The 72,089-nt window shown below is 42.7% G+C and overlaps 1 protein-coding gene and 1 long non-coding RNA gene across 3 annotated transcripts; both read left to right on the forward strand.

Moving 5' to 3' along the window:
• Positions 1-1,794: 1,794 nt before the first annotated feature.
• LOC142495420 (uncharacterized) lies at positions 1,795-23,562 on the forward strand. 2 transcript variants are annotated; one of them, XM_075600908.1, is made up of 9 exons: positions 1,795-1,916; positions 3,442-3,530; positions 3,701-3,766; positions 6,437-6,484; positions 7,358-7,399; positions 7,659-7,724; positions 8,691-8,738; positions 12,494-12,526; positions 22,292-23,562. In XM_075600908.1, exons 1-9 carry the CDS (start codon positions 1,868-1,870, stop codon positions 23,480-23,482), a joined length of 1,632 nt encoding a protein of 543 aa, XP_075457023.1. In that variant the 5' UTR covers positions 1,795-1,867; the 3' UTR covers positions 23,483-23,562. The 2 variants fall into 2 exon arrangements, with proteins under 2 accessions (XP_075457023.1, XP_075457024.1); XM_075600909.1 differs by lacking the exon at positions 12,494-12,526.
• A 7-nt stretch (positions 23,563-23,569) lies between these two features.
• LOC142495421 (uncharacterized) lies at positions 23,570-26,880 on the forward strand. The gene is made up of 2 exons (XR_012801733.1): positions 23,570-23,987; positions 26,694-26,880. It is a non-coding gene; the product is annotated as an uncharacterized LOC142495421 (long non-coding RNA).
• Positions 26,881-72,089: the final 45,209 nt, after the last annotated feature.

The raw sequence follows: 72,089 nt of genomic DNA on the forward strand, positions 1-72,089 counted from the left end.
GGTATTGCCAACCAACACCGGGTAATAATCTAGATTTCCCCACATGTTCCTATCTGCGACTGGGGGGGGGGGGAGAGTGTGTTACATTTATTTTGTACTGTTGTTTTTTGAAGCACATGATGTGTGAACATATAGCAAGATTATGAGAAATATCACAATAATTCATTTATTTCGTTCCATGGATAATGATACATATACCCAGAGGATATGGCCTTATCTTTTCCACGTTCTATAAAAATGTTTGATTATGTGTATATATATATATATATATATATATATATATATATATATATATATATATATATATTTTCTTCAATGTTGTGCTATGACTCTAGAAAGCTAGTGTATTTGCAGTCTCACTATATTATACAGACTGTTATCTATAGACTAATAGTTGGTATATGGTTCATCCTTTATATAGGTATAAGATAAAAGACAAAATATAATATATCATTGTCCAGGACTAGAAGTGATTTATGTAGTCATACTGTAAACATTTGGTTTCCTATTTTATCATCTACTTGGTTCTTGTCCTTATCAGATTTCTTGTTTCAATTACAGATTTATGTTTTCATATTCCATTAGCAGGTTTTCTCTGGTTTTTAATCTTGTTTTAATATTTAGGTATTCTCCTTTAAATGCCTTCATGAAATGTTTTCCTTTTAATATGTGATACTCATGTTGTATACTCCTCCATCCAGAGGGAGCATCTGTGAGTACCAGATGGAGTGTCCACCGTTGACTCAATTTCTGTCTCGATGGTGACACTGTGACACGTGCGATTCATCACTTCTGGTTGTTTGGGGAAAACTTTATAAAAAAGGGAGTAACACTTTTTGACAAAGCGCTGATAGCGCGAAACGCATCAGAGTGGTTATCCTGCTATCCTCCATGTTGTCACTTACTTAATAAATACATTTTTAATTCAATCTTTTTGCTTAGCTCCAGTTTTTCTAAGCTGTGCTCCACTTTTTGCTCCATCTTTTTGGAATCTTCTTGTTTACTGGTTGCCTGGAGGCACGCACCAAAGGACCGACTTAACACCTTAATCGTGAGTTATTTCCCTCGTTCTTCATGGTTTAGGGATGGAGATGATTTAGTTTTGCTCTGGCTGATATGCCTGATATACAGTGTATCAGGGGAGAACAAGCTGTAACTGTCCTACAAGACAGTAGTTAGCTCCAATACCCTCTCCTTCAGGTTCATATACAAAACCCCCATATTGAGCGTATAACTATACTCACAGGTGTAATTTAATAGTTCTGGCCCCTCTATACTTGAAATCAACATCTATTTGACATACAGTATTAATATGCAACTGGATTCATGACTGACGCACTGATATTGGGACATTGTTCTCTTTTCTCTTTCTATTAAGTGGCATTGCCACATCTCTCTTTCTACTGCTTATACTGTACCATTCTCTGTTTAAAACTTAGCATTGTGCTGGTTTTCCCCATTGCTTTGCTTTCCCCATTGCATATAGTGTATGTATGAAGCAAGTAGTTCATCTATTGTATTTCATATAATCTGTACTAATCTTCCATATGAACTTTAAGATAATTTTTGATTTGTTCTACCTTAGGGAAACTAAAACATCAAGGCGGCAGCCATTTGTGTTCATCCATATAACATACCATGACAAATAGGGATCAAGATTATCATTTAAAAATAATCCTTTATCTAATATTTCAAAGTTAATTTCATGTTATGCTTCAGCTGATGATGCAGGCGTAAACAGTAATCCATGATCTCATTGAGCTCAATTTGTATAAATTGAGAGCTGCTTTAACGTTCCTACAGTATGCAAACGGTTTGCTTGAATTAGGTGTTCAGATTGAAGACTCAATACTGAAGTGCTGCAACAATGAAGATAACTGTTTCATTTTTGCTGGTAGCCGTCAGCTGCTGCTTCTGTAAGTTACATTTATATAATAATATAATGCCCCTTTATAAAGCATTAGTAAGACCACACCTTGAATATGGAGTACAATTTTGGTCCCCACTCTCTAGAAAAGATATTATGAAACTAGAGAGAGTGCAGAGAAGAGCCACCAAATTAATAAAGGGGATGGACAATCTCACTTATTAGGAGAGGCTAGCTAAACTAGATGTATTTACATTAGAAAAGAGACGTCTAAGAGGGGATATGATTACTATATACAAATATATTCAGGGACAATACAAGGAGCTTTCAAAATAACTATTCATCCCACGGGCAGTACAAAGGACTCGGGGTCATCCCTTAAGGTTGGAGGAAAGGAGATTTCACCAGCAACAGCGAAAACGGTTCTTTACAGTAAGGGCAGTTAAAATGTGGAATTCATTAACCATGGAGACTGTTATGGCAGATAAAATAGATTTGTTCAGAAAAAGGTTGGACATCTTTTCAGAAAGGAAAGTTATACAGGGATATACCAAATAAATACATGGGAAGGATGTTGATCCAGGGATTAATCTGATTGCCAATCCTTGGAGTCAGGAAGGAATTTCTTTTTCCCCTTATGAGATATCATTGAATGATATGTCACTGGGGTTTTTGTTTGCCTTCCTCTGGATCAATATGCTGTACACTGGCGGCACACTTTATTAGAGTGCGGCCAGTTCCGCAAGCCGGGAGATTTCCCGGCTTGCTAGTGGCATCCCCTCGGCGTGCCGCGCGTCACCGATGCGCGGTCACGCGTCATTGGGTGCCTGCGCCCCCTGCACGCGCGTCCAGGGCTCCCCGAGGGAGCCCTGGTGTCCCGCGATGTGGGGGATGGCGGCAGGGGGTTCCGGGGGACCCGGCGGACCCAGAGAGGAGAGGGGGAAGCCCCGATCGGCGGGCCTCTCCTCCGAGGCTTCGGCGCGCGCCCGGGACATCCCGGCGCGCGCCAGGTTACTGTCGCGGCCGAGACCGGGCAAATGCTCGAATAAACTCGGCCGCGACAGTAAGTACGGATATACTGTAGGATAACGTATCTGTCGTCTAAATTTAGCATAGGTTGAATTTGATGGACACATGTCTTTTTACAACCTCATCTACTATGTAACTGTGTACTATGATGTAACTATGTATAAATAAATAATGATATGTGCATTTAATATAATCCCTAACATACCAAGATTATATATTTATATGTATAATCTTGGTATGTTAGGGATTATATTAAATGCACATATCATTATTTATTTATTTTGACCTTTCGTAGATCGGTTGTCTCGTACATTTTGTTAAAAAAAATAAGCACATCTAATGTATAGTAATGGTCTAAGAAATCCAGTTTCTCTCCAACCCAACCGTCCTTTTTAATTGGTAAAATATAATCAAATTCTCTGAGACATATTTGGGATTTTTTTCAAGTGAGCCATAGTGGACCTAAAATACTGAGTAATACAATTTAAAATGTTCAAATTACCACTTTTGTTTTGTGACAGCTGTTTTATATATTAATCTTCTAGCTCCAGCCATATCTAATTGCATTAGGAGATGTGAAAAAAACTGTCAACCGCTTCCCACTATTGATCTTTCTTGTCTACAGATAGCACTGGTAAGTACTAGTTATCAAATTGATATAAGTGATTTGTATGGCAATTTAGCAAAATACTGTAATATCAAGGTAAACAACATAAGATGTTGATCCCTGGAATAAGACTGTTCTGGAGCTAATGAAACATGCAGGTTTACAGTATACTGAGAACCCTTTAACTTTTTTTGTAGACTAGAAATTTGCCAGCAACTGTTAGTCTCCTGGCAGATGTCCTGTGTGCATATGAGAGATGCAAGGTATGTACTGTAGAATAATTCTTATTCTCTATATTTCATTTTCCATTTTCTATCATTCATTTCATTAAGCTCAATCTGAGAGAACCCCTATAGCCCCACCCTCTCCCAACACTGCCCACAATTTTCAATTTGTCCCAGTTTCTGAAGAGGAGATTACACAAACACTCCTCAAATTAAAACTAAGCAGCCAATGTGGACCCGACCTACTGCTATCAAAGTTCCTATGACCCAGTGTCCCAGCCATTGTCATACTGTTCGCTTCCCTAATCAACTCTATTTTGTCTGCAGGCCATATTCATAAAACCTGGAAAACTGCCAGATTTGTCCCAATCTTCAGAAGTGGGGACAAAAACACTGTTTCAAATAACTACAGGCCAATCTCTCTTGCCCCAATACTATCCAAAGTCATAGAAAAATGTGCTCACTCCCAATTAAGCGATTACTATACCAAGACAAATTTCCCTAGCCAATTCCAATCTGGTTTTTGCCCCAAACACTCTATGTTAACTACCCTACTAAAAGTTTACAATGAGATCCAGTGTGGAATGATACTGGGACAACTTACTGGTGCAATATTCCTTGATTTTGCAAAGGCTTCTGATACTGTTGTCATGTTATCTTGTAAAACCAGCTCCAGTGCTCTGAAATAGAGGAACATGCTTTAAACTGGTGTCACTCCTACCTTTCAGGTAGATCCGAACATGTTTCTATCTCAAGCTCTAACTCCAACCCCTTGGATATCACCTGCAGTGTCCCCAAAAAAACTCTGTTTTGGGGGTCTAACTCTTTTTAGTATTAATCAATTACCTGGGGAACTTCAATGCACATGTATTGTATGTGGATGACACAATCTTATATGCACACAGCCCTAGCTTCTCTGACCTTGAACACTTACTTCAATCTGATTTTGTGAGACTTGAAAACTGAATTTTCCCAAACAAACTGTTTAAACACTAGCAGGAATGTAACAATGGTATTTTGGACCAAAGCTATATTTCTAAAGCTACCAATGACGGAGTTTCAGATCAGAACCAACTCTAATACCATCCTAGCCCATCACTAGTTTTAAATATCTGGGCATATCGTTTGACTCCCATTTAACATTTGGGTTTTCACATTGTAACCCTGACATTCAAAACCTATGCCAAACTGAGTGTGCTTTAAACTGTAGGAACAAATCATCCCTAAGACAGCTGGTCAGAAGTGCATTGCACAGCAGATGCCAATGCCAATTATAGACAATGGGGACATAGTATATGGCACAGATCCCCAAATTCACCTTAGCAAACTAGACACCCTCTACAACTCAATATACCACTTTTTCCTCCAATGTAACAACAACACACACCACTGGGAAATGCTCAAGGAACTAGACTGGCCATCACTTGAGTCTAGGTGCAAAGTTCATCTTTCCTGTCTTGCCTTCAAATACTTTCTGGACAAGCTTCCTGCCAATGTGAACAAGCTCCTCAATCCTACCACATGCAGCACTTATCACCTGAGATCTGACTCCAAAAGACTGTTCATGGTCCCAAGGATCAACAATGTATTTGGCCGCTCCTCCTTCTCTTATCGTGCACCCCACAACTGAAACAATCTACCCGAGACTCTCAAAGCTGCCTCCAGTCGTAGGTCTTTCAGAACTAAAGCTGTCTCACATTTTAATCTGGTCTGTAACTGTTACATACACCTACTGTATAACATATATTATCATTAATTGTTCATGCAATGTCTTATATATATATATATATATATATATATGTCTATATATATATTTATGTCTATATATATGTCTATATATATATGTCTATATATATATAATCCACAAGAGGCCAGTCAGCACACTGTAATGAAGCAAAAAAGCAGATGCTAGTCCCATAGAGAAACACACAGCCACAGCATACGAACCAATCCAAGGACCAGTAAAGAGACAGCAAACTGCACGGGGTTAATCCAAAAAAACTGTATTCAAAACATAGACACACGTAAGCCAACGTTTCGGTCCCACATTGAGACCTTCCTGATGAAGTCGCCGCAGTGTGACGAAACGCGTAGAGCTGTGACGTCACCACGTTTGTGTTGGTGTATTTGGAGTCCCTGGCTTCCCTGCGCTCCAGCTGGTGGTAATTTCAAGTGTTAGCAATCATTGTATGAGGGAGCAAAGTACGTGCAGGCATTGGATGCCTTTATATCTTGCTGCCAATTCATGGTGAACCTGGGCTGTTTACTTCCACTCTGCAAACCTGGGACTCACCCTACCACCGCAGATGACCACAATAGAGATTTCTCTCCCACGAATGGTTCTGTTTGAAATCCTGTAAGTGCACATTCTTATGGGTTGCTGATTTTTTAAATAAATGTACCTTATTTTTTACTCAGTTACGTGCTATGGAGCTTGCGCTTTTGTTTGTTTTTTGTTCATATATATATATAAAAACAATGTACATCATAACACTTTGCCCAGGACTTAATTGAAAACGAGAGGTAAATCTCAATGTATTACTTCCTGGTAAACATTTTATAAATAAATAAAAATAAACATTGCTAACCTACTTTAGTTACACATCTTGCAAAGGGAAAAAATAACTTCCGTTTGACCATGTGCTTACACCTCTGTAAGACTTATTTGGAATATTGTTAATTGTACTATTTATTTATTTGTTTATTTAGGATATGGAAAACAAAAATGAACTCCGCAAAGCAATTCAAAGACTTGTGGTAAGTGTTTCAGTTTAGCATTTGTAGTTTACTTATAGGAATCATGCAATCAGCATTAAAATATGACATTTTATTTTATAACTATTTGCATACCTAAATGAGGTATTACAGTGTTCTGAACAATTGCCCAGGGAATGGATATAATTGAAATAATATTTGGTGAAATATGATAGACCATTATAAATAAACGAGAATACTTTGTTGATCCTGAATCATTCATATTGGAAGTTGAGTGAATCTACCCATGTTATTTATCCTAACTCTTGAAATATCCGTCCACAAATATAGTAAGTGGTTTTAAGCCTTATTGAACCTTAGTGTTCATTCTATTTTTATAACCATAAGATGCAATAAGGAATGTCACTGTTTAGTAAATCTAGACCTGAGTCAACAGAAATATAGAATACAACAGGATGGCATTAGTAAAACTAAGTTGTTTTGCAATTTGCTGTGAAAAATATTTTGTGTGATGTCCCCTATTACATATGCCCACCTTTTACTAACTTACTGTACTAGTTCAATGTATTTAATTAAAGCTGAACTCTTTATCAGCACTCAGCAGTGGTGTTGCAGCAAATATTGAATAGGGGCATATGAGTGTGAGGCAATGAAGCCTAACATATTTGGAGAGGCCTCCCACATATTATTGTATATGCATACTGTATGTATATTATTGGTACGCAGCAGCAATTACATTTAAATGGCATACAGTATACTGTACTACAGTATGTAGTATGGGTCAGTCTGTTATGAAACTAGGATTATGAATTAGCAGTAGTGAGAAATCCTTTCCACAAATATTTTATATATTTTTTTGTTTTAATTTTATTGAAGTAAAACATGTTTAACTATTTTGTTAATATTCTTTTTCAGAATGTTACCGGCTGTACTCTTATGGGAAGAGATACACCTATAGTAAGTTATTTTTGGTTAAAATAATAAAGTCTGTGTCATATACAGTACTAGTTCTTTTTATTTTAGGGTGTCCTGTGTGTACATTTTATTAATTCTCTCATTACCATTGATATCAATAGTAAATATTGTATGATATCATATAGTACTACCAAATATGACAAGGTTAATACTTTAATAAAAGCCAAGGTACATCCAATGACATAAAATTACATTTCAGAATCATTGCCTTCTGGGCTATTTACTTTGCTATTTTTTTTAGGAATATCTACTTATGGACGTGGATGGTGCCCTCCAAAACCTATTAAGAACAGTGCTTGACTTGCTGGTAAAGACTTTATATTTCTCTTTTAAAGACATACTGTACAGTGTTATTCCTGTAACATGGATAGGAGAAAAGCAAAAACTGTAGTAATCATGTTTACTACATGAATCATGTTTTCACTTCAAACGTGCAGAAATTTATACACAAGCACAAGTACACAAAGTACAGTACAGAGGTACTTATAAAAGTCTCAATAAAAATTATCACAAGTCTTGAATTGTGACTTGTCAAAGTCTCCCAGCTACAATACTGGAGTTAAAAGGGTTGCAAAATATTGCATATTAATCAAAGAAAAAAAAATATTGAAAGAAATGTTTTTTCTTTGGATCTGGTGCAATTGTATTGCCCCAATTTTGTAGCTGGAAGACTTTACAACATAAACCGATTTGTTTTTGGAAATATCTCATCTGGGGTAAAACAGTGCACCAGCTGTACAAATGTACCAGACATTATTGCACCCATTAAAGCATTGTGATATGTTAATGCTACTACTATAGTATATTTATCGCAAGAAAAACTGCAGCTGCATTGAAAACAATGGGAAGTGTGCATTATCTCTTTAACGCATGCAATATTTTCTCTGTTATTTAGTGTGTTGACTTTTCTAGCAGGGATACATCTATATATAAAAAAAGTCCTATTAATTTACATTTTTTTTTTATATACAGTATACACAGTACCTACAGTATTGTGCAGACTTTATGCTGCAGAATGCACCACTTTTGCCTGCATACAAATGTTCCTTTATGTGCAATCTCGTGTATTTTGAACTGCATTGATCATCTTCAAAATCTAGTGACTCTAGTTTTCCAGAACCTATGTTTGGGAACCTTAGTTTTAGTGCTTTATAAAGGCAAGTTTAAGGAATAGGTTTAAATAGTGTTACAAACAGATGTGAAACTTGTTGTTGGATACCTGTTTAATGGGTATACTGTATGTGCTCTACTGTATCTATTTTTTATTTTTTAGAAAGATCTCAATCTAGATGCCGTGACTATACCTGTGTGCGGATTATTGGTAAGATAATTTACGTTCTAGATTTGTCTCTTTTGAACCTGTTTCAATGTTTGTTGCTAACGTCTTTTATTTGCATTTTTGATATCTGGGGGGGAAAATGACAACATCTTTTATTGCACCATTCAGGCATACTGTATGTTTACAATTTTGTCAAAATTACACAATTATCCGTACTTTAGTGAAATTTTAATATACAAATGCGCATAAACGTTTACATAGCTACAGACCATATTGGGTCTTGTTTACATTAAGGAACAAACTATCTTTTTCACCTCACTAGTTTGGGCAGATAACTAATATGTGTCACCTTTTTCTTTGTTTGGAATAAGATATTGGTATAGCTGCATACCATTACCTTTTTGCTAAAGGCATCTGTCATTTTACTGTATATTATGTTATATTGTCGTCAGAGCTGGGACTATTAGAGGGTAAAATGTCACCAAAATAATGCAGACCAAAAAATTATTTCAATGATAAAGAATAACATTGATTTGCTGGAGAGGACAAGATGGCCGCCCTCAAATCTATCTTTAAAATAAGGGTAAAAAGACAAAAGAAACAGCGCAAAAAACCTCATAGTGTAGTATATAAAATTATATTGTGGTAAAACAGGTGAGTATTGCACGTACATCAATTTAATAGTTACTAGCAGTACATGTTTTGGACATGTTACCAGTCAGCAACAGATGGTGGGTAAGGATCACTGGATAAGTCCCCTTCTCCTCTCACGTCTCGCTTGTGATGTCACTCAGGACGCCGTAATGCAGGGCAGCAGCCCTTCAGCATGGATATAGCAGCCCGATTGGAGTACAGCTGTCTCCCGACGTGTTAGCTGTGGTGGTTTGCGGTGGAAGCAGGCTCTCAGTCCCTGGCTTCAAGCGTGTGTCTGCATGTCACACGTGCAATACTAACCTGTTTTACCACAATATAATTTTATATACTACACTATGAGGTTTTTTGCGCTGTTTCTTTTGTCTTTGTATCTTTAGCCTTGGTCTTGGAGTCATTCCACGAATATAGCAGCATATCCTCACCATTAAAGTAACAGGTTTATATTATATTATATTAATATCACTGTATTATCACATTATAACACTGAATCACGATTATTAGAGCGCAGTTCACCCTTTGTTTCTATCAAATAAGGGTAAAACAAGAAAAAAAGATGCCACACTAAAAAATCTAGTTGCACTAGTGAGGCCTGCATATAAAGAGTCTCAAAATTATGTGCAGATGTACAGTAACAACCCGTAGCCATCGATCTGATGCAAAAAGAAAAAGATAGTAAGTGTGATGTAAAATTATAATTTACAATTTTGTTCATATACTGTAGTGGGATTCTTAATGAAGGAAACCCACTGACCCAAAATGCTGTGCATTTATGACATACTGTATTATTATATAACTATACTTACTAAAGTACACAAATGTTTCTACGTGAGCAAAATCCCTAGGTACTGAGTAAATTTATACTTTGTTAAAGATGCAGTTAGAGCAATATCCTACATGTGTTTTTTTTAATAAACCAGTTATGTATATGAGAAAATATGTGTAGCATTTAAAAAAATAAACCATTTGAAAGACATTTTTAACAATAATAATAATTTGTTCTTGTATAGCACTGCTAATTTTACGTAGCATTTTACAGAGACATTTTGCAGACGAAGTCCCTGCCCCGTAGTGCTTACAATCTTTGTTTTGTGATGCCAAGGCAAAGGGAGATAAAGTGACTTGCCCAAGGTCACATGGAGCCGACACCGGGAATTGAACTAGGTTCCCATGCTTCAGTGCCAGTGTCTTTACTTATTAAATGTAACAAGCATTTTGTTCCTATAGCAACCATATACAATGTCACATCCCCTTCCCCTTCTGCAACAGCATCACCTTTTTTGAGCCCTGTCCTTGCAGTGAACCAATTGAATCTAGTTCCTGCCAGAGCAGCAGAAGATTACCCAAATGCATTTACTGCTGCGACACACTTTATTCGAGCAAATACCCAGTTTGTACCTGGCAGATACCTGGAATGCGGCGCTCCTCACCTCTGACAAGCCCCGTTGCGTTTGCCTTCCCAGCCATGGTTCATGCCTGGCTGACGGGCGGCTGATCTGTTAAATGATAATGATTAGGATTTAATAGGCTGCAATGCTTCGCGTGTCTACCAGATGGCATAAATTCATGAATTGTAATGCAGTATATATATATATACTGTGCAGTATTGCAGCCAGCGGGAATAAAATGCTTCAATCCCTGCCTGGAAAATAACGCAATGCACTCGGGCAGAAAACAGTCACAAACCTCATACACCCGAGTATACCCGAATTCGTGGGACTAGCCGAGCTCGAATAAAGTGTGTCGCCAGTGTAGTGAACCCCCAGTTGAATTTCAGAGATCGATTACAGAACGGATCGATCAGCATCTTAGCTAATCACTTGTCAGTTTGTAGATTGTATTGATGCACATATTGAAAGAAAAAAAGCATTGCATGAACTGCAGCTTTAACTCTGTATTTGATATTGAGAACTAATGTATGCAAACTAGCTGCTCTTAAGTGTTCTGCAATGCAGTTACCCATTCATAAAGAGATTTCAATTTTGAATTGACAAGAACAGGCATATAAATAAATGAAAAACTAGAATTCATAAATAGATTCAGACATCCAACAGGAATACATGTATTTTAAAATAGGATTTAAAAAATTATACTTCAGTTACAGTACACTAAATGTTATGAAAATGTTACAACATAAATAAAATACAAATAAAAGAATGTACAGTACAGTAATAGCTGGCTTGCTTGGGGACAAGGCCATAACACCTACTGTACCAAAGCTATGTTTGAGTCCTGAAATCTCTTTGTTAGAAGACACCATACAACTTGCAATATTCCTGAAGGAAAACGTCTACAGTATGCGTCTTATGGCATAGCCAGTATCAACACAGTTGTTACCCACAATTATATCTGTTCATAATAGGTTGTATTGGTATTAAATTCATTACATGGTTAACTAATGTTGCTATACAACAAGTGGATTGATTAATTAAGATATTTACTTTACTTAAAAATACAAATGTCTTGTTTTCTGCTAGTGTAATAATTGAGTAATGTAATAATTTATTTCACAACACAACTCAGATCAGAAAATCAGAGTTTCCTTTAGCCTTAAAGCTGAAGTTCAGTCAATATCCTGCATATGTGTTTTTTTTAATAAATCAGTTCTGTAGTAAGAAAAAATACTTTTAGCATTTTCTGTTTTTAAAACAACAACTTTGAAAGACCAATTTTCTTGTATTCTATTTTAACAACCATTTGCTAAGGCACTGCCCCTTCATGTCCTGTCACAAGCCCTGGCACACCCCTTTGTCAGCCCTGCCCTCCCTCTAGCACATGTCAGTGCAGGAATGCTCATGAATATTCATGAGCTTCCACTGAGAGAAAGAAGCAGAAGAAAAACAGATCCCTTCACTAATGATGTCACCAAATTTCGCCGATCAATACATGGAGAACGAATTGACCTGCAGCTATACAGTTCTTTAGGTAATTAGAGATTGCACACATGAAACTATTTAAGTAAAAAAAAAAAAAAAAAAAAAAAAAAAACTGAACTGCAGCTTTAAATGGCAGTATTGTAGAAGTATATCACAATATATCTCAACATACAGAATCACCAAAGGCAACAAAAATATTTCTCTGGGATTTTATTGTTCTGATTTCCAGAAGTCTGCATTTTAATCCCTCTGTTTTATCTTTCTTTTTAGAAACCACTTCTGTTAAAAGTATCTGCAATACTGGTAAACCCCCCCCCCCCCCCCCACACACACACCTCTCCTCTCTCTCTCCCTCCTTTCTCTCACTGACTCACTTACTGCCTCTCTCCCTCATTCCCTCCCCGTCTCGATCACACACACACTGACTAACTTTCCCACATTTCTCTCTCTCACTCACACATTTCTCTCTCTCTTACATTTCTCTCTCTCACTCACACATTTCTCTCTTCCTCTCTCTCTTCCTCTCTCTCTTCCCCTCTCTCTTCCCCTCTCTCTTCCTTTCTCTCTTCCCCTCTCTCTTCCCCTCTCTCTTCCCCTCTCTCTTCCTTCCCCTCTCTTCCTTCCCCTCTCTTCCCCTCTCTCTTCCTTCCCCTCTCTTCCCCTCTCTCTTCCTTCCCCTCTCTCTTCCTTCCCCTCGCTCTTCCTTCCAATCTCTCTTCCTTCCAATCTCTCTTCCTTCCCCTCTCTCTTCCCCTCTCTCTTCCCCTCTCTCTTCCCCTCTCTCTTCCCCTCTCTCTTCCCCTATCTCTTCCCCTATCTCTTCCCCTATCTCTTCCTCCCTCTCTTCCTCTCTCTCTTCTCTCTCTCTCTTCTCTCTCTCCTCTCTCTCTCCTCTCTCTCTCCTCTCTCTCTCCTCTCTCTCCTCTCTCTCCTCTCTCTCTCCTCTCTCTCCTCTCTCTCCTCTCTCTCTCCTCTCTCTCTCCTCTCTCTCCTCTCTCTCTCTCCTCTCTCTCTCCTCTCTCTCTCCTCTCTCTCCTCTCTCTCTCTCCTCTCTCTCTCCTCTCTCTCTCTCCTCTCTCTCTCCTCTCTCTCCTCTCTCTCCTCTCTCTCCTCTCTCTCCCCGGCACACACACAATTGCACTACACCCACAATTTCACCCCCTACACCGCAATACAAGTCTCTTGGGATATTTATAATTATTAAAGATATCTTGCCTTTATAAAGTAAGTGCTGCATCAATTGTCATTATATATATACAGACTACTTCAAGTTAACCACCTACTGTAATCCTGTCAATTAAAGAATAATTGGATACTCTAATCAGTTAAAATACAGTAGTACTATTTGGAATAAAAAATAAACACAAATTAATTTTGAAATACACTCCCCAATCTTAAATGGTATCCACTTCTATCTCAAAGTTGACAGACAAAAATTATATATTCTGTACTACCAGCTGTGTAATTCTAACAGGTATCATTTTTTGATCAAATGTAACACAAAGAGTCTATGTATCAAAGTCTCACAGATGTAAATATGGGGAAAAAATGCAGCAGCAAAATAAAAAAACACTCCATATCTATCAAGCAAAAAAAAAAGAAACACATTAGGGCATATTCTAGTAGCTTTGATAACCAACTTATCGAGGCTTTTGAGCTGTTCTAACAAGGTAGCTATTCAAAAAGCCTTGATAAGTTGGTTAACACTTCCGCTGCCCACCTGGTATGTATAAACACCCACCGTGGGCCAAACACCACCTTCACCCATCCCTGCAACCCACAATAAACATAAATCACAATAAAAACACAATCCTAACCAATACACCCATTTTGCCAGTGTGGTTACCTATGCCCTCAATGGGAGCAAAGATAACCCAATGGCAAGGAATGGGAAGCCCCTATATCCCTAACTACCATTGCAGTACAGTAATGGGCAAAATTACTATTATCCAGATCTGGATAATAGTGCATTTGCCCATTCAAAATAAAACAAAATACAGCAGCATAAAGTAAATAAAACTTCTACTTACCCCTGCTAGGATGACAGGACTCCTCCTCACCATTCTCCATGTCCATGTTTATGTCTTCCGTTGGCAGTAACACAACAAGAAAAAATATAATCTAATGGCGCCTAACCCCTTTATCACCTTACCGATTAGTAACCTCTATAGTAATTAAGGGGTTAACCCCCTCCCCCGCTACCTACCTGGGAGGCCAAACCACTCACCCGGGGCCACTATTCACAGCCACTTCCCATTTATTGGAACAGTGGTACATATAATATGGGCATGATAAGCCACTATTACAGTCAATGGGAAACATAAAAAACAAATCAATAGGCTCCAAAATATACAACAATAAAAGAAATGTAACCCCTAACAAACAGAACAAGTAAATTAAATGCCTAACCTAGCTGAAAATTTTATTTATAAAAAGCCCTACAGATACATAACAATTAAATCAAAACAATAAACAGAAATAGAAGACCTAACAATTAATTCAAAACAAGCATTTGAAAAAAAATGCATTGCCTTTCACTGTATTTATCTATACTCTAAAGGGACACATATTCATACATTAGCAGTCAATGCGCAATCAAAAACATAAAAATAAAAACTACAACAAAAAAAACCTGAAAAATTAAAATGACATTTATTCAATATTTGTCTTACCATTAGAAGTTTTTACCCTCTGAATCCAGGCATATCAGGAAGCTCTCATCCAAAGATGCCATCCTTCAACATCCTCAACGATCAGGTAAAAAAATCTTCTTTCTTCCATCTTCAATCTTCTTTCTTTGTAATCCAATGTAACCCCATGCTAAATCCAAAATTGATGTTGACTCGGAAGCTTCTTAAAATAAAATGAGACGGAACAGGCCTTATATAAGGCCTGTGATATCACATTTTAGGGTTAGATGGTACAGGTCCATTCTGAATGGATGCTGTACCGCTGTACCATGTGACAGACTTTAATTTTTTTTTAAGGATATGACATCATCTCCAAGGGAGGTACGTCTCATCCTTAAAACCAAATGGCTGCCATCACATGGTACAGGAACCAATGGAATTGAAGACAATCCCATTGATTCCTGTACCATGTGACGTTCCATTTTTTACAAAGGATGTGACATAACTTTAAGGGATTATGTCACATCCTTTGTAAAAAACTGGAACATATCATCCGACCCTAAAATGTGACATCACAGGCCTTACATAAGGCCTGTTCTGTCTCATTTTATCTTAAGAAGCCGACGAGTCAACATCCGTTTTTGATTTAACATGGGGTTACATTGGGTTACAAAGAAAGAAGATTGAAGATGGAAGAAAAGAAGATGGAAGAAATAAGTTGTTTTGCCTGAATGCGGAGCATCGCTGAGGATGTTGGAGGATTGCGTCTTTGGTCAAGAGCTTGCTGATTCGCTGGATTCGAAGGGTGAAGACTTCTAAAGGTAAGAAAAATATTGAATGTATGTAATTTTAATTTTACAGGATTTTTGATTGTATTTTTTTGTATGTTTTTGCTTGCCCATTTACTGCTGATGTATTTATCTATGCCCCTTTAGGGTATAGATAAATACAGTGATGGCCAATGCATTTTTTGACAATTTTTTTTTGTATTATTTGTTCTTTTTTCTATTTCTGTTTATTGTTTTGAGTAAAGTGTTATGTATTTGTGGTCTTGTTGTTATTCCATTTTAGGATTGTTTTAGTGTTTAATTTAGTTAATTGTTCTGTTGATTAGCGGTTTAATTTATTTTATTCTTATGTTGGTTAGGTGCTTCTGTATTTCTTCTATTGTTGTGTCTTTTTTTTTTTTAGGTAGCTTATTGACTGCTATAGTGGCTTATCATGCCCATATTATATGGGCATGATGTACCACTGTGTCAATCAATGGGTAGAGGGTGGGGATAGTGATCCAGGGGTGGGTGGTTAGGCCTCCTGGGTGGGTAGCGGGGGAGGTGGGTTCACCTCTTAATTACTATAGCGGTTACTAATTAATAAGGTGATTAAGGAGTTAGGGGCCATTAGATTGTATTTTTTCTTCTTATGTTCCTGCCAACGGAGGACATGGACGCGGAGAATGGTGATGAGGATGCCCTTCATCCTGGCAGGGGTAAGTAGAAGTTTTATTTACTTTATGCTGCTGGCAAATGTTTTATTTTGAATGAGCAAAGGCACTGTTATCCATAATAGTAATTTTGCCCATTACTGTATTGTATGTATTGGGGGGAGGTGGGGGGTGTTGAAGTAGTGGAGGTGGCTATTAGGGTTGTTTTTTTTTAATGTTTATTGGGGGTAGAGGGATTGGGTGAAGGGGCAGTTGTCCCAAGGGTGGGTGTTTAGGCCTTCCGGGTGGGTAGCGGGACTGGTAGCCCCTTCTTTACATAGTGGTTCCCACCCAAAAGAGTTAACTCCTCCTGCAACCTTCCCGGCAGGCCTAACCACCCACCCACCTTGGGGCTACTACCCCTTTCATCCACCCCTTCTTCCCCCAATAAACAGGCTATTGAAGTTGAATCCTTTCATTGCCTTAGCGGCTAGCCACTAAGGTAATGAAGCTGTTTATATTTAAGTTTTAATACTAATATGTGTGTGAGCAGGGGGTTTCCAGAGCAGAACCGCGTTGATTTCAGGTCCGGGGACCTCCTGCTTCCCGAGATACAGGCCTCGTCATGGGGTGCCGGTATCCCCATGCATTGTTTAAATGTCCCGCGTCACGTGACAAGGACATTTAAATGCATCGGAGATATCGGCTCCCCATATCTGGGCCTGTATCTCGGGAAGCAGGGGGTCCCCGGACTTGAAATCATGCGGTTCTGCCCTGAAACCTCCTGCTCACGTACACTAGTATTAAAATTTTAATTGAAACACTGCGATCGCTGGCGATAAATGTGCAGGGAGAGGCGGCTCTCTCTGTGCAGCTCTGCCGCCAGATTGCACAGGAGAGAACTTTGAGAGAGGCTGAGATGAGTTTGCTGCTTCACCGAGCGGTTTTGACATTTTCTTGCCGGTTGGTTTGAAATGGGTTCGGATTCTTTCTGAATACCGTGATAACTGAACTAAAGAAAAAAACATATGTGCTGCGCTATTCTAATATATGAATGGTGAATGTAACTAATAATATAGTGCTTAAATACTAAAACAAGATTATTACAGTGATATTATTATGGCTACCTCGCCAGTGATTCTGACCACACAAGGCAGAAAAACACACAGTGAACAAACAGTACTGGACGGCGCCTATAATATAATAAAGATTGTTGAGATACCAACTATCTGTAAGTGCTAAATACTTAGAACAAGAAAATTATCACCGTAACTGTGATACGTAGGGTGACCAGGTGTCCCGGTTTAGCCGGGACAGTCCCGTTTTTTTAACCTCTGTCCCTTTTTTTAACCTCTGTCCCGGTTTTTTAGTCTCTGCCCGGCTGCCCTGCATGCTGTAAAATGTTCCGGTTTTTGTGGTTGTTCCGCTTTTGACCATCAGAGCAGGGGGGGCAGCAGAGAGCAGACAATGCATGGAGGAGAGCAGGGGCCGGGACTAAGCTGCGGAGCCCAGCAGTGAGACCCGGAAGTGTCAGTGAGAACTTCCGGTGTCTGCTGCCAGGGCTCAAGATGGCTTCCCCCACCCATGCAGGTATGGTCCAGAATGGGGGACACAGACACACACTCACACAATAGGGGGGGAGAGGCACAGGCACAGCATGAGGAGAGGCAGAGAGAGAGACACACACAGGCACAGCATGGGGAGAGACACAGCATGGGGAGAGACACAGAGAGAGGCACAGGCACAGCATAGAGAGACAGAGAGAGGCACAGGCATAGGATGGGGAGAAACATTGTGGGGAGAGAGGCACAGCATCGGGAGAGGGGCACAGCATGGGAAGAGGGGCACAGAGTGGGGGGTGGAGAGAGAGACACAAAGAGTGGGGGGAGAGAGACAGAATGGGGGGAGACAGAGAATGGGAGAGAGAGTCAGAGAATGGAGGGAAGAGAGACAGAGAATGGAGGGGAAAGAGACAGAAAATGGAGGAGAGACAGAGAAAGGGGGAGGGAGTGAGAGAGACAGAATGGAGGGGAGAGAGAGACAGAGAATGCAGGGGAGAAAGAGAGACAGAGAATGGGGAGAGAGAGACAAAGAATGGGAGAGAGAGACACACAGAATGGGTGGGGGAGAGAGAGACACAGAGAATGAAGGGGATAGAGATGAGAATAGGGGGTGGGGGAGAGAGACAGAGAATGAGGGGGGTGAGAATGGGGGGCGGTTGAATGGGGGGGAGATCATGGAGGGCAGAGAGAGAGAATGGGGGAGGAGAGAGAGAATAGGGGGACAGAGAGCCGAGAATGGGGGGGAGAGAGACGAGAATAGGGGGTGGGGGAGAGAGATAGAGAATGGGGGGGGGTGAGAATGGGGGGGAGAGCATGGAGGGGGGTTGAGAATGGGGGGGGAGAGCATGGGGGATAGAGAGAGAGAGAATGGGGGAGGAGAGAGAGAATAGGGGGACAGAGCTGAGAATGGGGGGGAGAGAGATCCGAGAATGTGGGGGAGGGGGGTGAAGAGAGATAATGGGGGGGGGAGAGAGAATGGGGGAGAGAGAGAATGGGGGGAAGAAAGAGAGAGAGAGAGAGAGAGAGAGAGAATGGGGGGGGAGAGAGAGAATGTGTGGGGGAGAGAGAATGGGAGATAGAGAGGGAATGGGGGGAAGGGAGGTGGGACAGAATGGGGGGAGAGAGAGAATGGGAAGAGAGCATGGGGGGAGGAGAGAGAGAGAGTATGGGGAAGGAGAGAGAGAGAATGGGGGAAGAGAGAGAATGGACGGGGGAGAGAGAGAATGGGGGAGAAGAGAGAGAGAATGGGGGAGGAGAGAATGGGGGGGTGAGAGAGAGAATGGAGGGTTTCACAGAATGGGGGAAGACACAGAGAATGGGGGGAGAGAGACAGAGAATGGGGGAGACAGACAGAATGGAGGGGAGAGAGAGAGAGAGAATGGTGGGGGGAGAGAGAGACAGAGAATGGAGGGAGAGAGAGAGAGACAGACAGAGAATGGGAGGGGGAGAGAGACAGAAAATGGAGGAGAGACACTGAGAATGGGGGAGAGGAGAGGGAGAGAATGGGGGAGAGGGAGAGAATGGGGGAGAGAGAATTGGGGGGAGAGAGAGAATGGGGGGGGAGACACAGAGAATGGGGGAAGACATAGAGAATGGGGGGATTGAGACAGAGAATTGGGGGTTTGAGACAGAGAATGGAGGGGAGAGAGAGACAGACAGAGAATGGGGGGGGGAGAGAGAAACAGAAAATGGAGGAGAGACACAGAGAATGGGGGAGAGGAGAGAGAGACAAAGAATGGGGGAGAGAGAGAGACAAAGAATGGGGAGAGAGACAGAGAATGGGGGGAGGCAGAGAGACAGAGAATGGAGGGGAGAGAAAGACACACAGAGAACGGGGGAAGAGAGAGAGAGACAGAGAATGGGGGGGGAGAGAGACAGAAAATGGAGATGAGACACAGAATGAGAGGGGGAGAGAGGGAGGGGAGAGGAGAGGGGGGGAGAGGAGAGGGGGGAGAGAGGGAGAGAATGGGGGAGAGAGGGAGAGAATGGGGGAGAGAGAGAGACAGAGAATGGGGAGAGAGAGACAAAGAATGGGAGAGAGAGAGACACACAGAATGGGGTGGGGGAGAGAGAGAGACAGAGAATGAAGGGGATAGAGATGAGAATAGGGGGTGGGGGAGAGAGACAGAGAATGGGGGGGGTGAGAATGGGGGGGGGGGTGAGAATGGGGGGGAGATCATGGAGGGTAGAGAGAGAGAATGGGGGAGGAGAGAGAGAATAGGGGGACAGAAAGCTGAGAATGGGGGGGGGAGAGAGAGATGAGAATAGGGGGTGGGGGAGAGAGATAAAGAATGGGGGGTGAGAATGGGGGGGAGAGCATGGAGGGGGGGGGGTGAGAATGGGGGGGAGAGAGAGCCGAGAATGTGTGGGGGGGTGAAGAGAGATAATGGGGGGGAGAGAGAATGGGGGAGAGAGAGAATGGGGGGGAAGAGAGAGAGAATGGGGGGAGAGAGATAATAAGGGGAGAGAGAGAATGGAAAGAGAGCATGGGGGAGGAGAGAGAGAGAGAATGGGGAAGGAGAGAGAGAATGGGGGAAGAGAGAGAATGGACGGGGGAGTGAGAGAATGGGGGAGGAGAGAGAGAGAATGGGGGAGGAGAGAATGGGGGGAGTTGAGAGGGAGAATGGAGGGTTTCACAGAATGGGGGAAGACACAGAGAATGGGGGGAGAGAGACAGAGAATGGGGGAGACAGACAGAATGGAGGGGGGAGAGAGAGACAGAGAATGGGGGGTGGAGAGAGAGACAGAGAATGGGAGGAGAGAGAGAGAGAGAGAGAGACAGACAGAGAATGGGGGGGGGGAGAGAGACAGAATGGGGGGAGAGAGACAGAAAATGGAGGAGAGACACTGAGAATGGGGGAGAGGAGAGGGAGAGAATGGGGGAGAGGGAGAGAAAGGGGGAGAGAGAATTAGGGGGAGAGAGAGAATGGGGGGGTGGGGACACAGAGAATGGGGGAAGACATAGAGAATGGGGGGATTGAGAAAGAGAATTGGGGGATTGAGACAGAGAATGGAGGGGAGAGATAGACAGACAGGGAATGGGGGGGAGAGAGAAACAGAAAATGGAGGAGAGACACAGAGAATGGGGGAGGGGAGAGAGAGACAAAGAATGGGGAAGAGAGAGAGACAAAGAATGGGTAGAGAGACAGAGAATGGGGGGAGGCAGAGAGACAGAGAATGGAGGGGAGAGAGAGACACACAGAGAAGGGGGGAAGAGAGAGAAACAGAGAATGGGGGGGAGAGAGACAGAAAATGGAGGAGAGACAGAATGAGAGGGGGAGAGAGGGAGGGGAGAGGAGAGAGGGGAGAGAGGGAGGGGAGAAGAGAGGGGGGAGAGAGGGATGGGAGAGGAGAGGGGGGGAGAGGGAGAGAATGGGGGAGAGAGGGAGAGAATGGGGGAGAGAGGGAGAGAGAGAATGTGGGGGGAGAGAATGTGGGGGGAGAGAGAGAGAGGGGGGAAGAGAGAGGGGGAAGAGAGAGAGGGGGAAGAGGGAGAGGGGGAGAGAGAGAGGGGAGGAGACAGAGAATGGGGGGAGAGAGAGAATGGGGGAGAGAGAGAGAATGAGAGAGAGAATGAGAATGAGGGATGAGAGAGAGACAGAGAGAGAGAAAGAGAATGGGGGGAGAGAGAGAATTGGGGGGGAGAGAGAGAGAATGGGGGGGAGGGGGGAAGAGAGACAGAATGGGGGAGAGAGAGAGACAGGGAAGGGTGGAATGAGAATGTAGGGGTGGGGGGAACGAGAATAGAGGGATATGAAGGGAGGGAGAGAGAAAGGGTTCTGTGTGTGTGTGAGAAGGGGGGGACAGAGCGGGGTAGAGAGACCAAGGAGAAGGGGCGCAGTTGGTGACATCATTTGTTTTATAAAAATTTTTTTTACTGTGTCCCGGTTTTTACTTTTTTAAATCTGGTCACCCTAGTGATACGCAAGTAAATATCCAAATCAGTCCATAGGTACTTGAAGTGATAATCAGCATATGCAAAAAAGAGATAGAAAAAACAACATAGTGTAATATTGTTAATAATAAGAGCAGGCTATATTAATAAACAAGAAAATGAATAATTCCTCAGAGGTAGGAAAACAGAACCAGTAAGGAAAATAAAAAAGAACATTTAATATGATAAAAACATGTGCAAACAACGAATTAGCTCCACTCCTCACGTCCGCGAAAATTGAAATCCTACTTACTACTCAGTGATAACTGAACTGACAAACCATTCGGCGAGAACATGCAAAACCTTGCGATGTAGGAGCGAACTCATTGAGGCTACTATAATAGGCCCCATTGTATGCTATGGGACTTTTATCTTTAAAGAAAGAAAATGTTTATGCTTACGTTTTTCCCCAGTTTTGCACCTGCAATACTTTTATACATAACCTTAATTTGGCAGAACTCAATAATGATCACGTGACTCTTTGATAATTCTGATTCAGTTTGTGTTTTTTTTTTCATGTAGAATTATATCAATGGTGTTCCAGAACTTGGTGGATTAACAGAAACAATTGGAGGGACATCTGGAGCTTTAAGAGAACTAATACGAGGAAATAAACTCCCAGGTGCACTGTTAAGTGAGAATTCAGATCTTTTAGGTGGAGTAATAAGAGAGCTCAGAGGACTGATAAGTCTTGGAGGACTGACTGGAGGGCTCGGAGGACGGACTGGCGGGCTTGGAGGACTGACTGGAGGGCTCGGAGGACTTAATGGAGTGCTTGGGGGACCGACTGGAGGGCTTGGAACACTAACTGGAGTGCTCGGGGGACCGACTGGAGTGCTCGGAGGACTGAATGGAGTGCTGGGAGGAATGACAGGATTGCTCGGAGGACCGACTGGAGTGCTTGGAGGAGTGACAGGACTGCTCGGAGGACCAACTGGAGGGCTCGGAGGAGTGACTGGAGTGCTTGGAGGACCGACAGGAGTGCTTGGAGGAGTGACAGGAGGGCTCGGAGGACCAACTGGAGGGCTCGGAGGAGTGACTGGAGTGCTTGGAGGACCGAATGGAGTGCTTGGAGGACTGAATAGAGTTCTTGGAGGAGTGACAGGACTGCTCGGAGGACCGAATGGAGCACTTGGAGGAGTGACAGGAGGGCTCGGAGGACTGACTGGAGTGCTCGGGGGACCGACTGGAGGGCTCGGAGGACTGACTGGAGGGCTTGGAGGACTGACTGGAGGGCTCGGAGGACTGACTGGAGGGCTCGGAGGACTGACTGGAGGGCTCGGGGGACTGACTGGAGGGCTCGGAGGACTGACTGGAGGGCTCGGGGGACCGATTGGAGGGCTCGGAGGACTGACTGGAGGGCTCGGAGGATTGAATGGAGGGCTCGGAGGACTGACTGGAGGGCTCGGAGGACTGACTGGAGGGCTCGGAGGACTGACTGGAGGGCTCGGAGGACTGACTGGAGGGCTCGGAGGACAGATTGGAGGACTGACTGGCGGGCTCGGAGGACTGACTGGAGGGCTCGGGGGACTGACTGGAGGGCTCGGGGGACTGACTGGAGGGCTCGGAGGACTGACTGGAGGGCTCGGAGGACAGAATGGAGGACTGACTGGAGGGCTCGGAGGACTGACTGGAGGGCTCGGAGGACTAACTGGAGGGCTCGGGGGACTAACTGGAGGGCTCGGAGGACCAAATGGAGGGCTCGAGGATTGACTGGAGGGCTCGGAGGACTGACTGGAGGGCTCGGGGGACTGACTGGAGGGCTCGGAGGACCGAATGGAGGGCTCGGAGGACTGACTGGAGGGCTCGGAGGATCGACTGGAGGGATCAGAGGATTGAATGGAGCGCTTGGAGCAGTGACAGGACTACCCGGAGGCCTGACTGGAGGGCTCGGAGTTCTTAATGGAGTGCTCGGAGGCCGGACTGGAGTGCTCGGAGGAGTGACAGGACTGCTCGGAGAACTGACAGGAGCGCTCGGACTGAATGGAGCACTTGGAGGACAGATTGGAAGACTGACTGGAGGGCTCGGAGTGACAGGAGATCTTGGAGTGACAGGAGGGGGTACTGGAGATCTTAATGCAGGATTTAATACTGACCTCCCTGGAGATCTCACTGCGGGAGGAAGTATGGTGGAAGGAGTACTTCCTACTGAATGGCTTCTTGGCAATCCTGGAAACAATCCTAATAACCTACAATGGAACATTGGAAAATAGCAAAGGTAAATTCTATGTTTCTTTATATTGTTGTGCTATTTGTTATTTTCTGTCATGTAAAAATACATCATATATAAAAATGATATGTAAATCCAAAATTATGTAAAACCCTATGAATAACTATAGAATTCAAATATACATTCATCAGCACAGAAATATATTATTTTACAGTATGGTTTTACATTAGGTGTCAGATTTGGTGAGTTCACAAATTTTGCATTCTTTATTCTACATTTTTTATTTTTTCGACCAGTATTAGCATTATACTTTTGGGACTTTTCAGGGATATGATTACACTCATATTAATATTCAGAGATTTTTTTTAATTATTATCCAAATTGTGCTGCTGCTCCTCCCTAGCAGCTGGTGTTCTCCACTACACCTCTTTTTGCCTTTGTAAATGGTTCTCATGAGCACACCCTGCCTGACCTAAAGTATAAAATAACAATACAGTATGACAACGCTCAAAGTATCCCCAACATAAAGTGTATTCATCAAGATAGTCCAAAAATGTTCATATATAGTTTAAAAAAATATATATTTTTTGATGAATGAAAAAACCTTAGGTGGGTGCTGCCTTCTTTTGTTCATAGGAATGATTCCTTCCTTCCCGCAATAGGTATAGGGGAGCAATATAGAAGACAGAAAGCGCACACACCAACCTCATGGTGTAGTACAATTTAACCACAAACATATATGGGTAATATAAATAAAATACACAGAAACAAATGTGCAGCTTCAAGCTTATCTCAGAAGAAAGGGGGTAGCCTCTACGTTGTTAATGTGCCTGGGATTGTCTACTGTATTCTTTCAGCTTGCAACCAGTGCCTGCATCAGCCTGCGCTCCTGTACTCATGAAGACGTCAGACTGCACCACTGATGTTCTGGGTGTGTCTTCCTCAGGGAAATGAGAAAAGGACCAATGAAACGCATAGGATTGGTTCAAAAAATCCAGGTAGAGTGGGAAAGTAGAATTTGAGTGCGACCACCGGACGTTATGTCATCACAGCCACATCCTGAACTGAAGATCAGAGGTACAGTCTGATGTGTGCAGTAGTGCAGGAGTACACTGGCGACACACTTTATTCGAGCTCGGCTAGTCCCACGAATTCGGGTATACCCGGGTGTATTGAGGTTTGTGACTGTTTTCTGCCCGAGTATATTGGGTTATTTTCTAGGCAGGGATTGAAGCATTTTATTCCCGCTGGCTGCAATACTGCACAGTATATATATATATACTGCATTACAATTCATGAATTTATGCCATCTGGTAGACACGCGAAGCATTGCAGCCTATTAAATCCTAATCATTATCATTTAACAAATCAGCCACCCATCAGCCAGGCATGAACCCAGGCTGGGAAGGCAAACGCAACGGGGCTTGTCAGAGGTGAGGAGCGGCGCATTCCAGGTATCTGCCAGGTACATACCGGGTATTTGCTCGAATAAAGTGTGTCGGTGCAGTATGCAGGCACTGGTTGAAAGCTGAAAAAACTTTAGAGATGATTCCAGGTGTGTTTGGAGCATAGAGACTATCCCACTTTCTTCTGAGTATTTTATTTACCCATACATTTTTGTGATTAATTTGTACTACACTATGATGTTGGTGTGTGCACTGTCTTCTAGATTGCTCCCCTTGACCTAAAGTATGTTTGATATAATTTCTATGTTATAGGCATTGATTTATGCAATGTATTATTATGTTATATTGAATTGTGGATATGCCTCATGCAACATTACCACTGAAATGTGTCTTTATTTCCATAAAAAGTGTTACAAAAATATTATACACTAGCTTTCCTTCGTTAATAAGAAAAGTCTTTAAATCAAAGCACAATTGTATATATTTCACTAATTAATATTGTTTATAATTCATACACACAATATTCATTCATACAATATAATTCAAACAGGAGGTGTGGGTCTGAGGAAGGGACTGCTTGTCCTGAAACGTTACCATTGTTAGCTCTGATGCATTAATACATTTGAAATCATTTGATTCCACTACAATTTGTGTGCCTCTTCCTTTCTCCTATCTTGTTTATAATTCATAGCTTGGCAAGTATAAATATACTGTATGTATACAATAGTTGTATGCATATTTGTATTACAATAGCACCAACAATATATGTAGAGCCTTTCAAAAGATATTAGACAAAACAGGTAATTATACAAGCGCAACAAAGATAGAATCAAGCAATAGGAAGGGACATTTCTGCCCTAGAAAAACAATCTTTAACAATTTATGACAATACTCCATAACATTGTTATATGATATAGAATGCAGTGATAAACAAAATGTGACCTGGAATATTTGTCAGAGACTTGTATTTCTTCATTTCCAAACTGTTATTATGGCTACGGTAAACAAACCCGTAATGTTATTCGTAGTTGCATCATAGATGCTATTGCTCTTTTTGTCAGTCATATTTACAGAGTGAACCAAATGAATAGATAAAGTATAACATATTTCCCCTCAATCATCATGTACACATTGATTCATTTTATGAAATGCCTTCCAGTCATATAGAGGCCTTCAATAATGAAATGAGGCCATTGCAGAGATAAATGGTACAGGAGTAGATTTAGGGGCTTATTATTGACTTCAACAGGGATTTCAACAACCTCATCAGCATTTTCGGTGGATATACAATACACCCCTGAATCTCAGTGTTTAATTTACTAAATTTGTATTCCTTTTTTTTCTTCAGAATATGAATAAATGAAATCCATTTTCCCAGTGAAAAAGTGAATAAAGAACGGATTTCAAAATATTTACATTTTAGCTCAAATTTCTGTCTATTTCATGCAAGAAATCTTCTTTCATGTACTGTTTAGAAGTTAATGATTCTGGAAACTCTGTATTACAAATATAATAAATGAAATGTAGGACAATAACAGTCTTGGTTGCTTTATTTACCATGTTTTAGGTAGTAATATTCAACTGGGATTGGATAGGCAATTTTTTTTTGCTGATTTGGATCTACCTCAAATTGGCCGGTTTCTTTGTTCCACGGATCACTCTAAAAAAAATTAATCCATGGGGATGAGAGAGAGAGAGAGAGAGAGAGAAAGAGAGAGAGAGAGAGAGAGAGAGAGAGAGAGAGAGAGAGAGAGAGAGAGTGAGTGAGAGTGAGCGTGAGAGAGAGAGTTTAGATCATGGTTTAATTGACAAAAATGAATACAACGTTCTAATGGCTACAATTCAGTCATCGCGACATTCTATGCCATTCCAAAAAATCAGAAGAGCCCCAAAAATCCACCTGGCAGACCTATTCTGTCAGGAATCTTTAACCAGACAGAAAAAATAGTGAATATCTTACTGTACGTCCCTTTGTATAAACACACACAGCCCTGCTCAGAACCCAAACACACCATACCATACATATTTGTGTCAAAAGGAGTGCGACTACGATTGTACTGTAACCTCATGTACAGTATATAACAAAAGACAAACAGTAGTGTTAGGATTTGCAATAGAGGGGATCAATTGGCTTTGTTTGCAAGCTTAAAATGCTTTGGCAAAATAATTTAACTAAATGACCCTCATTTATGAAAAGAAAAACACATTGGATATTCTGTAGTTCTGCGGCTTTTTGTCTTTTGTATACAAATATATATGGTACGGTGGGTTTGTGTTCTGATCTTGCAGAGTTTGTGTGTGTTTGTAAATTTCTATTAGTAAACAATTGTTTGGAGGTTTGAGACCCCATTTACCTGGTTTTAAGCTCACTCATCCCACTTTTAAATTTCACGTTTTGCTGTGCACCTGTGAATGACAAGTCTATTAACACAGTTCTCCCTCCAAATAGAGGTGTAAACCCACACACTGCAGACACACACACCAACAAAACACTCTGCACCCCTATTCCATCCACAAAACACACACTGAAGACACACACTTCAGCTCCCCCTCTATACCAACTAAACACACACATAGCAGACACACACCAAGACTCTGCTACCCCCTCTACACCCACAAAACACACACCAACAGAAGACACACACTAATAAAACACTCTGCTGACCCCTTTACCACCCACAAAAAACACACAAACCTTTCCCCTCACTCTCCTGTGCAGAGCTCTCTGCAGGCAGGGTGGGGGATGAGTCAGTGCCTTGCTGATACCTCCTGTCCAATCACCTCCCCTGTCTAAGAGCAAATTTCACTCTTTGTGAATGAGAACTGAAAGCTGATTGGCTGAAAAACTTGGCAAGCTGCCAAAAATTCTGGGCCATTACTGATTAGATAATGCCCGGAATTTTAACCAATCAGAGAGCAGAGATTTCAATAATGCCCTGAATTTTACTGCTTTAGCCTATAATGTATATTAAACCAGATAAAGCACACATCCAGATGGAAAAATATATAACGGGGCTATGTTTATATCACATAACGGCACCAGTATATATGTACAGTTAAATAGCTTGTTGATCAGTATATGTCACTGGATATTGAGGCCAAAATTGTTGCACCAAAAGCACATGTATCACAACTAAGTAAAGATACAATGTAAACTAGTATCAGCTAGATACATGGAAGAGTAGGTAGTATAATACATAACAATTAGTATCAACAAAGCCAATATTCGCTTGTGCTATCCAAGTTTAGAGTGTAATCTCTGATCTCTGGCGTGGATAATACAATAACCACAAGCCGCGCAACCCAATACTATGTTAGGTAAGCTGTTCAAATTACATAGGCAAAAGCAAGGGCAACCATCTGTATTCTTAATACTTTATTTTTTTCTAGTTCCCCACAGACGAGTAACAATTGCAATAAACATAGAATCAATAGTTTCATTAATTGTAATAATCGTTTTGTAGTTTATTTGCTTATGTGTGGGTGTGGAAAAAGGTATGTTGGGAGAACTATTAGGGTTCTAAAAACCAGAATTTTAGAACCTCTCAGGTTAATAAGAATCAGAGACCTGAACCATCCAGTGTCCAAACATTTTTCGGAATGTCGTTTGGGTGGAGTTAAGAAATTTTCATTTTTGGGGATTGAGTTTGTTCATCAAAAAATCAGAGGGGGTGTTCATGTCAATCTACTGGACCGCAGGGAAGCGTATGTAACTGTATTTGTAAACATGTATTAATTGTCTTAAACTCTGTGCCCAGGACATACTTGAAAACGAGAGGTAACTCTCAATGTAATACTTCCTGGTAAAATATTTTATAAATAAATAAATAGTTTTGGATTTTTATGCTTAGGACACACTTCCCTTTAGATTGGAATTTGGGTCCCTTCCTCAAATAGAAATTATTAAGAATACATATTTACAATTATTTGTTATACTAGCTGTTGCATTAGATGTTTTGCTATGCGAAACTATATTTGAATATAGAAGTATTAATTGATTGTATCATCAATATGGCTGTTTATTGTTCTATTGACCATTTGTTCACAATAATTTTTATATTTTAGTTTTTCTGCAGAATTATTTTCATTAATTTATTTTCTTGAGATATTTATTTTCTTTAAGATATTGATTATATATCATTAGTGTTTTTTTTATTATTACTGTTGAATCACCTAACATTAGCATAAGGTTTATTCATATTTAGCACATTTAGAATACTATCAATTTTTAATGGTTATATAACCTTTTCTTTACTTATTATTTTTTCCTCTTGTTTTCTTCTATCACATCCTTGGATTAGGTTGGTGTACTTTTGTCCGTTTATCCCTTTAGTATGTTTTGTTTTAATCTTATTCAAAGATTACTTTAGGTATTGTCCAATTGTTTTTAATTATTTTTGTATATTAGGCACGTGGGAATGTGGAGTGCATTTATCATGTGTCAGTACACGGTGCTTCTCCTTTGCTTAACAGCAGGGGGCGGATCGGGGTTCTGTATGTGGTCAGGTGCTCCTTTTTTAACAGTTTTACCTATATTCTAAGTTTGATCATTATGAGTATCCGTTGTAGCTTTGCTCCAGGCTGCTCTGACGCCTTCAGACAACATCCAATTGATGCACATACGTCTTGGTATGTGCGACATGATGCAAGTTTTGGAGCGAAACGGCAGCGGATCATTTTGGTTTAAAAGGGATAGAAAGGCATTAGTTTTTACTCCTTGATAAAGAACCTTACATTCGAAATGCATAGGAGGCTTTCCTGTATGCTTTGGAAATTCCAATAAATAATTTTTGTATCATGGATTATCTCCCTGATCCTGCTTTGGCTGTCATCTACTTTTTTGCATCTATCAGGGTACCATTGAACCTCTCACATAGACCATTTGTCTGGGGGGGATAAGGGGTCGTGCGCTGGTGCTTCCCCCCGCACGCATCCCAGAGACACTATAGCAATTCGCTCATGAATTGCAACCCTTGATCAGTTAGAATATCACTAGGGAAACCTTAACCGCTAGTGAAAATAACTAGCAATGCTTGCGCTACTACCCTAGTATGATGGTGGCAAGGGCTACAGCCTCAAGGTACTGGGTTGCAAAATCCTGCACCGTGAGTATGTAACGCTTGCCAGACCAACTGGGGAACATGAGAGGTCCCACTATGTCCATAGATATCCTCTGTAAAGGTTCTCCAATTACTGGTAGATGGTCACTGTTCGCAGATGCTTCTCATTGGGCTGATCCTGACTGGTGCATTCTGATGTCCCTCTGTCTCCGTTGCTGGTTCCTGGGTGACAAGTGGTGATTTCTCTGTGGATGTCCCTCTCTGGGCTGGTTTGACAGCTGTACGTGGCTCCTCTGTGTGTGCCAGTCGCACATGAGCAACCAGCCTCGCAGCTGGAGAGCATTGCCCCTGATGGGGTCCACCAGACGTTGCATGGTCTGGACAATCTGGCCTGATGTGACTCACTTTGTTACACAGGTAACACCTCTTCTCATGCTTTAACTCAGCAGCTTTGGGTGCGCCGCCCTCTGCTGCAGGCTTGTTCATTCACTGAAGGGTGGTTTTGGCTCCCTTGGTAGGATTGGCTGTGTTCCTGGTAGCCCCCTTCTTGTTTATCACAGCTCGACTGGTCACAAATTCATCAGCCATTTTATCAGCTTCTACATGAGTTTTAGGTTTACAGTTTCTCATGTCTCTCACGTCTGAGGGACACTGCTGCAAAAGTTGCTCCTGGAATAATAAGTCCAATAGTGTATGGTACTTCGTGGCACCACAACCCTCCACACACTGGGTCTTGTGCAAAGCCTTGCGGGCCCCATACCGGACATAGGACTCCTGGTTGTACTTCTCCCCCATCCGGAACATGCCCCGGTACGCTTCTGGGTTGAGGGAATATTGGGTGAGCAACATAGCCTTTACATGGCTATAATCATCACCATCCTCAGGAGGGATAGCCTGCAGAGTCTCTTTGACCACACTGGACAATAAGGTGTTTAATGGCAAAACCCAGTCCCGTTGCTGCACTCGGTACCATTTACATTGGGTCTCAAAGTCTCTCAAAAAACCTTCGATCTTGTCAGTGCCATCAATGAATTTGTTAAAACTGGGGAGGTCCACTCGTGGGTGTCTGGCTCCCCGTTGATCAGATGGGAGGTGGGGGATGCTTTTCCGTGGACTGCTGCAAGCATCCGAATCCGCTCATCTGTGGTAGCCCCCACTCCCCATGAGGCAAAAAGTGTGGTGATGCCAGGGGTGTCAGGTCCGCTAGCCACGGGGACTAACACTGCTGCACTCCCAGGAATCAGTCTTCTAACAATATCCTGGTGGATGCCCGCACCCTCCCCATGTCCTTCCACCACCGGGGCTGGAATAACCTCCTGTGCACCGGGTGACTTGTGACCACTGCATCTGCAGCTGAGGGGCCATTTCCTTCTGGTGAAGCAATACTGGCTTCGTGAAATTCCAAGTTCTCCTCCACTTGTACAAAATTGTATTGGTGTAAAATGGTGAGTATTAAGCGTACATTTAAGCAGATAAATTACAGCATGTCTGTGCAAACATCAGCACAATGTTACCAACAGGGACCCTCTGGGTGGGATGGTATAGCCCTCTGGTGCAGCAGCTCTCCTCTGGAAAGTCTCAGTGATGTCTCTCACTTGTTCTGGACCTCTGTTGAAAGGCAGCTGCAGCCCTTGAGCTGTTTCAAATTCCCCCACTGCCTGTGGCATCTGCTGGGCTCATGATGTTATATTGCAAAGGTGGAAAGTCTCTGTCCTGTCTTTCTTACAGCACAAATGTGCCTGAAGTCTCTCTCAGCACATGGAACACCACACAGCTCACGTGGTGTGCAGTACCGGCGCTCGCGCACTCCCGTGACGTCACAGGTGCCGAAATTAAAGGAGCAGCTCCAAGTGCAAAACCGCAGTGTAGAAAATTCTTAAAATAGGTTATAAAGGCTAGGATGGGGAACTACACCTTGCCAATCTTTATCCAACGTGTTTCGAAGCTATAGAAAAGCCTCTTCATCAGGGATAATTCATTGCACCCTCCTCCATCTATAAATATGCATACGGTTGCCACTATTGGTCAACCAATTGGGCACTGGGCCAATAAGGCACTTCAATTCGAAGGTGGGGGAGGGACAAGGGATTTAGCATAACAAATTCGTCAAAAATAAAAATCTTTTTATTATAACACTTGGTTAAAAAAACGACTTATCTGTAAAAAGGGAAAATAGAATAAAACAAGAATAAACACAATTAGATATTAATAAAAGCATAATAATAACAACCTACAACAATTTGTATACTTGGAATATTTAAAATTAAGCATATAGCTAGTTCACTGTTCAATAGACTAAGAGTCTAGCGACATCTAGTGGTTAAATGTTAAATTACTGATAGGATTCAGGGTTATATATATATCCTCTCTTAATTGATCAGTAAAAAGCCCAAACATCTAAATCTTCATTCAGTCCCTTTGGAACCATGCAATCTAATTTATGTATCCAGAGAGACTCCTGGGCCGAGAGGGCCTTGAGTCTGTCACCTCCTCTCCTATCACTTACTACATGTTTTATGCCCAGGAAAGTTAAACTAGAGGGGTCCTTATTATGGTGGGTTAAAAAATGTCTGGAGACACTGTGTTTCTCTAATCCGTTCCTAATATTCTGAATATGTTCCTGTATCCTTACTTTTAAATTACGTTTAGTTCTACCAACATACTGTAGTTTACAGGAACATTCTAATAAATAAACTATATACACTGAATTGCACGTAATAAAATCCTCTACCTTAAAAACTTCCTGTATCTTTTTTTGAACTAAAAGTCTTATTGTTGGTATTCATGTATTTACACACGGAACATTTGGTGCAGCTAAAATTTCCTACAGGTTTGTTGCCCAACCAATTTGTTTTAGGGACTAAAAACATATTTTTCCCAATATCACTTCGTGCTAAAATATTTTTCAGGTTAGTGGCCTTTCTATAAATAATTTTGGGTTTTTCTGATAAATTGTCGCCCAGCACTGGATCGCTATTCAGGATACACCAGTGTTTTGCAATCACCCTCTCAATTTGTCTATGTGCAGAGTTATAATTTGTCACAAAGGCCACATCTACTTTTTTGTCAGCTTTAGGCGCCAGTTTTTTAACTTTTTGTGACAGCATACTCTCTCTGTCCATACCTCTCACTCTTGCTAATTCTTTATCTAAGTGATTAGAGTTAAAACCTCTTTCTATGAACCTGTCACGCATCATATCCGCTTGTTTTAGAAAAGTCTCATTTTTGCTACAGTTTCTTTTTAGCCTCATGAACTGGCCCACAGGGATATTTTTGATCCAAGTGTCCTTGTGGTTACTTGTTGCCATTAAAAGATTGTTTGTGTCCACCTCTTTAAAGTAAGTTTCTGTGTGCACCCTTCCATGATTTGATGTCAATTTAAGATCTAAATAATTAATAGAGGTATCGTCTGTTTGGTGCGTGAACTCTAGATTATACTCATTGATATTAATGAAAGACACAAACTCCTGTATTGATGAATCATCCCCGTCCCATACCACCAGGACGTCGTCTATATAGCGTTTCCATATAATTATATTCTTCATAAAGGGGTTGTTTGTCCATATAGAATGCTCCTCCCAGTGCCCACACATACAGATTTGCGAAACTGGGGGCAAATCGCGTGCCCATAGCTGTGCCGCAAACCTGTATGTAGAAGTCCGCGAGGAACATAAAATATTTGTGGTGTAGTATGAATTCTATGAATTTTAATATAAACACTCTATTAGAGGAATGTAATTGATTGTCCTGTTTCAGGCATTGTTCAATAGTATCGAGGCCTTTCGTATGGGGAATATTAGTATAGAGGGCTTTAATGTCGCACGTCAACCACCTGGAGCTACTTTTCCACTCAAATTCCTTAAACAGATTTAATACTGCCGTAGAGTCCTTGATATGAGACGGTAATTCAACTACATAGGGCTGTAGGAAAAAGTCTACATATTGGGACATGTTTGCTGTTAATGATTGGATCCCTGAGACAATAGGTCTTCCAGGGGGGGTTTTCTTGCACTTGTGGACCTTGGGCAGGTGATAAAATATTGGTAGTCTGGGATGACTTTGATATAGAAAAGAAAATTCTATTACAGAGATAACTGATTGAGACAAAGCATCTTCTAGGAGGGTTTTTAGCAAACTTTGAAACTCTGGAGTTGGGTCCTTTTTTAATTTCTTGTATGAGGCCATATCATTCAAGAGCCTGAACGCCTCTTTCTCATAATCTGCTCGGCTCTGTAGAACCACCCCTCCTCCCTTATCGGCTTGTCTGATAATCAATTCCTTGTTGTCTCTCAACATTTTTAACGTTAGATTTTCCTTTTTGTTTAAATTCTGATTGATGTCACATATTTTTAAATTATTTACTAAAGTGCTGATTTCATTGTTTACAGTGTTAAAAAACGCATCTATGTGATGTCCCTTTGATTGGGCAGGATAAAACTTGGATTGGTTTTTAAAAGCCGTATGTCTTATTGTAGGAATTGGATCGGGTAAAATAGGGATATTTGGAATATTTGGTGTCTCTATTGGTGCAGACTCTAACTCTTGTTTAAAAAATGTCTTTTCAGGGTTAAGTTTCGCGTGAACTTGTGGAGATCTTTAAACAACTGAAAAGAATTGGGTCCACAAGTTCGCGCGAAAGTCAAACCCTTACTAAGAACTTTAACTTGGTCCTGGGTTAAAATAGTATTAGTTAGATTAAAGATACCCTTCTCTAATTCGGGGACCTTTCTGGATGACTCTCTTTTCTTTTGGATGTTGGCCCCACCTCTGGTCCCTCGTCTGACAGAGATCTTTTTTTCTGATTGTTCGAGGGAAGATCTAAAGGGGTCTCTATTCCCTTCTTCTCTTTCGATAGAGGCGGTGCCAATCGTGTCTTTACAATTTCTAAAAAAGATGGGGATGCATGGTTAGATGGACGGGAATAAATATTATTTTTAGGGATAACCTTTGGTGAATGTATAACTGGTTCAGTTCTATTGGGTACATACTCCTTATATCCTTTTTGTTGTTGGTGATACTGATGGAGTTGAGACCAACAGTGTGGTTTATAGTCCCAGATATAATTTTTACCCATATAATTAGGATTGCGGATATGATTCCCAGACTGATACTGTACAGACTCATTCATACCATTATAATTCCCACTATTTGCCTGAAAGTTTCCACGTGACTGATCATATTGTCTTTGGGGCTGATCATGAGCTTCTCTCTGTCTCGAGACTTATCTCTTTTAGGAACATAAGTCTGACCTACAGTACCACTCTTCCTCGGTCCTCTTTTTTAGCCCAGTCTCTTTGTTTATTGTTGATATAGTCCCCTTTATCACGTATAAACTTTTCATGTTTAACTTTTAAGAGTTCTTCTTCTTCACTCTCTAGTTTGCATTTAAGGTCATATTCCAATTCTGAACAGTCATTCTCAATGACAAGAGGCTCAAGTTTCACAATAACCTCTTATATAACCTCTTCTAGTTTCTCAATAGTTCTACCCCTCTCATAAATAATAAGTCTCATTAAGTCCATTGAACAGGCATCAAGGATGCGGTTCCACTCCTGTAAAAAGTGTGGATTATCTTTGCCAAAGGTAGGTTTTTTCAGGACTCTTAACCCTCTTGGTATTCTATTACAGTCCATATAACCTTGAATAGTTCCTTTCTCTAGCCATAACCTATTCTCCTCTAATAGCAGTGTTTCTAAGGTTTTAAAGTGTTCCTTCACAGATGTTGGTAACATTGTGCTGATGTTTGCACAGACATGCTGTAATTTATCTGCTTAAATGTATGCTGAATACTCACCATTTTACACCAATACAATTTTGTACTTATATACTTCACTATTTGCGTTTTGCGCTTTTCTTTTTGTCTTCTCTTAGTGCTTTGAGTGCCGAGCCACTCTTTGAGTTTAGCAGCATACGCCTTCCTATGTATGGTTTGTTATAAATATTATACAATTACCACTTTATATGCACAATTAATATTAATTGCACTATAACACAAGATTGTGTAAAATACTGTTTAAGGTGGATTTTGGGTTGCGCACTTATTTTTGTCTATTTACTCACTGCTCTTTATTTGTGCTGCACGTTTATTCACTTTAATAATAGAGATATAAGTTTTTCTCACTTTATACAATGGTGTGGAGTTTGGCGAATTGTAGGGCCAAACGGGAGGAGCACTTCAGTCTCCTATTTTCAGAGGAGGCTGTAGGTGCTCCCTCCGAGTCTGTAATATCAACATCTGTGAAGGAACACTTTAAAACCTTAGAAACACTGCTATTAGAGGAGAATAGGTTATGGCTAGAGAAAATAACTATTCAAGGTTATATGGACTGTAATAGAATACCAAGAGGGTTAAGAGTCCTGAAAAAAACTACCTTTGGCAAAGATAATCCACACTTTTTACAGGAGTGGAACCGCATCCTTGATGCCTGTTCAATGGACTTAATGAGACTTATTATTTATGAGAGGGGTAGAACTATTGAGAAACTAGAAGAGGTTATATAAGAGGTTATTGTTAAACTTGATCCTCTTGTCATTGAGAATGACTGTTCAGAATTGGAATATGACCTTAAATGCAAACTAGAGAGTGAAGAAGAAGAACTCTTAAAAGTTAAACATGAAAAGTTTATACGTGATAAAGGGGACTATATCAACAATAAACAAAGAGACTGGGCTAAAAAAGAGGACCGAGGAAGAGTGGTACTGTAGGTCAGACTTATGTTCCTAAAAGAGATAAGTCTCGAGACAGAGAGAAGCTCATGATCAGCCCCAAAGACAATATGATCAGTCACGTGGAAACTTTCAGGCAAATAGTGGGAATTATAATGGTATGAATGAGTCTGTACAGTATCAGTCTGGGAATCATATCCGCAATCCTAATTATATGGGTAAAAATTATATCTGGGACTATAAACCACACTGTTGGTCTCAACTCCATCAGTATCACCAACAACAAAAAGGATATAAGGAGTATGTACCCAATAGAACTGAACCAGTTATACATTCACCAAAGGTTATCCCTAAAAATAATATTTATTCCCGTCCATCTAACCATGCATCCCCATCTTTTTTAGAAATTGTAAAGACACGATTGGCACCGCCTCTATCGAAAGAGAAGAAGGGAATAGAGACCCCTTTAGATCTTCCCTCGAACAATCAGAAAAAAAGATCTCTGTCAGACGAGGGACCAGAGGTGGGGCCAACATCCAAAAGAAAAGAGAGTCATCCAGAAAGGTCCCCGAATTAGAGAAGGGTATCTTTAATCTAACTAATACTATTTTAACCCAGGACCAAGTTAAAGTTCTTAGTAAGGGTTTGACTTTCGCGCGAACTTGTGGACCCAATTCTTTTCAGTTGTTTAAAGATCTCCACAAGTTCACGCGAAACTTAACCCTGAAAAGACATTTTTTAAACAAGAGTTAGAGTCTGCACCAATAGAGACACCAAATATTCCAAATATCCCTATTTTACCCGATCCAATTCCTACAATAAGACATACGGCTTTTAAAAACCAATCCAAGTTTTATCCTGCCCAATCAAAGGGACATCACATAGATGCGTTTTTTAACACTGTAAACAATGAAATCAGCACTTTAGTAAATAATTTTAAAATATGTGACATCAATCAGAATTTAAACAAAAAGGAAAATCTAGCGTTAAAAATGTTGAGAGACAACAAGGAATTGATTATCAGACAAGCCGATAAGGGAGGAGGGGTGGTTCTACAGAGCCGAGCAGATTATGAGAAAGAGGCGTTCAGGCTCTTGAATGATATGGCCTCATACAAGAAATTAAAAAAGGACCCAACTCCAGAGTTTCAAAGTTTGCTAAAAACCCTCCTAGAAGATGCTTTGTCTCAATCAGTTATCTCTGTAATAGAATTTTCTTTTCTATATCAAAGTCATCCCAGACTACCAATATTTTATCACCTGCCCAAGGTCCACAAGTGCAAGAAAACCCCCCCTGGAAGACCTATTGTCTCAGGGATCCAATCATTAACCGCAAACATGTCCCAATATGTAGACTTTTTCCTACAGCCCTATGTAGTTGAATTACCGTCTCATATCAAGGACTCTACGGCAGTATTAAATCTGTTTAAGGAATTTGAGTGGAAAAGTAGCTATAGGTGGTTGACGTGCGACATTAAAGCCCTCTATACTAATATTCCCATACGAAAGGCCTCGATACTATTGAACAATGCCTGAAACAGGACAATCAATTATATTCCTCTAATAGAGTGTTTATATTGAAATTCATAGAATTCATACTACACCACAACTATTTTATGTTCCTTGCGGACTTCTACATACAGGTTTGCGGCACAGCTATGGGCACGCGATTTGCCCCCAGTTTCGCAAACCTGTATGTGGGACACTGGGAGGAGCATTCTATATGGACAAACAACCCCTTTATGAAGAATATAATTATATGGAAACGCTATATAGACGACGTCCTGGTGGTATGGGACGGGGATGATTCATCAATACAGGAGTTTGTGTCTTTCATTAATATAAATGAGTATAATCTAGAGTTCACGCATCAAACAGACGATACCTCTATTAATTATTTAGATCTTAAATTGACATCAAATCATGGAATGGTGCACACAGAAACTTACTTTAAAGAGGTGGACACAAACAACCTTTTAATGGCAACAAGTAACCACAAGGACACTTGGATCAAAAATATCCCTGTGTGCCAGTTCATGAGGCTAAAAAGAAACTGTAGCAAAAATGAGACTTTTCTAAAACAAGCGGATATGATGCGTGACAGGTTCATAGAAAGAGGTTTTAACTCTAATCACTTAGATAAAGAATTAGCAAGAGTGAGAGGTATGGACAGAGAGAGTATGCTGTCACAGAAAGTTAAAAAACTGGCGCCTAAAGCTGACAAAAAAGTAGATGTGGCCTTTGTGACAAATTATAACTCTGCACATAGACAAATTGAGAGGGTGATTGCAAAACACTGGTGTATCCTGAATAGCGATCCAGTGCTGGGTGACTATTTATCAGAAAAACCCAAAATTATTTATAGAAAGGCCACTAACCTGAAAAATATTTTAGCACGAAGTGATATTGGGAAAAATATGTTTTTAGTCCCTAAAACAAATTGGTTGGGCAACAAACCTGTAGGAAATTTTAGCTGCACCAAATGTTCCGTGTGTAAATACATGAATACCAACAATAAGACTTTTAGTTCAAAAAAGACACAGGAAGTTTTTAAGGTAGAGGATTTTATTACGTGCAATTCAGTGTATATAGTTTATTTATTAGAATGTTCCTGTAAACTACAGTATGTTGGTAGAACTAAACGTAATTTAAAAGTAAGGATACAGGAACATATTCGGAATATTAGGAACGGATTAGAGAAACACAGTGTCTCCAGACATTTTTTAACCCACCATAATAAGGACCCCTCTAGTTTAACTTTCCTGGGCATAAAACATGTAGTAAGTGATAGGAGAGGAGGTGACAGACTCAAGGCCCTCTCGGCCCAGGAGTCTCTCTGGATACATAAATTAGATTGCATGGTTCCAAAGGGACTGAATGTAGATTTAGATGTTTGGGCTTTTTACTGATCAATTAAGAGAGGATACTGTATATATATAACCCTGAATCCTATCAGTAATTTAATATTTAACCACTAGATGTCGCTAGACTCTGAGTCTATTGAACAGTGAACTAGCTACTGTATATGCTTAATTTTAAATATTCCAAGTATACAAATTGTTGTAGGTTGTTATTATTATGCTTTTATTAATATCTAATTGTGTTTATTCTTGTTTTATTCTATTTTCCCTTTTTACAGATAAGTCGTTTTTTTAACCAAGTGTTATAATAAAAAGATTTTATTTTTTGCCGAATTTGTTATGCTAAATCCCTTGTCCCTCCCCCACCTTCGAATTGAAGTGCCTTATTGGCCCAGTGCCCAATTGGTTGACCAATAGTGGCAACCGTATGCATATTTATAGATGGAGGAGGGTGCAATGAATTATCCCTGATGAAGAGGCTTTTCTATAGCTTCGAAACACGTTGGATAAAGATTGGCAAGGTGTAGTTCCCCATCCTAGCCTTTATAACCTATTTTAAGAATTTTCTACACTGCGGTTTTGCACTTGGAGCTGCTCCTTTAATTTTGGCACCTGTGACGTCACGGGAGTGCGCGAGCGCCGGTACTACACACCACGTGAGCTGTGTGGTGTTCCGTGTGCTGAGAGAGACTTCAGGCACATTTGTGCTGTAAGAAAGACAGGACAGAGACTTTCCACCTTTGCAATATAACATCATGAGCCCAGCAGATGCCACAGACAGTGGGGGAATTTGAAACAGCTCAAGGGCTGCAGCTGCCTTTCAACAGAGGTCCAGAACAAGTGAGAGACATCACTGAGACTTTCCAGAGGAGAGCTGCTGCACCAGAGGGCTATACCATCCCACCCAGAGGGTCCCTGTTGGTAACATTGTGCTGATGTTTGCACAGACATGCTGTAATTTATCTGCTTAAATGTACGCTTAATACTCACCATTTTACACCAATACAATTTTGTACTTATATACTTCACTATTTGTGTTTTGCGCTTTTCTTTTTGTCTCCTCTTAGTGCTTTGAGTGCCGAGCCACTCTTTGAGTTTAGCAGCATACGCCTTCCTATGTATGGTTTGTTATAAATATTATACAATTACCACTTTATATGCACAATTAATATTAATTGCACTATAACACAAGATTGTGTAAAATACTGTTTAAGGTGGATTTTGGGTTGCGCACTTATTTTTGTCTATATTATCTCCTCCACTTGTGTCTTTGACTGACTGTCTGTCGGTAACCCATACCAACCTAGCACCTCTGCCTCTTAGCATATTGAGCCCACCCGCTGTCCAGGCTCCACAGAGTCTGGGTTTGGGCAAATGCTTCGTTTTTCCTCCTTCGTTTCTGCATATAAATAGGATACATACAACTTGTTTTATTCCCTGTCACGGGTGATATTTAGCTGAAAGCTTAATATTTTGGCAACAGGTAATTGCACCTGTGCTACAGATTAGATAATTGAGGTGTATTGTCAGTGGTTAGAGTCAAGACAGAATAAATTGATGGTACATGATAGCACTTGCAGGGTAGTTTCTTGATATAATTATACAGATGGATATGTAACAGGGTATGTCTTTTCTGCCTATCTTTCCCCGCCCTGTTATGTAAGTCCTGCTAGCTGCAGGCTGTAACGGGTTAATCTGTGGGCTTGTTGACCCCCCTCATGCCCCTCTTATGAGTGACAAAAATAAGGTGGTGACTCGTGACCTGTGTAAGCCTATCTGGTATAGGTATAGACCATGAGCCCGAACCTTCTTGTTCCTCCTAGGAGGGAGTGGCAAATTTAGTTCAGTCCTGCTCTGGAGGAGCAAGAAAATAACCAGGGTTGGCGCTCAAGAGAAGATAATGCCACAAGGAAATAATCCAAAATAAAACAGTGAAATAGTGACACCCTCTGGTAACCAGGGCTCACTACAAGAAAATAACCCAAAAAAGTGCAATAAACATATATAATAAAACTAAAATGAATAAAAAGGATACCAACTCAACCTAGACAAGATGGGAAAGTCTTCGTTTCCCCTGGGACGTAGTGGGTAGAGGTGACAAGGGAGCGGGACACCATGCACATGTTAAAAAGAGAGATCACAAAAATAGTACAGTACTGTATAGCACAAAAATGATAATCCTATGAAATTCTGCAAAGGTTATTCTCACAAGCAGACAGTGAGTAAAGGCATTTCACTCTTAAAGTGTACTCGAACAGTAGTCCCACGTAGAGGGGCGTCTGGGGACCAGGATAGGATGGATAGGGTGCACTACAGCAGAGGACAAGAAAACACCATAGCGCGAACTGTGCAACAATTTAATGAATTAAAAAACACTTCACAAATGCTCACTTACAAAGTATAAGAAGTTATTAGGCAATAAGGAATCAGAGGTACAGGCATATGATGATCTCACCGCCCCTTCCTCTCCAGGAATCGCGATTAGATTTGGAATGGAGACGCTCCGCCACAGGTGCTCCTAATTGCGGCCGCAAGAAGCAACGAACAGCTCAGCGTCTCTCCTCCCGTGTCTTGGTAAAATCGGCTTTTTGGCATTTATGACTATATTGGTTTTAGTGTATTTTCACTTGGAGGGAGGGGGTCTCCTTGCTTTGAAGAGGCTGTTTTTATTTTCCCAGTGGTGCATATTGATTTATTTGTGTGTGATCATATCACTTTCGAATACATTTTAAATTGCTAAATGTCAGTTATTTAATTTATCAGCTAACTCTATTAGTATGTATGTATGTATGTATGTATGTCTTTATTTGTATAGCGCCATAAAATGTACATAGCGCTTCACAGTAGTAATACATGTCATATAAATAACAAATATAAATAACAGATCATGGGAATAAGTGCTTCAGACATACTGTAGAAGTAACATTAAGGAAGGAGTCCCTGCTCCGAGGAGCTTACAATCTAATTGGTAGGTAGGGAGAACGTACAGAGACAGTAGGAGGGAATACTAGTAAGTGCGTCTGCAGGGGGCCAAGCTTTGTATCATGTGTCCATGATTATCCAGTGCTACTCATATGCTTCTTTAAGCAGATGTGTCTTAAGGTGGGTCTTAAAGGTGGATAGCGAGGGGGCTAGTTGGGTATTGAGGGGAAGGGCATTCCAGAGGTGTGGGGCAGAAAGTGAGAAAGGTTTAAGGCGGGAGAGAGCTTTAGATACAAAGGGGGTAGAAAGAAGACATCCTTGAGAAGAACGCAAGAGTCGTGATGGTGCATAGCGAGAAATTAGGGCTGAGATGTAATGAGGGGCAGAAGAATGTAAAGCTTTAAAAGTGAGCAGTAGAATTGAGTGTGAGATACGCAATTTAATCGGAATTAGTGAGTTTCAACAGTAATCCCTGGTGCGCTTTGTGTGTATTTTTTTCGTTTGCCTCCTAGGGGAAGCTCATATCCACTTTCCCTTCCAGAAACTAAAGCCATGAAGGAGTATATTCAAGAAAAATTACTAAAGGGGTTTATTCGGAAATCTTCTTCTCCAGCCAGAGCAGGCTTCTTCTTTATGAAGAAGAAGGATGGATCTCTACGACCTTGCATCGATTATAGAGCTCTTAACAAGATCACTATCAAAAACCGTTACCCCTTGCCATTGATTTCGGAACCTTTGATCGCCTCCAAGGGGCCACCATCTTCACCAAACTTAACCTGCGTGGGGCCTACAATTTGGTAAGAATTCGCCAGGGTAACGAATGGAAAACGACTTTCAATACTCGAGATGGTCATTATGAATACATCGTCATGCCCTTCGGCCTCTGTAATGCCCCTGCCGTCTTTGAATACTTTGTTAATGAAATCTTCAGGGACCTGCTCAATCAGTTTGTTATCGTCTATTTGGATGACAAAATTATTTTTTCTAAGTCTTCACAGGAACATGTCGGCCATGTCAAACAGGTACTGCTATGCCCACGTGAAAAGCATTTGTTCGCCAAGCTGGAAAAGTGTCAGTTCCACCAAACCTCCACGGCATTTCTCGGATACATCATTTCTGACACTGGTCTCACCATGAATCCAGCTAAGGTGAAGGTGGACCTGGATTGGCCTCGTCCCACTATTCTCAAGGCTGTACAGCACTTTCTGGGCTTCGTGAATTACTACCACAAGTTCATTCAAAATGTCTCTTCTGCGGTAGCTCCCATTACAGCCCAGAAAGGTGCGGATCCTACTTCATGGTCGCCGGCAGCTAGCAAAGCCTTGGATCATCTGAAAACTGCCTTTGTTTCTGCACCCATCCTCATACATCTGGATCCCAAACTACCGTTCACCTTGGAAGTGGATGCATCAGACATCGGGGCCGGAGCTATTCTGTCTCAGAGAAGTACTCCTCAAGCCAAATTTCTCCAGCCGAACAAAATTATGAAACAGGTAACCGGAAACTTCTAGATATCAAGTTAGCTCTACAAGAATGGTTATATCTTTTAGAAGGCACGGAGAATCCTATTACCATCTTGACCGACCACAAGAACTTATTCTACATCAAGGGCGCTCATCGCCTAGGGGCTCGACATGCCCGGTGGTCGCTTTTCTTTTCCCGTTTCAATTATATTATTTCTTTCCTACCGGGTTCATAAAATGTCAATGTCGATGCCCTCTCTCATCAGTTTTTGGTGGATGAAAAAACCAAGGATCTTCAGGAAACCATACTGCCCTCTAAATACATACTTTCCTCTAGCACCTTTGATGCCTTGAGAGAGATTGTACAAGATCAGTCCCACATCCCAGAAGGTCTCGAAGTTCCAGATGGGCAATTTTTTAACTCACCACCTCATCGGAGGAAGGTTCTTGAATGGGGTCATTCTTCCAAGTCATCTGGACATCCTGGTACTAGAAGAACCACCGATCTTGTGGAGCGGACATTTATGTGGCCCGGCATGCAGGAGGACATTAAGGAATTTGTTGCTGCATGCTCGACATGTGCTTGGAATAAGACTCCTCGGAACAAGCCTCTTCCCATCCCGGACCGTCCATGGACACACCGGTCCATGGACTTCATAGTAGAACTGCCAATATCTAAAGGGATGAACACCATCTTAGGTAGAACGCTTCTCTAAGCAGTCTCACTTTATTCAGTTGAAGGGCCTTCCCAACTCTCCCAAACTGGCAAACATCTTTGTCAAATACATTTTCCGCCTCCATTGGGTGCCACAGGTCATCGTTTCTGATCGTGGGTCACAGTTTCTATCGAAGTTCTGGCGTTCCTTCTACCAACAATTAGGTATTTCTCTCCATTTTTCTTCGGGTTACCATCCCCAAACCAACGGTCAGATAGAGCGAACCGACCAGTCACTGGAGCAATATATTCGTTGTTTCGTCTTAGACACCCAGGATGACTGGACAGACCTTGTTCCTTGGGCCGAGTTCACGCACAATAATCTGCGCAGTGAATCCACCATGGAGTCGCCCTTCTTCATCAATTATGGGTTTCACCCATCTCTCCTGCCCATCCCCACACCCAGTTCTGGGGTACCGGCAGCAGACAACAGAATTCATTGGCTACAGAATTCGTGGAAAAGAATTCAGCAGAATCTTAGGAGGGCAACTTCTAGACTGAAGACACAGGTGGACCGTCACCGAAGGAACTTTCAAGAATTCAACCCGGGAGACAGGTGTGGTTGTCTTCAAGGAACATCCGCCTCAAAGTCCCTACACTAAATCTGGCACCAAGGTTCATTGGACCCTATATCATTTTGGAGAAGGTCAACCAGGTGACATACCGTCTATGCCTTCTTCCCTCTATGAGGATCCCATCGGTTTTCCATGTTTCCCTACTGAAGCCGGCTATCTGGGATCCTCACTTCCTCGATTCATCCTCGTCTCCGGATCCTCTCCGTGTACAGGGCCAACTGGAGTACGAGGTCCAGTCCATCTTTGACTCCAGGATTTCCAGAGGGTCGTTCCAGTATCTCGTACACTGGAGGGGCTTTGGACCCAAGGAACGGTCCTGGGTTCCTCGCCACCGGCTTCATGCCCCCAGGCTTGTCCGGCTTTTCCACGCCAAATATATGCACATGCCCTTCCTGAGATGCCTGAAGGTTGCTCCTGAGGGGGGGGGGTACAGTCAGGATCCGTGATCCACGACATGCTCGGCGTACTCATCATTTACCCCAACGCCCCCGCTCCTTCCTTTATCCATGATGCTTCTCTCCTTTCTCCGGGGACAAGCAGCCATGCTAGGCACGTGTGCGCATCCCACGTAGATGGTTAGATGGTAATACCACTCTCTCCGGTCCTGCCTCCGGCTCCTCCCACGCTGCAATGTCATCTGTGCACAGCCATCTTTCTGCTTCTGGGATCCTCCCCACACCTGTCTCCTGCACCGGCTATTCTTCTGGACTCCGCTCTTCTAATCTCCTGACACCGGCTACCAATGATGATCCGCACCTCTCCAACCCCGACCTCTGCAAAGTACCATGAAAATCTGCACTTCTCCAATCCTGACCACGGCTAAGTACCTTCAACGATCCACACCTCTCCAACCCCGACCTCGGAAAGTATCTCTGACCATTCATACCCTCCAACCCCACCCGGCTACCTCAACCTATCTACACTCCAGATGCGGCCATGCGGTTGTGGGTTGGTGTTGTACATCTATCCCCACCTCGGCCTCATGGTCACACCTTGTTTGTGTTGAGCACTCTGTTACACCCCATACTAGTGACAATCGTATGCTCCTAAACGATCACATGAACCCCCCCCCCCAAAAAAGAAAACCATTGAAGATAATATTACACTAACCACCTCCAGCCCCGAACATACCAGAATAAAGAAAAAACATTCCAGGGATGCACAGTTTCTTGATCTCTCTCTCTCTTTGTTTCTTTGTGACTCTATCCCATGCTTTGTATCTATTTATCTCTGTTTCTTTCTGCACCTTTCCTCTGATTGCTTTGTTTCTCTTGTTTCTTGTTTTGTAAAAAATGTTTCTTGCAATAACTCAAGTGCAAAGCCTATAGTCTATTCCACTCCCACCCCACACCCTTTTCCTGCTGAATGGCAGAAAATGAATAGAGGGGTATATACTGTATGTAAGGATAGAGAAATACTGCAGGAACAGTACAGATCCAAAGAAAATAGAATTTTTTTTTTTACTGTTTTATTTCAGATTGGCTACTGTAAGTAGTTACAGTCACATGGATAGGAAAAACCCGGAAATCATGTGTTCCTGGACCCAAGATTGAGGAATACGGTAAATTCCCTTGTTTGCAGGTTCAGTATTTAAAACCTTCAAATGTGCAATCCCTAATTATTATTTCAATATAATAATTTATCTTTGCAACTGTTCACATTGAAAAGGCAGAGGCCTCAGCATGGGGTCGTAGGCTCCTTAAGGGTTGCGACGTCCTGATGGGCGTGAGCTGGGGGGGGTCGGCTAACCCCCCTCCCTTCCCCTTCGGAGTGGGGAAGGCTGCATGTCCCCTCCCATTCAGGGGGAGGGGGATGAGAGGGTATAAAGAGAGGGTCCTCAGGAGAGAGACACAGAGCTAACAGAATTTTCCCCTTACCTTACAGGAACGCTTGCTGCTGCTGAGCTGCTATATCCAGACCGTGAGGGAGGGCCGCAGTGACTACAGCAGCTTCCCGCTGTATGAAGACCCTGAGTCCTGCCAGACTCACCCCTGAGCCTGAGGAGCCTGCTTCCACGGATGAGCCGTAAGTGTCCCTGCTCCGCGCAGATCCCAGCGCTGAGGTGCAGGTGGGTATCCCCATCCCACAGCCCTCCCAGCTCCCCCTCCAAGTGCAGGCACCTGCTTGCAGCCCACCATGCTCCAGCGCCCACCCTGGGCCCCCCCCAGCCTTATGCCCTCTATCCGGGCCCGACTCAGTCTGTGTCCCCCCTGCCTCTCGGTATTTTCCCCTGCGAGGTCCCTCCACCTCAAGACTGATACCCCCGCCGGGCCACAGCGCTTCCCGGCCTGTGTTCCCGCATACCCGCAACCTCCCCGGCCCCCCTCCCTCCCCAGCCAGGTCCTGTCATGCCTGTCCCCCACTACCAGCCTGCTCCCTCTCCGAAATACCTACACCTCAGGGAGGGCCGCGGGACCGCTCCTCCTCCTGCCCCCGCGCCGACAACACGCTCCCTCCCTTGAACACCAGGACCCCGGTGAGGGACGCTCCTCCCTTACACTGACGTGGCCCCAAGCCCCCATGCTGCATGTCTCCTCGCCTCCCCCCCCAGCGGACCATTCTGGGAATGGCCGTGCGGTGCGTGTGGGCCACGTGCGCTCCCCTGCCGCCATCGCTCACCTCCTTTGGTTCCTGCGCCGGCGGCTGCGCTGTTCCCTAGGATCCCATATCTCCCTGAATCCCCTACCTCCCAGGATCCCCAGGCTCTCCCACCTCCCAAATTCCCCTACCTCCCAGGATCCCCAGGCTCTCCCACCTCCCGGGATCCCAGTGCAGGTGGCTGCTGCTGAGCTGTTCCCCAGCTTCCCTCCCCTCCCCAGGTTGCTATGAGGGGAGGGGGGGGGGAAGGGTTCTTCTTTCAGGGTTATTAAAGGGACAGGAGGTCACAGGGAGGTCTGCAGAGGCAGGCTTTACCTCAGCCCTCCCCTGCAGCAGTGCCACCATGGGGCCCCTGGAGGTACTGCAGGGCGACCTCAAACACACCACTCACAGTGCAAGGGGGACTGTGAGTAGAATTAAAGTTGTGAAGCACCAATATTACATATACTACCATACGTCACACCCAACCACCCCACTACCTACCTCCAGCTAATCAACCACTGGTGAAACCCAGGAAATCAGAATGCTGGGACTTTAATAAAAGCTCTGGTGCGAGGGGAGTGTAAATTCCAACACATATGCTCATTCTGCAACGGTGGCCACTCAGCGCTTAAATGTTTAAAAAAAGCTAGGACTACCGCAGGCTGGTAGTGGCCCTGTCGAGGGCAGCAGCACCATTTGGGACTGTTTCCCCGCTGGTGCTGAGTGCGCAGTGCTTGCTGCTCTTACTTCCTGTACCATTTATGTGTAAGTCCCCGCTCACCCGGTGCGCTCACGCACGCTTACTAAGGCATGGCGCTTGTTAAAAAAAAAAATTGGCACTCAATTTGCCCACTATGCCCCTTCCCCCGTTCACACTTGCAAAATAGGCAGGACACCTGGCGCTCAGGCTTAGAGAGTTGGTGACATCACCACTCTCAAGCATGAGCGCGGTGCGCCAGCAGGGACCCAGCCTAAATTAGTAGGCATGCTGCCATGGCTCCAGGCCTAACCCTGTCAGGCGACAGTGGATTTCCTTGAGAAAGGTTTAGGGAGGGTTTTTGTCATCCCAGTTGGGTCCAATTTGGTAACCACACACACAAGTCATAATCTTAAATCCGCCTCTATATACCCGCACATCGTACGGGAGAAAATTAACAAGTAGGTAAGCCTGGAACGCATGGCAGGGCCATTTCACTCACTGCCCATACACAATGTAATCATATCCTTGTGGGGCCCCCCAAGTCCACACTTTGCAAGAGGCTCTTAGAGATCTGCGGTAATGAGAAACATGGGGGTTCCTATAGCTGTAGATAAGACAGAGGGCCCAGTCAGTACTTTATCATTCCTAGGGATTGAGATCGATTCAGTGACCAGGAGAATCCAGGCTGCCCAGGGATAAGGTCATCAAACTGAGGGGTCTTATTAAGGAATGCAAGGGTGCTAGGAAGGTTACACTAAGGTAGATGCAGGCACTGCTCGGGCTCCTGAATTTCGCATGTAGGGTCATACCAATGGGCAGGATTTTCAGCGAATTAGAGAGGTCGACTGCGTGGGTATCCCGTCCGCTGCACCGCATCAGAGTTACTAATGAACTTAGGGCTCTATGCAGTAAGCCCCGATAAAATCTTTTCGGGAAGGGTGGCGGATAGGTGGCGGATAGTGTTATTTTTTGGCGATTTGCCCTCGCAGTATTCAGTAAGGGCCGAATCCATGCCGATCCCTGCTTAGGCAGTACTGCCGATAACCTGTGCCGATACAGCCTGGCTCCCGATAAGCCTTCCGATAGGCCTTGTCTGGCGATAGATGTTTGCAGCAGAGAGAGACAAGTCGCTCTCTCAGCGCAAACATCGGCAACAAATAAAGTATTTATAAATAACTTTTATTCATAGTGTACATGTGCAGGGGGTCTCTGGAGCTGAACCGCACTGGTTTCAGGTCCGGGGACCCCCTGCTCCCCGAGATGCAGGCCCCTTTATGAGGTGCCGGTATCCCTCTGCATTTAAAGGTCCCGATCACGTGACCGCGGCATGTAAACTAAGCAGAGGTATACCGGCACCCCCTAAAGGGGCCTGTATCTCGGGAAGCAGGGGGGCCCCAGACCTAAAACCAAAGGGCTTCAGCTCCGGAGACCCTCTGCACATCTACACTGTGAATAAAACACACATATCAATAAACACTCGTTCCTTACCTTTGCGGCTATGTGCTACGGTAACGTAGCAGCATGAATGTATTTTAATAAGTGTACTGTGAGCAGGGGGTCCCCTGAGCTGAACCGTGTTGCTTTGTGAACCAGGGACCCCCTGCTTCCCGAGTTACAGGCCCCGGAATGTGTCATCGGGTGGCAGTGTCGCCGCCATCTTTATTGCACCCCATTCGCGCCGTGTCCGCTATAAATATGGCGGCGACACTGGCACCGGTGCCCCAAACCGGGGCCTGTAACTCGGGAAGCAGAGGGTCTCTGAGCCACAAATCAATGCGGTTCAGCTCAGGGTGCCCCCTGCTCCCGCACAATATTATTAAAAATACAGAAATGCTGCTTCATTACCATAGCGTATAGCCGCTAAGGCAATGAAGTAGTTAAGGCAGAATAGCATGTTTATTGGGGACAATTGCCCCCAAAAAACATTGCAATAAACAACATACACCCACTGTGTATTTTAAATACATAAATAGCAATAAATACATTAATAACATATAGTATTCACCACCCATGTCCGGCTGCCACGATGAAGGCCATCCTCCTCTTTATCCTGCCCATGGCCCCTCTGCTGCTGCAAAACAGACACAAGAATGAAAACATCCAATGTAATGTCCCCTAACCCCTTAATCACCATAGCGGTTATTACCGCTACAGTGATTAAGGGGTTTACCCAACCTAACCCACCACTCGGGATGCCTACATACCCTCCCACACTAACCCCCCACCCATGAGGCCTAACCACCCTCACCCACTAACCACAAGGGAGGCCTACCCACACACCGTTGGTGAACCCCCCCCCACCCCCAGAACCCACAATAAAAACAATACAGTGACACACAATAAACATCATTATATTTATTAAATACATTACCCATCCCCTGTGCCCCCCCATAAATACAAGATTTATCCATTTACATACAGGGTTCATAACGCAGCCCCACGCGAGTCCCCGGTGGGCTGGCGGGGCACCTGGACAGACCTACAGGGTACCAGCAGCCCTTTTCAAACAGGTTCTGGAGGCCTGCTGGTGGGTCCCGCCAGCACCATGGCCCCCAGGTGGTCTCCTTGTTACACCGTGGGCCACAATTAGGTCCCCACAGTAGGCCCAAGGATGTCTGGGAGCCCCGGGTCAGACCCACAGGTGTCTGCGGGGCCTCGGGTGGTTCCCACGGGGGTCTGGGGTACTCACAAGTGCTCCCTACGGGTCCGCGGTGCCCCCACAGAAGTGGGACCACATATCTTAATCCCCGCACCTACGGGTCGGCGGTGCCCCCACAGAAGTGGGACCACACAGCATCATCCCCGCATTAACTAGCATATACAAATAAATAAAGTACTACTGACCTCATCAATACTAAGTGTCCGTCGCCAGCAACATCCTTGTCTTGCCCACAAAATACATAGCCAAAACAAAGCCAATACATTGCAAGTACATTCAGATATCAATTAACCCCTTAAACACCTTATCGGATAATAACCGAAAAGGTAATTAAGGGGTTAAGCCACACTGGCCCGATACCCACCCTTCACCCATGAATTTGTACAGTGGCTTCATCATGCAACTATATATATACTGTATACAGATATATATATATATATATATATATATATACTGTATACAGAGATATATATATATATATATATATATATATATATATATATATATATATATATATATATATATATATATATATATATATATATATACACACACATGATGAACCAATATACAAATAAATGTAGAAGGGTTATCAAAACCATACATGTCCTACAATTAACACTTCTCCATACAGACACACTACATTAAAATCAATTTCCTTTAATAATCCTAACTGATCGTACAATCTACAACTTCAAATGCCAATGAAACACCTCACATTCCAATCAATACATTGTATGTATCATATATAAAATGTAAATGCAATCTATGCACCATATACATTCTGCAAATGAATGTTAACAATAACAGTGCAAGCAAAATACAGATACCTCCAAACAAGTAAACTATTTTAACCAATCAAGTAAACAAAAATCAATTCTCATTCATTAATTACATCCCTAAACAATTCACATTCCATCCCTAAGAATTAAACAATTAACTAATTCACGCCTGGAACAGAACAATTTAGCATGTGAAAAAATATAAGTACCAACCACAATACAAAAGTTAAAACCAAGGCTAGCCCTAACCTCAAACACAGAATACAATACCAAGGATTACATCTAATTGTAAAATACTTTAAACTCACAATAAAGCATATCAGCATAGCCAAATTAATTTAAAACACATCCAATCAAGATTTTAAAACAACATAATTTCTTACCCTGTATGTATGTATCTCTCTAGACATATATACATACATACATACAGTGGCAAGAAATGATATACCACAAAAAAAAAGTGTTAAAAAAGCATGTAAATTTTTTTTAAAGTTCAATTAAATACATTTCTTTAGTTCACTTACCATTACTTGGCCCCACCGACTCCCGTTGAACACCTTACTCACGTACAAATACAGCAGGCACAGGAACCCATAAAATAATAAACCAGAAAAAAATTAACATTATCTAAAAATCCACATCAATCCACGGGTCTTCTACTTGTAATCCATTTTCATCTGTATTCTTCTTTCTTTTACCTTCTTCTGGGGTCTTCTTCCTGCCTTCGGCCACGCCCTTGTCTTCTTTCTTCTGCGGAGGTCCTTCCTCCGCGGCGTCTGGCTTCAAAATGAGACGACATAGGCTTTTAAAGGCCTATGATGTCACATTTTCGTCATGGCTTGCACGGTCCTGATTGGGCCGTGGAAACCATGTGTTTCGGCCGATAAAAAATAAAAATGATGACGTCACTTAAAGGCAATGAAAGCACAGCCAATCAGAATGGCTTGGCTTCAATTGCCTTTAAGATGACGTCATTAAAAGACACATGGCCATCCACACATGGTACTAGAGCCAATCAGAGCGTGGAAACTCAATCCCTACTCTGATTGGCTGTAGTACCATGTGTCAGGTTTTTCCCTCTCTGCACTATGTCCGGTCATCTTGTTTTACACTAAGGTTCACCAGAGTATATATCTCCATGGGAATCATCTGTATTTCACTGCAGTGTTGGCGGATCATCCTCTAAAGATACCATTACGTGTACACCACCCACCTCACGTTTGTGACTATTCTACATATCGACTTGATTCTACTGTCTTCACACCATTTGTTTCAACAATATTGCACCATCAGAATATCTTTCTGTTTTCACATGTTTGTGCTTCCCGATGATCTACACCACCCTATAGTGTAAGTACTGTACATGCCTTTATTTACTTTTAATAGGATAGGCTGGCTAAACCTAACATGTGCAATACTTTCTGTTTGGAAAGTTATGTAGTTAACTGGTTCTGTCACGTGGTACAAAGCTGGAAAAAAAATGACTTCTTTAACCCCTCTTAACATGATAGCTTCCCTATAGTGATTAATACTAATACAATTGGGCTATAGCAGGCATGTAGCAAGCTTCCTTTAAAATTTCCTTTCTACTTTAATATATGTCAAAAGCATAAAGCGTTCCAGGTTAGCTGAGGGTACAGCAAACATAAGCTAACAATTATAAGCTGTTTCCTTTCCAGAAGGAAATTGTGTTTAATGGGAAATATTAGAACATTAAATTGTATTTGGCTTGGACAAATGTCAGATATTTCAACATTTGAATTTCGGATGATGCCATACTTAATGTCACCACGTGATGTATGTCAATTATGTGTTTTTTATGTATAAAAAGGGCAGTTTGGTATTGGATTTTAATCGGTCTTGAATTGAGTATTAATGTTCCATACTTGATATCCAATCCTGTTCACCATGAAAATCCCTGTTGCCCTCCTGCTTATTACCATAAGCTGCTATTTTGGTGAGTTAACATTTTTAGTTACATTTGGTAATTAAAAGCATTAGATTACAACTTTAGAAAATGCAGAAACAGCTGTCTGAAATTCCTATTTTATCACCTTTAATGGGTCTTGAGGTGTGTATATTTAGCATAGAGTAGACTGTGATATATTTGATTGCACTAAGATCTTCATCAGTGTAATAATTTGAACAGAACATCCAAAGCTTCACAGTTCTCTTAATCTACTGTGGGTAAAGTATTTAAATTCCTATCACAAATAACCCAAGAAATACATGTATAGTATATTTATATTTTCTTTTGAGTTTCATTGCAGTTTTTATATACCATAACCTACTTGTCCATAATGTCTTTAACTAAAATAAATACATTCTAGATAAATCTACTGCCAGAGATGATTGTAAAAAAGAGTTGTTTCAAGTACAGGTATGTATATCTCTCCGCTTTACCTATTGTAAAAAGACAATGTTTTGCTCCCTGTTTTTAGGTGACCTGTACATAGCAAAAATGAAAATACATGATTTTAAACCCCCTTTCACTCTTCCTCATATATTATTAGTGTTAATTAGTTTCCATGAACATTTATTCGGGTAAAAACCTTAAACAGTTTCAATCAATACTAAGGAAACAATAAGAATGTTTTTCTTATATAGCACAGACAGTGTACTCAGCATTGTACATAAACTTTTCAGGCACAATACGTATATGCCCTGTTTAATATAATGTACTACAGTACCTAATTTTAATGCCTGAGGCGCATATAAAACTGTAACTGGGATTTAAACTTAATTACCCTGCTTCAAAGACAATTGTTTTACCACTGACCTACATCTTTAGCCTTATTTTATTTAATAAGAGCAGTAGAGCATAAACCATTTTGTAATAAGTATAAAAATAAAATCTGTCAGCAGGCAAAGGACTATACTATATTAAAGTTTAAAATAAAAAACTATTACTGTAAGGTAGAAAGGATACCTTTATGGCAAACTGATTTGATTCGTACTGTTGATGTGCTATTTTATGGTATATTTCAGGAAACATTACCCAGTTATCTCGTCAAGTTTTGTCTTTTGGATTTAACGCAGGTACATTTCAATCAATTGCACACTTTTTCTACTTTTCTCTGACCTTACTCACTTTTCCTTTTCAACTTTGACTTCAATGTCCTATTTGCCTTCATGTCACTGTGTCACAAAAACAGCTGCAACATACTGTAAGGTGGTGGTGAATACAATTTGCCAAAGCCAAATGCAAAACAGGACATTCTTCTGAGCGTCCTCTTTTTGTGTAGCTAAACTTTTAGGTGTCAAGTGTAATTTATTAATGCATTCTAAGAGATTCTAAAATTTAAATTTTGTAAATAACACATAAGCAAACCTGAAAACATACCAAACAAATGGACCACAAGAAAAAGCTAAAACAAACACTTTTTTGAGTAAAAACAAACAAAACAGAGACATTACCCATTATTTCTATTTCTTTTTGCAACAAATGCAGGTGGTCACATCATCACTGAATTGACATACTCTGCCCACCGTAAAGTTGTGAGATATTACAAACCAGAATTCCTTAATCTTTGATACAGATTATTGCATGGTGATGATCCCGTTTTAACTGATCTTGACTTAAATGGCAGAATTGTAGTGTGATGACTCATAAAAAGGTTACTGAATGTTCCCCAATTAGTTATGACGTAATGCCTGTAAAAGTAGAGGAAGATGACATGGCACTATGGATATTCAAACTAATTTATTCAGTCAAAATATCGACGTTTCGGCTGCCACAGATGCCTTTTTCAAGTGTGACTGGTATACTCAGAACCCAAAAGTGTCTATCATTTATAGCACCCAAACAAAAGTCCCCAGGTGTCCCTCGTAGGTCATCATCCACTAGTGTCCTCTTTCCGCATCTGATGGTCACACGGTCACACGATCACGTGACGCACGCTGGTAGCACACGGCCGAAACGTCGATATTTTGACTGAATAAATTAGTTTGAAAATCCGTAGTGCACTGAGTCATCTTCCTCTACTTGTACTCTGGATCACTGACAGGTTGTCACAGTTGTGCTCGCCACAAACCAGGGTCGGACCGCGAGGCTGAGGTGGGGTTGTAAAAGCACTGACCTTAGACCGCGCAGGCTGATCCGGATTGCGAAGTTCGTAGTCATACGTAGCAGGATCAGGATAGGAGAAGACAGCATCGTCGTTGTACAAGCCAGGGTCAGGGCAGGAGACGTCAGCATAAACATTGTCCAAGCAGGAGTTTCGGCAACAGGGAGTCAGGAAAGCCCCGCTTCAGCTTAGGAGCGCGGGGGTGGCCTCTGCGTGTGCGGCGACCATGGCCCATGGTACTGGTCTCAGGAGGTGGAAGACAGACCAGATTTATACACCGCCTAGCTGCACGGTTAAACCAGTGCTACAGCGCAAGAGTCCTGAGCGGGCTAGGGAATCCTCTGTAGCAGCGCAGGAACCAGGACACGGCCTCTCTAGATTAGGGAAAGAGTAGACCCCAGGAACCAGGAAGCTGTAGATACACAGGGAAACCTCCGCTTCAGTGCAGGAATCCAGGAGACTGAAGGACGCAGGGGAAACCTCCGCTTCAGTGCAGGAATCCAGGAGGCTGAAGGATGCAGGGACAAAACATCTGCTTCAGCACAGGAGAAGAGGAAGCTGAAGGACGCAGGACGGAACCTCCGCTTCAGCACAGAAGAACAAGCGGGAGCTTGAAGGAAGCTGAAGGACGCAGGGCGGAACCTCCGCTTCAGCACAGAAGAACAAGCGGGAGCTTGAAGGAAGCTGAAGGAAGCAGGACGGAACCTCCGCTTCAGCAAAGGAGAACAAGCAGGAGCTTGTGGCACAACAGGTATTGACATCCGGTAAGGACTATGCTCGGCAGGGAGCATTGTGGGAAAGCAGTACTTAAAGGCCAGCGGGCCAATCCCCGGCGGGGGTGTGAAGGTACTGCTCCAATGAGTGAATGCAAGTCTAGGTTGCAGTGATAGGCTGCACAACTGCAGTAGATACCAGAGGGAGTGTGTATTGCTTTGGTGAGTGAATCCAGGCTGCAGCAAACACCAGGAGAGGTGCTCCAGAACTGCACCGGTCTGCAAGGTAAGGCAACCAGTAAACCGCGGAGCGGATTCCTTACACAGGTATTCCTGAACCAGGAGCACCGGGAAATGTATGTATTTCTTGTATATTTTTTGGTGTGCAGCATAGAGCCAGTATTTGTTAATGCCTGTAAAAACATTGTAGCCTAGATTCACTAAGCACTGCTAAATCAGGGCAAATGTTGGGATGTTAAACATCTAAGATACCTGGGAAATATGCAAATTGAAACCATAATATATTTTACATATTTAAATTCGCATATTTCCATGGTATCTCAGCTATGTTCACAGGCATTTTAATACATGTATTATAGATTCATTGCTTTGTAGGTAATAGCCACATACAAAATTGGTCTTTATCTCTCAAATTTGGGATGAATTTTAGATTCACTTGCATATCATTTAAAATTCGAACTGTTATAATATCATGATTATTATGGGAGTAAAACCTGACTAATGTCACGTTATTTTCATTAGTGAATTCTGCATTATGATTAATGGGTGCTATCTTACAGTAGGTTAATGTAAACTAAAACAGAACTTAATGATTCTGGGGCTATGTTTGTAAAGAAGATGAGGCATATAGTAACTGAGATGTATTTTACACTCCTTCACCACGTCCTCCTTTATGTGCATATAAACTACTGTATATAGAATAAGGTGATTGGTATTTAATAAAGTGAAAATTAAGTTTCCACTTTATTAAAGACCAAGGACTTTATTCTATATAGTCCAATCAAGTTTGTAAATTGGGTATTCTACGTCCTTAAAAAATAAACAAATCCCCCAAGGTGGGAATCAGGGGTCTGCAGACCTAAAACTCATTAATTTCAGCTCTGGGGACTCCCTGATTCCTGAGAAACTTACTGGTTAAGCGCATGCCGGCATCTCCTTCCTGTTTAAAGGTCCTGCAACACTGTGGGAGATTTAAACCACCATATTGCTAGCCCAGTTGGGGCAGCTACCGACGTGAGCTACTGATATACATATCTTGTGAAGCACGGGGTCCCCAGAGCTGAAATTAATGGGGTTCACCTCTGGAAACCCCTGCTTCCAACATAATATTTAAAAAAAAAAAAAAAAACGCTAGGTTGGAAATGAAGCTTTAGTTTTCGTATTTCTGCATTATTCAGAAATACAGTATATGTTGCTTTTTGATGCTACAGTATCTGAACCTGTTTTATATTGTTAATCATTATTATTTTTCTCTCTAGAGTTCAGAAGACGCTGTTAAAAAGTTAAAAGACCTTTTTTGCAAGTATCAACAAGAAAACGTAAATGTTATTTCTTTTAAGATGTTATTTCTTTTAAATATGTTAATGCATTTAAAATATAATGTACAGTAACATTCAGCTCAAGTCAATGGCATACAGATTAATGCAGGATCAGGGTATATTCAAATGATTTAAATGTGCATTTTTATAATGTATCGCTCCCCCTCTCCTGCAAAACTGAAATTTCAGTGTCTGGATGGGAGTAATGTTTGTTTCCTTAAGTCATACTTAACTTGTTATGCATACAAATATTATTTGAAACTAATGCTAGTGAAGCTAGTGTTGCGTTAATGGGACAATAAGCCTATGCTAATAAGATTAAAAAACAATGGCAATTATTTATCTTATTAGCTTTGTCGATATGAGTTAACCTCAGGGAAACATCAGTTACTGATTTAGGTAATGTCGCACTATAAGCTCTGAGTTAACAGACCTCTAGGGAGCTGGCTAGGGAGGTAGATACAATTGTTAATTCTATCTGTAAGGTGTGAAGCTCTGTAGACTGTTAATGTAATGATGGTACCAACACCCCACTGTCTGAGTCAATATTTTTAGGGAAATTCATGTGCTATATGATTAATGCTATAGGTTCTCTAATGAATACTGATTAATTAATCACACAAACTTGGCTCAATCCTCTCACCTGCACAAATACAATAGTAAACCAAGTAAAAGTTTCCAAGATATTTAACATAGCATGTCTTTAAATGCCCACAATGCACAAGCGGGGATCTCTTATTTTAGAAATGGATGATGGAGGGTGGGGGTAGATTGAGTTGGAGGGTGTTTTGGTGTATGCTGATTAAAAAGGAAGTAAAAAGAAAATCTTTAAAATGTGGGCCAACACACATGCATAGATACCTGGTCAATCAGCCGGGACATGCATATTATACATGCATTCCATAGAGTGACATGTGCAGTATGTAAAGCATGCCAAGTATGTAGGCATCTCCATTGAACACACAGACAGTCCATTATGCGTTTTGCAAAAGCCTCACAGCTGCCATTTGGCAGACAGAAATTGCAATGAAACAAAAAAAAATACCCCATCACGGGGAGGGCATTTTAGACACTTCCTGCAGTAAACTATGTCTTCCTGCGGGTGGAATCTCACCCTTTGCCCCGATACCGGGAACAGTAAGTCTTGTTACGTCTGTATATATCCTGATAGAAATCATATGCCATATAAACTATGAAGGGATCAGTCACTATAATGTACAGTACAGGCATACCCCGGTTTAAGGACACTCACTTTAAGTACACTCGCGAGTAAGTACATATCGCTCAATAGGAAAACGGCAGCTCGTGCATGCGCCTGTCAGCATGTCCTGAACAGCAATACCGGCTCCCTACCTGCACTGAAGCTGTGCGCAAGCGGGGAGACTATAGAGCCTGTTACACATGTGTTATTTACATCAGTTATGCACGTATATGACGATTGCAGTACAGTACATGCATCGATAAGTGGGGAAAAGGGAGTGCTTCACTTTAAGTACATTTGCACTTTACATACATGCTCCAGTCCCATTGCGTACGTTAATGCGGGGTATGCCTGTATGTCACAGTTATTTTACTATCATAAAGTATCTTACATCTCAGCAGGAAAGTCACGTGATGAAATATATAAAGAAATAAAAATACAAAAGAAACATTTTGTATCAAAATAAATCTCATGGGAGAGAACCGTGGACTGTGGATCACTGGAGTCTGGCTGGTCTGATTACTGCTTCTTTCACATCCGCGTACGTCACTTCCTCTGACATCTCAACTAGGGGCAGAAGCAGCTTCTTTCTTTATATATTTGGACCAGTGAAAGGTCCAATTCAAGGGTGTAGAGCAGCTATTTTCTTATACTTCATGTCATATCACTAATTGTTTATTTTCACTGTTTGTGGTGAAGGTTTTATATGTACACTAACTAATTTGAGGTAATAAATGTTGTAGATAATACACTGTATTTTTGGGTGACACATATTTGTTTAATTGGTTCACCCCACAAAGTTTTATTATATTCAAATAGAAGCGTCCGGTTCCATTTTCTCCTATCTCAGCAGGAAGACTGTTAGTGTGGCCTGAAGTTGATTTAGAAAAAAAAGATTAAATCTAAAGGTTTTTTTTACTTTATCTCTTAGTATTCCAATAACATGGATCTATTAGAGGACGTTCTCACACATCTTAAGGAAGTTATGGTAAGATTAATTTAATTTCACTAATCTCACTTTGATTAATTACTAATTTCCAGAATTTTTTAACACATTGGTTACATTTTAAATTGGTTTTTTTTAAATCTATTTTGCTGCACATTCCACACGTCTACTATTTTTATTTTGTGATTAAATCAGTCTTTAAATGTATTTAATGATGTTAAAATAGTATCTTATTACTTATACTTTTGCTATTTCCCTGTATTCTTCTAACAAAATATTTACCTGCATATCTTTTGTTTAATTATATTTATTAGTATAGTATATTCATCTAAATGCGAATAAAAAAAAAACATCCATCAACTGGAAAAAATACAACCATAATTTTTTTTATGTGAAGTACAGTAATAATGCCAAAACTGTCTGCTTTTGACATAATACAGTTTCGAAGAATACACCTTACAATTCATTTTTTTCCAAAGACAAGACCAAAAACAGAATTTTTCCATACTTGTAAAATTTCACTTTTTACCCAACTTATTTACAATATGTTCTACTCATCTGATGTTCAAAAAAATAAATCTAAGCTGTGTTTAAATCAACATTTCCTGATTTCAGCCAGTGCCATTGGTCATCAAACATTAAGTTGCCTATGCTATAAGCGTTCCTAAGTCACTTATCGAGCACTTATCGGCCAAAATGCCTACTGCTATTCAGTAAGCGTCGATAAGTGGAGGATAAAGGCCTGAACCGCCAAAAACATTTTTGTTCCAAACCAAATCGCTGAGTGAGCGGCGATAAGCCACTTATCAATGCTTTCGCAATGTTCATAAACTCGCGCAATACTATTAGCAGCGAGTAGATTATCGACGCCTATAGCGGCTCTAGAATGGCAATTTTCTCCCCAAATCCAAACGCCAGGAAAAGTTGGCAAGTTGGTGGGGAGAAGCTGGCGATGAGCGGCGATAAGCAGAGAGACGGGACATAGAATCAGGCCTTTTTCCTGCATTGGATTGATGCCGGGGGGCTCCGGAGCTGATACCCATTCATACCAGCACCGGAGACCCACGGCATGAATCAGATGCAGGAAAAATGCATTTACAGCCACTTCATTACCTTAGCGGTTAACCGCTAAGGCAATGAAAGGGTTAACCACCTGTGCCAGCCTTATTGTGGGTAGCGGGGGTGGGTGAAGGGGGTATTTGGCCCTTGGTGGGTGTTTAAGCCTTGCGGGGGAACTGCAGGTGGACTTAACCCTTCATTGCCGTCATGGTTAATACCGTTACGGTAATGAAGGGGCTAACCCCTCCCACTACCCCCCCACAAGGCCTAAACACCCATCCTTGGGGCTAATAACCCTTCACCCACCCCCACTACCCACAATAAGTCTGGCATGGGTGGTTAACCCTTCACCACTACCAACATCCTAGGCCCCCAATAAACCATTACAAAATCTAATCCACCGTAACGCCATACTGTAAAACCATTTTTTAACATACAGGATTTATACCCCAGGCCGGCGGTATTTGGTGGTTTTTTATTTGGGTGCCCATTGAGTGCTATAGTGGCTTATCATGCCCATATTATTATATGGGTATGATGTACCACTATACTACTTCTATGGGTACAGGGTGGGTATAGTGGGTCCAGGATGGGTGCTTAGGCCTCCCGGGTGGGTAGCGAGGCAGGTGGGTTGATCCCTTAATTACTATAACGGTTATAAACCGCTAAGGTGATTAAGGGGTTAGGAGACATTAGATTATATTTATTATGTATGTATGCTTTCTGGCAATGGAGGACAGGGACCTGCAGGATCCTGATGAGGATGCCCATCATAATGCCAGGGGTAAGTAGAACTGTATTTATTTATGCTGGACAATGTTGTGATTAATAATGGGCAAATAATCTATTATCCATATCTGGATAATAGTTATTTTGTCCATTAGAATGTATTTGGTGGTGGGGGGGAGGGGTTGATTTATTTAAATGTAGGACATGTTTTATTTTTTGCATACAGTTTTGGTACCGCAGGCCTGCGGGGACCCATGGAGACCACATTTGGAACCCCGGACGCCCACGGGTACCACCTGAGAACACACGGACACCCACGGGTACCACCTGCGGACCCCACTGGGGACCCCTGCAGGAAAGAACCAGCGGCCCCACAGCTGTGAGGCCCCGCAGACCCACAGGGCCCACCAAAGGGCCCCAGACCCCGTGAAAACCATCCGAGGGCTCCAGACACCTGTGGGGATAACCCGGCGACCCCCAGAAACCCGCTGGACCATCCGTGGACCCCATTGGTGGCTGCGGGGATCAGCGGGGGCCTCTTGGAGTGCCCCGGCATCTAGTGGGGACCACCCAGAGACCACCAGACAATTGTGGGCACCGTGGGTCCTGCGGACACCCGCCGGGCCCACCGGGGACCCCCGTCGGCCTGGGGTATTAATTCTTTATGTTAAAAAATTAATCATGGTTTTACATTATGGGGGGGCACAGGGGGTGGGTGGTGTATCGGTGTTTACTAAATATTTTTTAATATACATTTTCATCCTAGTGTAGATGAGCAGGGGGTCTCCGGAGCAGAAACGCATTGGTTTGAGGTCCAGGGACCCCCTGCTTCCAGAGATACAGGCCCGTTATGGGGTACCAGTATATACTATGCATTGGATTCCCACGTCACGTGATCGGGATATTTCCTTGCATAGAGATACCGGCACTCCATAACAGGGCCTGTATCTCGGGAGGGAAGTAGGGGGTCCCCAGACCTCAAACCAACGCAGTTCTGCTCCAGAGACCCCCTGCTCAACTACACTAGGAATAAAATGTATATTAAAAAACATACATTTTGGGCGAGATTTTCGCTGGTAGAGGTGGCTCTCTCTGAGCAGCTCTCTCTCTGCAGCAGAAATGAATCGCCGGGTTAGGCTTTTCAAAGGGTCGATCCTATCGCTGGCGGCAACTCGCTCGTTTTGGGAATTTTGCTATGACAGGTAATCAAGGCTTTCTGAATACCATGATTGCAGCGCTCCAAAAAATTGCGATATAAATGGCCCGGCAATGTATTTTTTAACCTTTACTGCATAGGCCCCTATGAGTATTTAAGAATATAGGGTTTAATATTTGACTAACAACAATACCTATGATTATGAAAGGATGACTATGCAGATATGCTGTAGTGATCCACACTGTATTTACTACTGCAAATGGGTTGCAAAGGGGAGATTCACTAAGCTGCAATGTGGGATATCACACCCCAATACCAATCAACTTCCGTTGACTTGAGATGCGTTACCTCTCATCTGAGCTTTGGGAAGTTTCTTATGACATAATAGCGTAGTAAATATAAACAAGTGTAACCCTGCTTCCCCCCTTCCCCCAGACTCTACGGTGGTGTCTAGGGTGCATGAGGGCAGATTACATGTGGTGTGGTGCATACCTGTGGTAAACCGGAGGGCCTGAGCTTCCCGCAATGTTATTGGGGAGCCAGGACCGGGCTTCTGGGGTGGTAGCCTCCATCTTCTCCTAGTGGTGCAGCGCCTCCATCTTCTATACTCCCAGGATATGGGACAGGACCTGTATTGAAGAACCCCTTGGGTCCCAGGGTAACAGCTTCCAAATTACACACAGTCTTTGGGTAACAAAGGATAGTCTCTTTATTGGCAGATCGGCAACTCCAAACGATAGTGGCTTCCCGTAGCCGCAACAACAACAGCCAAGCTGCACTTATTACTCCGCTCTCCTCCCACACAGATAATTCCTCCGACAGGATGGTGTGTACTGGGGCTTCAATACCCAGGGTCCCACCCCCGAGGTTATCCTCGCGGTGGGGCTTAGATTCTCCCCATCACCCCAGGCGGTGGGGTGAGGGCATTGGTCCACCATATATATATATAGCTCTATCAGCTCTACTCAGGAGAGCTGATATCTCTCCAATCCTCTCGCTCTGATTCTGCACTCTGCGCCGAGAAGACCACAGTCTCCTCCAGCTCCTCGGACCGATCCGCAGGATTCTTCGACTCACGGCCTAACTACTTGCCCTGCAGACTATTGCATAACTCCGAGCACAACAGAACTCTCAGTAGCACTACTGCATCTCCTTCTCTTTCTCTCTCTGTGTCTAACTCCACTCTGTCTCTAATTCAACTAACACTAACTGGAGTTGGCTGCTAAATATAGAGCTAGCCCCACCTCTCGTGACATCAACAGAACCTTCCCTCTTGCTCACGCCTGCAGCAGAGTCCAGGCCTGCATCTACCACTCAGGGCAGGGCTATGAAGGGGAAAACCCAGGATTATTACTGGTGCCTGATCTTAACAGGGCTTAACACAGTAGAAGGGAGATAGGTATAGCCTGTACTGTTTACAGGGGGCTACACTCTCCCTATGGTGGAATCCAATGGTCCCCACTTGGACCTATCTTTAGCAGACCAATCCTGTGGTGAACCACCTGGGAACCAGCATACATAACATTGTCGTAATACATAGCATAATGAGGTAGTTCAATACAAGTACAACCCGGGTACTCATAACATGGAGAACCCTACAGATAATACTTAGGATCAGGCTTTCGCACCCGCCGTCCATTATGATCTGTGACGGTCACAGCATACGATTGGACCGGTCCATTCTCAGGCCTATATGTGACACTGTGCATGTAGATACATATACCTATGCTCCATATGCGTACTAACTCACTAATCTTTTCTTCATTGTGATACCCTCCCTGACCGAACTTGGTCCAAAGGTATTCCTGTACTTCCTCCCTCAGCCAACTGTCTCGGTTCTCCTCAATTTCTCTCATGATGGGCTCAGGCACATAGGGATACTCATACCGTGCGATTGCCGGTATCTAGCGACTATAACCCGGTAATCTCGACTTAGTTTGGTGAGTTTGCGGTGCCCTGCCCTGCTCGGCAGTACCCAAAATACAGGCTCCTCTGGAGCTACCTCATCATACAAAATACTGGGGCCTCGAGGAAAAATTAGTCTCTGTTCTATCTCTCTAAACCGGTGATCTAACTCATCCTCCACCTACTGCGGAGTGAAAGAACTAGCCGCCCACCAATGATCTACTACATCATTCTTAATTAACAAAGGCGCCCACCATTTGTCGCGTTGTTCGTACTCTGCAGAATGACTAGTGCGTTCTACATCAGACTCTACCTGTGATGATACACCGGACGTATCCGCATCAGTAGATCGCGAGCAATCTCTCCTTCCCTTGGCATTATAATACATAGTGGGGTTCATTTTGTGTACCACTTTGCTGGTAGACCCAGCCTCTACTGGAGAGTGAGACTCCCGGGCCCTCCCTCTAGCTGCAGGAGAAAATGGCACAGGGTTAGGTACAGGTATAACACTTGAATACGGTATCTCCCCATCAGACCCTTCATCACTCAACTCCCAATCCCGCAAGTCCTTGGAGTATTTGGGAGATTTACATAACTTATCCCTGTTAGGTCCCGTCGCACCACTCGTGACAAGGCAGGGGCAGAAATCACGATCGGTTCCTCCGCTGAGGAGTCACCTGGTTCTTCGGCGATACAACCAGTGGGTATAGGTACAAAATTTTCTCGTTCTGGTACCTCCACTGCGGTCGTGCTCTCCTCTGTTGCCAGCTCGCTTAGTTCAATAGCGGACTGAGCCTTGGGTTCCTCCTGATGTGGTATAACGGGGAACCAGGGCAGTCTTTTCTTTGCCTTCCATCACCTCCGTCAATGTTCCCGGGGAGTCACTCCGCGGGGTTCTGAACAACAACCTCGGCTCGTTCGGCCAAAGGTAAAACGTGCCACATTGAGGGCATCGGGCTTTGGTGCTTGGTACCGCGCCTGGTATCCCGCAGTGAACACACAAACACCGAATGTATTCGTGCTCAGCTACCTCCACTACCAGTAGGCCTCCTGGTACTTGGCAGATGGAATTATTCATCTCGGACATGGTTCTCTTCGGGTTGGAACAGCTCAGTGCTCCAGCTCCTTGCTCCTCGAATGCCAGACAAAAGTGAAGCTCCTCGTGCAGGCTTCCGGTCCCTCCCTTTGCTGGGGAGGACTCTCCTGATTGGCTCTCCTTGCGCCCTCTCCCTCTGGTGCAATCCAGAGGTGGGCTCTTTTCTTCTTCAGCGTGACGTGGCCTGGCTTTCTGTCCATTCACAGCACAGGTGGGTGGGCTTTCGGCTTTCACGCCGCTCCGCTCCCCTTGCAAAGAATCCGGGTTTGGCGCCAGATTATTACACATGTCCCGCCACATTCTCCTAATAGTCTCTGTGCACAACGCACGTACTTGCTCCAGGTTTGGCGGGAGCCGCCATTTTACATCACTGTTTGTGCTCCGCGGAGCACATGTAGGGATGGACGCCATCTTGAATGAGTCTTCCCTTCGCCCATGTGCTCTATCCTCAGTGTCTAACGGGTATTTCGTACCTAAACACTGACTGACTGCCAACGGTGTGCTCTGCATTCTGTTTCTCACTAACTTGAGGTGGCTTGTACCCCAGGCTCAGTGGAACTCCTCTCCTCTATGCACTCTCTCGATGTCTACCATACAAGTGTTCTGTGGGGCGTGTGTGGGTGATAGCTATGGTACCTCTTTCCTAAGTACGGACGTCTCCTTCTTTTGGCCACTCATAGCGCGGGCCCTGGGCCATGGTCCCTGGACTGGTTAACAGGCTGACCCCCCCAGTTGCCTGACGCTTCCTGCCTCAAGGGACTCGGTCAGCTCTAACTATTAACCCTTCCTTCGCCACACTTGCACGGAGAGTGCATCTTACTCTGCCCGTCCCGCCTTGCTATAAGCCGGTCCTGTTCTGACATATTTCTCAGCAGCGCCTCCAAATGTAACCCTGCTTCCCCCCTTCCCCCATACTCTACGGTGGTGTCTAGAGTCTCCTCCAGCTCCTCTGACCGATCCGCAGGATTCTTCGACTCACGGCCTAACTACTTGCCCTGCAGACTATTGCATAACTCCAAGCACAACAGAATTCTCAGTAGCACTACTGCATCTCCTTCTCTTTCTCTCTCTGTGTCTAACTCCACTCCGTCTCTAACTCAACTAACACTAACTGGAGTTTGCTGCTAAATATAGAGCTAGCCCCACCTCTCGTGACGTCAGCAGAACCTCCCCTCTTGCTCACACCTGCAGCAGAGTCCAGGCCTGCATCTACCACTCAGGGCAGGGCTATGAAGGGGGAAAACCCAGGATTATTACTGGTGCCTGATCTTAACAGGGCTTAACACAGTATAAGGGAGATAGGTATAGCCTGTACTGTTTACAGGGGGCTACACTAGTATAAACAGTTGTATGCTGTACTTCCTTACCCTTTTCCCCTCTCTCTTCATGGACTTTATTTTATATGTTGTGCAGGCGATGCTCTGCATTGGAGAAGATTTTTGTCCTATTCATATGAATAGAGCTGATTCTTCTTCATTTTAAGCCGGTGAAGCAGCTTCATAACATATTGAGTATGAGTCTATAAACCTTGAGTGGCAAAACTGCTGTTACTAAGTTTTCACTATTCTGCTGAATAATTGAACAGAACTTGAAGAACAACTTCATGTAGTTTCAGTACCATAAATGCAAGATTGTAACATAATCCTTTTCATTTACTTACAGAAAAAACTGGGCTGTTTTCCCGATCAGATTCTAGGAGCTGATTGTTCAGTGGTAAATGTTTATGTGTTTAAGTTGCATGTATAAGTGAAATTAATTAAAACCAAATGAATAGGGCTGAAATGCAGGGAACATGACTTTACAGCATAATGAATATGGGCATGCCTCCCGTTTATATTTTGTCGTTTGAAAGAGATACAGTAGTCTCTTCTTTCGTTTAATTCATAAATCATTATGTGAGACAAACTCCTAGGTGTTATCTCCAGCACCCTGTACTTGTTTGCCATTACAGTAAAGTTACTGTATGTACAGTATACCTGATTACTCATACAACATGTATAATTAAGAGATACAAAGATAGGACAACTTTTTAAGGGAGATCTGGGTGATCAAAATGTAAGGTGTTTCTATTATTTTAATTAACATACATTGAAATAGGGGTAATACATTGTGGAAAAAAACAGTTGTCATCTGAGATTAAAGTAGTCTCTATTATCTAGTACATATTCATAGTTTGTCATTTTGTTGATATCCAAAATATGTCTCGGAATTTCAAAAAATTTGATTTTATATATTACCATGTATTTCAAGTAAGATACTGTATTACCTTTCAGGAGAAGCTTGGTGAAACAGCTGGGGATGTTACTAAGAACCTGCTCTACTCAATTTACAGTATTGTGGTAAAAAGTGTTTTCTCTTTGATTATTACTTGACTCTTTACTTGTCTAAGTCCAATGTGGGAAATTGAGAGGTATGATTAGGCAATTTGAAAGCGACATTTAGGATACTTAAAGATAATGCCATTTGTAAACTAGGAGTTATTAACTGAATGATTAAAAATATACAGCATTAGTATCACTTCTTATCATCAATACTGTAATTATTAATATGCACACAAAAAGATCCACCTTTAGAATTTCACTCATCCAATTGGAATTTGTTTACTATTCCAGATTTACTCAACCTTTACTTTCACCGCAACCTTGTTAAATTCAATAACCAATTGTAACAATGTATTCAGTAATATCAGGGCTCAACAAATTCACTCACCCACTCACCTGGGGTTAGTACATTTTAGCCGCAGGTGAACCGTCACTCAACCGTATTCTCCATACGCTATCTGTGTAGCTGTAACGCCTGCTCACCACAAACAGGACAGAACACGAGGCCGAGGTGGGGATGTTAAGTTATACCAACCTCCAGCCACGAGACCGCGCCTGGAGTGCAGAGTGATAGTCGTTTAGCCAGGTCAGGTTGGGGAAATTAGAATGGTTGTGAAACTCGGCGTGGTCAAGGGTTGGAGAAGTCGGATGGTCGTTGATGGTAGTCGGGGTCCAGGGGTAGAGAAGGTTGAGGTCCAGATGCAAGCCGAGGTCTAGGATTGGAGAAGTCGGGGGTCCAAGTACAAGCCGAGGTCAAAACTCTAGGAGATTAATACAGGAGCAGAATGCACATGGCAACAGGACAAGGCAGCAGGATGCTAGGATAAGCACCACGGTACAGTACGCAAGATTATGCTCAGCCAATTTGCAAGTGCAATTGGTGATCATATAAAGGCCAAGTGGCCAAAGAGCAGAGTACATGCAACTGCCACTGCTGATATCAGCCGCTCACACAATCTTCTTCCGCCCAATCGGTTGTCAGGGGGCGGAGTGTGGCGCAGGTGCAGGATGAGAGGTGATCAGCAGTCAGCGTTGCTAGTTGGAGTTAACTCGCGTAATCCTGGTAGAGCGGTGCCTGCATGTAGTTTCCTCCGCGCGGGGCGTATCTCCCATGTCATGGGATGTTTCGCGGAGCTTAAGCCCGAAGGCTGTGGTATAATTTGCCTGATAGTGAGGCATCTGCGCGTCAGTTCCTGGACTCGAGGTGCGTCACCTGTGACATCATGGAACCTGTTGCTGGATCCACGAGCGATCCTCACAGTAGCGTAGGAAGAATAGAGCTTTGTGTGGCTGAGGGCTCATCCAAAGGGCTCATCCAAAAGGAGCGTGAAAGGGCGGATGCCGCCAGGCAGTGGCCACTAAGTGTGTTGTAGGCCCGGGCAGTGTGGCTGCATACTGTGGCGGTGGGTGACAAGCGGTACCGGCGGGGACATGAGGCAGAGACTGGAGCAGGTACCAAGGAATGGGACACACACATGCACACATGCAGGGGGGTATGCGAGATAAAAAGGGGGGTGATGTGAGATGCAAAGGGGGGGATGTGAGATGCAAAGGGGGTGATGTGAGATGCAAAAGGGGGGATGTGAGATGCAAGGGGGGATGTGAGATACAAAGGGGGTAGAGGGTGTTGTGTGAGGTGCAGGGGGGAGAGGGTGAGGTGCAGGGGGGAGAGGGTGAGGAGCAAGGGGGGAGTATGAGTTCAGGGGGGTTGGGAGAGGGTGATGTGCAGGGGGGAGAGGGTGATGTGTGAGGTACCGGAGGTGGAAAGGGTGATGTGTGAGGTGCAGGGGGGGAGAGAGTGATGTGTGAGGTGCGGGGGGAGAGGGTGATGTGTGAGGGGCAAGTGGGGGAGGGTGATGTGTGAGGTGCAGGGGGAAGAGGGTGATGTGTGAGGTGCGGAGGGGGGGGAGAGTGTGAAGTGCAGGGGGGAGAGGGTGATGTTTGTGGTACAGAGGGCGGAATAGGTGATGTGTGAGGTGCAGGGGGGGAGAGGGTGATGTGTATGGTTCAGGGGGGTGAGAGGATGATGTGTAAGGTGCCGGGGGGAGAGGGTGATGTGTAAGGTGCAGGGGGGAGAGGGGATGTGTGAGGTGCAGGTAGGAGAGGGTGATGTGTGAAGTGCAGGTGGGAGAGGGTGATGTGCGAGTTGCAGGGGGGAGAGGGTGATGTGTGAGGTGCAGGAGGGAGAGGGTGATGTGTGAGGTGCAGGAGGGAGAGGGAGATGTGTGAGGTGCAGGAGGGAGAGGGTGATGTGCGAGGTGCAGGTGGGAGAGGGTGACAACGAATGTTATAAGTTCTTAGGAATTTATTCAATGTTTTTTAAAAAGTGGGGTGGGGCTGGGTGCAGGGCTACAGTAGGTGGCAAGTAGCTTTTTTGGTTGGGCGAGTAGCTTTTTGGGTAATTGGTCAAGCCCTGGTAATGGTATTAATATTTTGTAAAATATGTGTTCACCTGTAAAGAGTATAGCATTAACTATAACAGATGATAATAAGATGCAAAAGATATGCCAATGAGAGGTGATCATACTGTATCATCCCCTATTCAATAAAGTTTTTAAGGGAATGCAAAGACATACTGTAACATTATGTTATTTAAGTCATATTAATACCATGATTTACTCATATCCAGAATTTGAAATAGAGCTTTTGTAGTGTCTGCATGGTGTAACACCAGAGTTAGGTATGATTTAAATAACATTTCAGTATTATTATACTCTTCTTTCCTCATTCCTCTGCCCTCCAGCAAAAACTCTGGATAGGAGTAATGCCAGGACTTACATAATGACATTTTATTTGAAAATAATGCAACGTTATTCTAAAAAAAAGGGACATTAAAACTATGCTAATGAGATATAGTTGTTGTTTTTGCATATAATCAGCTTAGTGAATACGATGTTAACTCAGGAAAAATAACGTCCATTCCTGTTTTAGGTAATGTCAAGTTATTTGCCGTGATTTAATGAAGTTTAGCAAATCCTCCTCTTACTGTTGTATTGTTGCTTTATAGGAG

The sequence above is a fragment of the Ascaphus truei genome, chromosome 5 (assembly GCF_040206685.1).
Source record: "Ascaphus truei isolate aAscTru1 chromosome 5, aAscTru1.hap1, whole genome shotgun sequence".
NCBI classification, from domain to species: domain Eukaryota; kingdom Metazoa; phylum Chordata; class Amphibia; order Anura; family Ascaphidae; genus Ascaphus; species Ascaphus truei.

Excerpts from the sequence above, each read along its gene's own strand:
- LOC142495420 (XM_075600908.1), top strand. The coding sequence starts at position 1,868 with ATGAAGATAACTGTTTCATTTTTGCTGGTAGCCGTCAGCTGCTGCTTC. Across the intron at positions 7,725-8,690 it reads GAACAGTGCTTGACTTGCTG|AAAGATCTCAATCTAGATGC; the intron begins GTAAAGACTTTA and ends TTTATTTTTTAG. Across the intron at positions 8,739-12,493 it reads TACCTGTGTGCGGATTATTG|AAACCACTTCTGTTAAAAGT; the intron begins GTAAGATAATTT and ends CTTTCTTTTTAG.